The sequence below is a fragment of the Bidens hawaiensis genome, unplaced genomic scaffold (assembly GCF_021521415.1).
Source record: "Bidens hawaiensis isolate Kalapana, Puna unplaced genomic scaffold, B.hawaiensis_p1.1 tig00020713_1, whole genome shotgun sequence".
Lineage (NCBI taxonomy): Eukaryota > Viridiplantae > Streptophyta > Magnoliopsida > Asterales > Asteraceae > Bidens > Bidens hawaiensis.
Genome location: NW_027493185.1, coordinates 18,918 through 91,006, shown reverse-complemented (window position 1 = coordinate 91,006; position 72,089 = coordinate 18,918). Strand labels below are relative to the sequence as shown.

General features: G+C 38.4%; 3 protein-coding genes, 1 long non-coding RNA gene and 3 pseudogenes across 6 annotated transcripts; 3 read left to right on the top strand and 4 right to left on the bottom strand.

Moving 5' to 3' along the window:
* Positions 1-4,293: 4,293 nt before the first annotated feature.
* Positions 4,294-7,791, bottom strand: LOC143561576 (U-box domain-containing protein 45-like). Of its 2 annotated transcripts, XM_077049621.1 has the most exons (6): positions 7,732-7,791; positions 7,392-7,577; positions 7,210-7,317; positions 5,863-6,965; positions 4,515-5,319; positions 4,294-4,469 (listed from the first exon to the last, which is right to left on the bottom strand). In XM_077049621.1, the coding sequence occupies exons 1-5, from the start codon at positions 7,789-7,791 to the stop codon at positions 4,536-4,538; spliced, it is 2,241 nt and encodes a 746-aa protein (XP_076905736.1). In that variant the 3' UTR covers positions 4,294-4,469; positions 4,515-4,535. The 2 variants fall into 2 exon arrangements, with proteins under 2 accessions (XP_076905736.1, XP_076905735.1); XM_077049620.1 differs by having other exon boundaries at positions 4,294-5,319.
* A 15,437-nt stretch (positions 7,792-23,228) lies between these two features.
* On the bottom strand, positions 23,229-23,964 carry LOC143561585 (uncharacterized). Its single transcript, XM_077049627.1, has 2 exons — positions 23,646-23,964; positions 23,229-23,560 (listed from the first exon to the last, which is right to left on the bottom strand). Exons 1-2 carry the CDS (start codon positions 23,962-23,964, stop codon positions 23,229-23,231), a joined length of 651 nt encoding a protein of 216 aa, XP_076905742.1.
* A 16,315-nt stretch (positions 23,965-40,279) lies between these two features.
* On the top strand, positions 40,280-41,207 carry LOC143561562 (uncharacterized). Its single transcript, XR_013140328.1, has 3 exons — positions 40,280-40,466; positions 40,653-40,756; positions 41,066-41,207. It is a non-coding gene; the product is annotated as an uncharacterized LOC143561562 (long non-coding RNA).
* A 565-nt stretch (positions 41,208-41,772) lies between these two features.
* On the bottom strand, positions 41,773-43,523 carry LOC143561561 (aldehyde oxidase GLOX pseudogene; annotated as a pseudogene).
* Positions 43,524-45,228: 1,705 nt separating this feature from the next.
* Positions 45,229-50,807, top strand: LOC143561575 (mannosyl-oligosaccharide glucosidase GCS1-like; annotated as a pseudogene). The gene is made up of 21 exons (XR_013140329.1): positions 45,229-45,559; positions 45,618-45,691; positions 46,378-46,629; positions 46,732-46,900; positions 46,991-47,077; positions 47,200-47,268; positions 47,658-47,754; positions 47,853-47,935; positions 48,058-48,165; positions 48,413-48,534; positions 48,625-48,732; positions 48,800-48,873; positions 48,962-49,087; positions 49,179-49,249; positions 49,386-49,535; positions 49,613-49,663; positions 49,776-49,948; positions 50,042-50,133; positions 50,223-50,332; positions 50,408-50,471; positions 50,561-50,807. The product of XR_013140329.1 is annotated as a mannosyl-oligosaccharide glucosidase GCS1-like (transcript).
* Positions 50,808-51,204: 397 nt separating this feature from the next.
* Positions 51,205-53,400, bottom strand: LOC143561560 (subtilisin-like protease pseudogene; annotated as a pseudogene).
* A 4,445-nt stretch (positions 53,401-57,845) lies between these two features.
* Positions 57,846-59,881, top strand: LOC143561559 (mitochondrial import receptor subunit TOM20-like). Its single transcript, XM_077049612.1, has 6 exons — positions 57,846-57,944; positions 58,673-58,760; positions 58,831-59,000; positions 59,068-59,115; positions 59,236-59,334; positions 59,771-59,881. Exons 1-6 carry the CDS (start codon positions 57,846-57,848, stop codon positions 59,879-59,881), a joined length of 615 nt encoding a protein of 204 aa, XP_076905727.1.
* Positions 59,882-72,089: the final 12,208 nt, after the last annotated feature.

Here is a 72,089-nt window from a genome sequence, read left to right as displayed (position 1 = left end):
CTTAAACATTAATAATCCAATATTTAGGCAAAGTTGGAGGCTCATTAATTATGTTATTTTTTAAAACTCAATTTTTTTAGAACGAAGACTTTTTTATATTCAGGCTACCGCATTCTTCAAATCTGAAGAGCCCTGATACCCCATTCTGGCCAGACTATGTTGTCTTAACCGGGGCCACGCTGGCTTCAGAGTTTGGCTTGGATGTTCCCTCGGGAAATTATACCGCCGACTGTCACTTGACAATCGTTGTGCCAACACAAGAGCAGAACTCTTTGGTGTAACACACAGGTGGGACGAAAACCTAGGTGAGCTCAAGGTTCGAACTAACAACCTTTGCACAAGGCGTAGCTCAAATTCTTCGTTGCCAATATCCACCCAAAAGTGACACACAAGTGAGATTCAAACTTGAGTCTTCACTGGAGAACCCAGACCTCCTACCACTAGGCCACAAATAAGAGATTTTTAAAACTCAATTAATAATAATATTTATAATATAAAGATTGATTAAACACTCCATCCCACCCAAAGTGACAGACCACCACCACCATCATAACTCTCACCACCATCGTCCAATCATTTCAAAATCGCGACCTCTAATTGAAGAATCCGAAATCCTAATATCCCAATTGAAATAGATCCGACGATCGATTAGAGTTAAAAGAATCGACAAAGCTGTGTTTCAATTGCCAGCGTTTCTATTCCTTTTGTATAACGGGGATCGACCTTCAATTGTTGGGGCAGCATTGATAATGATCGATTTGCTAGGGATTGATAAGTTGATATGTTGTTGTGTAACAATAGATTTTGTTGATTTCGGATGTGACTCAGCTTGTGATAATTGTGAAACTTAGAGTGGGATTGAGTTTGAAAAATGCTTATTGACTTATTGGCTTTTTCAAAAAACCATTTAAAAAAACCAGGATTTAAGGCTTTTGAATAACTGTTTTTTAACCCTTTAAAAAGGCTAAAATAAAAAAGATTTTTTTGATTGCCAAACACATTTTAACTTATTGGCTTTTTGAAACACCTATAAGTCAATAAGCATTTTTCAAACTCAATCCCAAACATGCTATTAACTCCGTAAGAATGACACTATTGATGTGATAATTAACACAATAGACAATACAATTATCACCGTTTCGAGGTAAGTATCGCATCAATCGTCTCGTATTTTTCTTTCGATCAAAAACCCTAAACATCAGTTTGAAATTCGGATTAAACTTAACGGAGTTTAAGTTTTTTTAATAGAGATTCAATGAGAAAAAAATAATGTAAAATGTGGGACCGGTGACGAGAATATATTCAGGTGACATTATTATCGACCAACAAAAAAAAGAAGGAATTATTAAATCCGATTTTTCAAAACTAAATAGATCATTCTAAACTTTCAAACTATTATTTAAATCCTAATAACTTAAACTCTTTCGAATTATACTTCAACTTTCACTTACTATCAAAACCGACCTGTTAACTATCTTGATGAACCATTTTAGAATTGACTTTCAATAAACACTAGATTGTTTGTAAATGGGAGTTGTTTGTAAACATATAAATATATTAAACCAGTCGTATTTAACAAATATATTAACCGAATCATATTTAATGAATATGGTAAACTAGCCGTATTTAATAAATATGTTAAACAAGTCGTATTTACATTGACTTTACAAAATATAACTTTTCTTTATTTTTATTCTAAATTTAGACAGGTCGATGGGGCGTGTCTATAGAAACGAGTGAAGCATATGAACTTGACCATGATCCGTTTAATTAAACATGTCAACTTAACACAAGCAAAAGACGAAACTACTCTTTATTGGACGATGTTAAGCGACGTTACTGATTTTTGAAATTCACATGAGCCGTTCTATTAGAACATATTATAGAAATCTCAATCGCCCCAGTCTTCTTCTTTTTTTTAATTGATCAAGCTCATATATTATTTGCGCAAAGAAAACATAAGAATGACACTTTAATTGGTTCACTTAGGCCTGTAAATGAACCGAATGTTCGGTGAACTTTTCGTGAACCGTTCAGCGGGAAGTTTGTTTATTTAATACACGAACGAACACGAACAGAAAATTTGTGTTCGTTTAATTTAACGAACGAACATGAATATATGTTCCATTCGTTCATTTATGTTCATGAACGTTCGTTTATGTTTGTTTATTTATGACCCTTTATGTGTTAATAGAAAATAATTAAATATTTTTTTGGATAAGTTATCTACTTAAAAAGTTTTGTATTTGTTAATTTGTGTTCATTTACATTTGTTCATTTATGTTCTTTTATCTTTGTTGAATTATGTTAAACGAACACAAGTGTTTAATTTTAAAAAAACGAACAAAAACTTAAGTATTCGTTCGATTAAGCATTCGTTTCCGTTTAAAGTTTAATGAACGAACACTACATACCCTTGTTCATGTTCGTTCGAATTGTTTACATGCTTTTATTATTTACGTTAATGAATATATCGGTCTCTAGGCTTTGTCGATTTTATTTATGTTCGTTTGAGTTCATGAACACATTCATTTCCTTAATAAACGAACACGAACATAAAATCTCGTTTGGTAAGTGTTCGTGAACCGTTCATGAACAAATTATTTCCTTAACGAACGAACATGAACAAGGTCTTGTTCGTGTTCATTCGGTTCGTTTACAGCCCTAGGTTCACTGGTAGGAAACTAAACTGAGCCCTTTTTTTTAATTAGATGACCTTTTTTATTTATTTTCTTTTTGGGCTTTACTTATGTTTGGGCCTTCTTTTTTACAACAGCCTAACGTTGGAACTTATAACCTTTTAGTTAGAGGTGCACAAAAAAACCGGGTCCGGACCTAACCTGACGGTTCCTACCCGGAACCGGACCCGATCCTACCCTACCCGCGGGTATGGACCGGGTATTGGGTTTCCTCTGAAACCGGAACCGGAACCGACCCGAAACCGGTGGAACCGGTTCCACCAATACCCGGTCAAAACCCGGCTGTACCCTACCCGAAACCCGAAAAAAACCCAACGGAACCGGTCAAAACCCGGTCAAATACCCGGAACCGGTTCCTACCCGGACCTGATTTTGACTTTTGTTGACTATACCCGGTTCCGGTTTCTACCCGGTTCCGGTTCCTAAGAATAACTTTTGTTGACTATACCCGGTTCCGGTTTCTACCCGGACCTGATTTTGACTTTTGTTGACTATACCCGGTTCCGGTTCCTACCCGGACCTGATTTTGACTTTTGTTGACTATACCCGGTTCCGGTTTCTACCCGGTTCCGGTTCCTAAGAATACCCGATTTGTGCACCTCTACTTTTAGTAAATAGGTTTACCATTTCACATTGTGCTTCATTTATTTGTCTGTATGATTTACAACATTGGGTGACACATTGTGCTTCATTTATTTGTCTGTATGATTTACAACATTGGGTGACAAATATACCATCCATAAAGTGTACATCGGGTGACAAATATACCATCCATAAAGTGTACATCTACAAATATTTATTGCTTTAAAAGTTTCATGAAAAGTATAAAATAAAAACCCACTTGAGTTGTGAAAATCCTATATAACATCGTTTTTTTTTTTTGTACATGTAATATATGTTACATTTAATACAAAACATCGAAAACATAAAAAAAAATTTGCTATTTTTTTACTAATTTTTTTTTATGTTTTCAGGAGAAAGAAAATGTAAATTAACTTTTACATTTTTGATTAACTTTAATTGTAGACCACAAGATTTAATCTTTAATTAAAAACATGTGATTAAAAATGGGTTTCTAGAGTTTTTACAACTCAAATGGATTTTTATTCTAAACACTAAGCTTATATACATATATAGCATATTATTTATAATAATAATAACAACAATACATACAAGGAAAACGTTACGGGCATAAATATCGTGCGTGCTTCAGGCATTGGTGAGAGGCCACATATGGAATATTTTTATATGAATAATTGTGTGATTATTAGTTTATAACATAGAGTATAAGCATGCTGTTAACTTTAGTCATATATTTAAATTGAAATCATCTTCAAACCCAATACAAATTAAATAATCTGAATTGATTTTTTCATGACCCTCTTCGCTGTCTGGACCCGGTAAAAGTATCTGCGTATAAACAAACAACCTATACCGAAACATTATGTCAACGAGTGAAAAAATTTACAAATCAATTCACAAGAAATTTCATAAATCAAACACTCCAAGAAAAGTAATATATTCATGTTAACAAAAATTAACTTCAAATAACATGCATATATACATGATATTAAACTTTAAGTATAGGTCAAGTTATATTGCTACTTGACTTGATGACTCATACAAAACAAAATTAGCAGAAAATAAAAATGAGGTGACATAGATCAAAAGAATTTACAACTTACAACAATTTATACCAAGTGCTGAAAGCCTGAAACAACCACTAAACCTATACAAAAGCCAAAGTCATCAAGTGGTGCACCAATTCACCTAACCATTAAGACTCAAGGGCTCAACACTAGTGCACCAATTCACCTAACCATTAGACTCAACGTCTCAACACTGGCGCACCAAGAAACTCTTGTTTCTCCACAAAGAACTCCAACCCCTCCCCAGTTTTCTCTTGGAGACTTGTTTGGTCAAAGCCCTCACTTCTTCATTAACCGGACCGACACCAATGTTACTAGTCTCGTATTCCTGTGGACCACTATCCTGAACCCCAGGCGGGTCCTGATGTCGTTGCTCTCTAAACAGCAACAACAACTTCTGAGCCTTTTGTTTCCCTCTAACGGTCCCATTAGCCGAAACCGACACTAAAGAAGGTATAACCCCTTCTTGAAGAACCATCTGAATGCACTTTTCACTTCCTGTGCATAAAGTCAACAAGCAAGCTGCAGCTTGCTCCTGAACCGATGGCTCGTTGATATCTAGAGCAGATGCAAGCCCGCTAATCAAACCATGAGTCGACATGATCTCGTCTCGGGCGAAGTTGGCCATGTTGGTCAAAATGACCAATACTTTCTCGGTCCACGTATCATCCTCTATGAGTGACTGAAGCGCATCGAGGATGTTAAATGACACGAGCCGAGGGATGTTAGAATGTAAAGACGAAAGATGGTAGAGTGCGATAAGTGCATCCGATTTACATGTGGGGTCTACGGTATCCATGAGAACCCGGATCAAGAAAGGGACCGCCTCACTTGAACCAATAACGGGCTTGGCTTGTTCTAAACAAGAAAGATTTAGGTAGAGGGCTGCAACCGCCCCCGGTGAACCCATGTTTCTGATCATTTCCTCAAGCAAAGGAAGTACTCCGGCTGCTAACATTGTTTCTTTGTTCCTGGAAATGGGTTCGGGCCAATAACATGAACACTTTTACTATCAAATATTCAAATACAATATGACTAGGTGTCGCAAAATGCGCGATCAAGCAATTAGCAACGGGGACATAAAGAGTTTGGGTCAAACAGGTACTTTTGTACATAACGGGCCGGTTGGCCCAAAACACTTTTTCTCAATCTGTTGTATAAAAATTAGTGTCCCAAGATTACAAAAAAACTTACTTTGATAAAACTGATTTTAGAGGGTTTTATGCATTAGAATACACTTTGGAAAACGTTAGGCCCGTTTGACCCAGTTCCTTTTAAGCTAGATTTTGTACCAGTTAAAGATAGAACATATCTGAATTGAGCCATTCATAAGTGAATGCATTGACATTATATTATTTCTTTGACAGTCTAGTTTACTAAATAAAGTTATTTAAGAGGTTTTATTGATTAAAATTACATTTTTGGGCAACTTTCGACTTGTTTACTGTTTAGCCGACTTTAATGACCCATTCAAATTGATAAAATGTAACAAGTAAAACATGAACATAATATACCTGTTATTATTAACAGAGAGGTTGAAAAGAGCCATGGCTACACTTTCTTGAGCAACAAGGTTTCTTTCATGCACAGTAGACTCAAAAAACTGCAACAATGCTTCAACGAAACCATTTGCGCCCATAAATATCCGGGCCTCTTCATCATCCTTTGACAAAAGCCGAATTTTCTCCACAGCTTTAATCCTCCTCTCATTTTCCATGGTCAAACTAGTCAACAAATCCTCATATGTTTCAAACATGTTACCTTCATCAGCATGCACAACCTCAGGTTCATCACTCTCTTTCTCATACTTGCAAGAACCAACACTGTCAGCAAATCTAGATACAGTTGACACGTTCTCGGTCAAAGATACGTTCCAGTAGTTGTCATCCAGGGAATCCGGTGGACCATCAGGAACCAAGATTCCATTTTGCTCACACCAATTAGCAATTAAACCCTTTACAGAGTAGTTAGGAGTCAAACCAAGATGACCCAAGGTTTGATGCGACTTCGGGCACGTGTTATGCCCGTTTTCGAACCATTTTTCAATACAAACTCTTTCATACGTCTGCCCGGATGCAATGATGACTGGATCATACATTAGTTGTAACGATATTGGGCACCTAAGCTCTTCAGGTGGGATCGACATCTGCCCGGATCTTCTAAAGTTCGGTTTGAAGTTAAAAGAACTCATCTTTGAAAGCTGACGGTCAAACACGTTGGCCAACCCATTTTCAAAAGATCCATGAACTGTTGGTGAACAAGGGGTTGAGCCACCTTGTGAATCATTATCATCTGAGAAATCACTTCTGAATAATTTCGAGTATTTTTTCATTAAATGTAAAAGATAAGCCACAATGGCTTCTTTTCTTTTATCATCTTCAACTCTAGATTTTTCAATCAATTTTTTTAACGCTCTTCGTTCTCGAAGAGCTCCCCGTGAAGAAGTGATACCGAGTTTAGATGCAGCTTGGTGAAAAGTTTCTAACTCACTGTTCTCACAGCTGCTGTTGAAATTTCTTCCTTCTTGTAACAATCCGATTATCTCATCTCCTACTTGTTTCTCTAACGGATCTAGAGCAAATTCTGTCCCCTTGAGTTCAACTAAAACATCAGCAATCTGAAAGAAGGGTAGTTAAAATGTAGTTCAGAATCTAATTCAAATTTCAAAATATCGACTTTTACATCAAGATAGGCAAACAGGCAACAAGCTGCGCACCGCTAGCCCTTTTTTAATAGAAAAAAAACCAAGTCTTTGGAAAGTACTGTCTACTGATGACATCTTGGGGTCATAATATTACTATGCATGACCTGTTGGACTCGACTAAGTAAAATATTAGATTCGATTCGTTTGTTGTTATTACCTGAGAACCGATACTTTGTGGGACTATATCTTCGACCCGTACAAGACTATCTTCCAAAGCAGATTTTGCCTTTTCAAATTTTAGAACAACAGAATCTCCTGTTATAGCCTGCAAATGATTCATATCAGATTTGATTAAATACACTACAAATGCCTTATACAAGATTAAGAGATAAAACATACCAGGTAAAGTTTACTACATTCTGCACAATGTTGAAGAAGAGTTTTAGTCTTTTCTAGTGCTATGTGCAAAGAACATAAAGTCTGAATACCCGAAGTACTCCGAGGCCTCGCGGCTTCTAGATCAGGAAAAATAGTTAAAACTTTGGCATAAATCAAAGAAAGAGATGCGCACATTCCTCCATGTAACTACAATCATATTAGCAACACAACCATAATTAATGAAACATGAAATCTTTCTAATAATATAAATCTTGCAGTAACATATTTTATAAATACCAAACTGGGAATTATCATAATTAATTTCCATGTGATGTAAAGTACAGAATGAAGTACTACATACCTTTGGTTCACCAAGTGTGAACAAATGCTCTTCAATCTCTGTTTGGTCCATGATTTGCATTAACCAGAGGATATTGCAATTTACAAAAGTTTAAATCATCTGAATTCATTATCTTGTAACATATTTGGATGAAGATAAGGGCCAAAATAGTTGGAAATGAAAACTGAAATGAGATTGAAGAAGACAAGATATGGTATGGTGTAATAATGAAACCGGTGTGATTGTTATTATTATTATTAAATGGTATTGTTTTATATTGTTGTTGTTATTATTATTAGTTTATTATGGGATACGTTATTCTTACACCCTTTGGTTATCCAATACCCTACATACGATCGTATTGGGGTTATACTATCGTACGGAACACACTTGAAAGTGGGTGTGTATAAGTCAAGGGTGTGTGAATAACCAGAGCCTTTATTATTTATATGAAGAGTACCACATGTATTTCTATCTATATTGAGATTTCCCGCTTTCAACTCCCCGGTCACCGGCCGACAGCTGCCGACCTCAAAATGTGTCGGCTGACTAATTATCTGTCAACATAATTAACATAAATGATTGAACCAGAAAAGTCAAAGTTACCACTCTATGTTTGGACTTATTATTATTATTATCCTCAACTTGTGAACAATACATCATCCGGTGAAACATATCCAATCACTTTGTTTTCTTACATGACTTCTCAACTTAAAGAGATTTCCCCTAACCGTACAAAACAAATGTACGTAGTACGTACTCACCATAGGTTCATGTTATTATGTGACAAGTAAATAATAATAATAATAATAATAATAATAATAATAATAATAATAAAAGGAAGAGGATAGCATGTAAAACAAGTAGAGATCTTCTTTTAAAAAGTATCAAGTAGTTTCATTTTTTATGTTTTATTCTCTTTTATTTGAACGAAAACTATATTGACAACAAAGCACACTAGCAAGAAGCTATGGAATTACATTTAAGACGGGTTATGTTATGGGGACAAAACTAAAGAACTCTTTCTTAGTTTGACTTTTTATCCAATTAAACGTGCTCACCTTTATGTTATCTAGATCGAGTTGTGTTTGCTGTTGATAATTCAATCGTTGCAAACCAAATGAATGTACGATAAGGAAGTTAGGATGATTGACTGAATTTCGTTGTTTTAGTCCCTTGATTTATGAAGATTTTGAGAGAACAATAGAGCCTCCCAGTGAAAGCATAGTTGAAAATAGAGAGGTCATACCACACTAGTCAAAAACACGATACCATACTTCCCCTTGTTTTCTTCTCTTACCAATATGAGGAACAATAACATGTGCAATAAACATTTTTACAATACTTTCTTCCAGGGTGATGCAGCATAAAGATGGACTTATAATTTTACACTTGCATAAAGTAATTACGAAAATCTATGTATAAATTTCATTCATATTTTTTTCATGCAAAACGACCATAAATATTAGGTAAACTGGATACATATGACTCATTACCGATAATAATCGATACTTACAGTTTGATCAATGATACTCATAACTTTCAATTTAATTTGTTGTCAATAACATCTCAATAACATAATCATCATATATTTATACTTAATTTTTACTCGATTTCTTTCACAATGATGATTATGAACGAAATGGAGAAACGCACAATCAAAATCTAGGATAACTTAAGCGTAAATCGTTGGCTTTGGCAACTAAACTAAAAGTTATGAATACCAACTAAATTTATACCATGGATTATTATCCGCCAATCCGTATGAGTATAAATCTCCCAATTAAAAGTTTTGTTTAATAACTATATAGAGCAAAGACCTTTGTCGTTAGTACAAAATCATGGGTTCCACAAGGCAAGTGCTTTAAATCATGTCACTTCAATTAAAACTTGAATTATTTTGGGGATGAGTAATGGAAAGGGGAAGAAATTATGATCCAGTGATCAACCAAAATTACTATTGAATGACAAAATAAGTTATAATAATTGGGGAGCAGTCACTATATTTATTATTCCAAAAATTTATCAAGCCATGATACGATTATATTACAATAATCAAAAGACATTATTAAAATATAGCTCTTTGTACAGATTAGCATTACATTATATATTTTTTTAAGAAATAAATTATATAAGATAAGTTTATAATAAAACTTGCTAAAATCAAAATAATGAGGGCACGTTTATTGTTGGGTTAGGCTGAGGGGTGTGGGGGGCGCGAGAGAGGGCGTGAGTGGGGGCGCCAGCCAATAATATTGTGACGTGTGGCAGAGAGAGAAACTTGATAAGATGGGTGTTGGTAGTGGTGCTCGCGCCCCGGGGCATGGTGTGGAGGGGCGCGAGAGGGGGCTCGAGCGGTTTTTTTTTTATTGTTTTATAAATGTATTTAAAAAACGTATTATTAAAAAAACTCATAAATTATTTAAAAAAACACACATTAATTAAAAAAACACATTAATATCTAAAAAAAAAATTAAAGTACTAAAAAAAAACATTATTCTTATTCTTCGGCTTGGTCTTCTTCGATCAACCTCTTCCGGATACGTTCCTTTTGTTTTTCCATCAGCATTTGGTCGACCGGATTTAGGTTACTGAAGTCTCTTGTAAGGAATTCCAAATCTCTCATTCTTTTTTTTTCCTTTTTGTCATTAGAGACCACCACCATGGTTTTGTTGAATTTATTGAGGGATTCAACAAGATCGTTGATGTTTACGGCTTCCCCCTCAGCCGGTTTTTTGCCCCTGGCGTCCCTTCCCAATGGCCGCCTCCTCGGCGGTGAAGACGTTTCCTCCCCCGCAACGTTTAGGTCGAATCCAACCCGGCAATCCGACCCGGCGGAAGTGCTGTACGCTCCAGACGAACTAGTTTTAGTCCGTTTCGGCCCTACTTCCGCATCAACGTCCGGCGCCACCAGCTCAACCCACTTAGAACACCTTCTCAACCTCTCCCACACCTTTACATCGTCCCACGTCTTCACCGTCCCATACCTCCGCAGGCACTCCTGCCTCCACTCTTCGACAGTGAAATTATAAACCGCCAAATCGTCACTGCCACTTGCTCTCATACGACCGGCGTTCCTGTTGAACAGATTAGTAAACAAGCCGACAAATTTTCTGATTTCGGTCCACCGACCCGAAATCATATCGGCGTTCCGCTCTGTACTCCCAACGAGCGAATAGAACGTCTCCCTAACCTTTGTCCAAAAGACCTTGCTCTTTTGGTAGTCCGCTGCAAAATGCATAAATAAATTTGTATGTCATTTAACTTTTTTATTTAACTTTTTTATTAAAAATCATTTTTAAAAACGTTAAAACAATTACCGCAACGCCGATCCTCAGAAGTGACTATCCAAGCCCGACACAGGGCTTCCTTCTCATCCGATGACCACGGAGTGATTTTCCGTTTCGTCCTTCCGGTCGAAGCCGAACCCGACCCGTCCGTTGCAATTTGTTTTTTCCGGTGGACGCGTCTTCTTTGTCCCGCAGCTTCACCTTCTGGTTCTTGTGTCTCCGGAACTACAAAGTTAGGAGACGGTTGTATGTTGGATGGTTGAAAGCCGGATGGTTGTTGCGACCCCGAATAAAACATCGGTTGGTCCGGTGCCGACCATAAATCGTCGTAACTGTAATCTGATTCTAGGTTTGGGTACCAATTTCCAGCCATGTTTTTAAAAAAAGGTTTGGAAGATGGGGTGATTTTGGGTTTTGGGTGTGGTATGTGATATTGGTATGTGATATTGGTATGTGATATTGGTGTTGGTTTGGGTTTGATATAGGTTAATAGAGAGAAAAGATTGTATGTTATATTGTTGTGGGTTTGTGTTGGATATAGGTGAATATATAGAGATATTTGTATGAAAAAAAATTTTTTTTTTTTAATAAAAAACGAGCCCAAACGGCTATATTCACGCAAACCAAGAAACCTTCACGCCATTCTCAGCCGCTAGCCCACCCGCGCCTGCCTCTTTTTCCGCGCTCGCGCCCCTCTCGCGCCCCTCTCGCGCCTCGGTGGTGTGGTGCTCGCGCCCCGGGGCGCGACCGCCTCGCCACTTGCGCCCTTTCTCGCGCTCCGCACCCCTCAGCCTTAAGGGAAACATGAGTTGAAAAACAATTAAGACAACATAATGATGATGCGAACCATGATTGCATTTGCACGTGTGAATCCCATGAGGTTCCAGCCTCGCACATCCACAAGATCTTGTGGTTTTGCTAAACCTCCAACAATTTTCTAAAAAGTTTATAAAATATTCCACGGATTAGAAATTTATGACCTTCTAAATGGAAATGGTTTTGACTTGATCCCTTAGTTATATTATAACAAATGTTTTCATAACCGGATCGAATAATGAACCGGACTGGTAACTAGTTCGACAAGTACAACCGATCCAACCAGCCGAGCAACTTTCGTCTAAAAAATGACAGTTAGGACTGAAAAAAAAAAATTTTAAAAAAATTATTTTTTATAGCAAAACCGGTGCAACCGGTCTGGTTTTCTGGTTGGACCGGTTCAGCCGGCCAACTTTTTAGGAACCGAGCAAACTACATGGAACAGTACCGGTCAGCAGATCGAATCCCGATCAGACCAGTTTGACCGGCCGGTCCGGTTCGATCTCAACAGCATTGATAATTACAACCATTAGAAGTACTGTTGTCCAAAAGAAAGTAAAATATAGGAATTTCAATAACGAATTCAAACCTTTTTTTGTCAATAATGTTAAATGTTATAGCACCGACGCAACGGAAATATAAGTCACACACATAAACGATAAAGCGAAATAAGAACATGAGATTTTACGTGAACAACTCAAGGGAATCTACATCCACGGATCCATGGGTTGTAATTAAGGTATTCTGTATTAATCACGATACAAAGATTACAAATTTACAATACATGAATATATAGAGTTAAAGTTATATTTAATAGCTTAAGAACCAAGAAAACAAAAAGCAGGTCTTCCTCCTTAATTAAACGGACCACCCTAGTTCTCTTTTAAATTCTACTAAAACTTTGCCCAAATGTCTTCACAACCTAACAAATAATGTTAAAATACTGGTCAAAATAGGTCATATTTGTTGAAAATGATTGGTTATAAATGGTCTTGAACAGTAACCTTGAATGATAATATATATATATATAGGAAGTATAGAATGAAAACTCACTTGAGTTGTGAAAACCCGTGAACACCTTATGTAACATCGTTTTTTTTTTGTTTTTTTTTGTTACACACGTAATATATGTTGTAACATTTCATACAAAACATCGAAAACTAAAAAAAAAATTGTTTTGCTATTTTTTAACATTTTTTTACTAATTTTTATATATATTTTAAGGAGAGAGAAAACGTTATATTTATATTTAAATTTTTTATTCACTTTAATTGTGAACCACAAGATTTAAACTTTAATTAAAAACATATGGTTGAGAATGGGTTTCTAAAATTTTCATAACTCAAGTGGGTTTTTATTTTAACCTTACCCTATATATATATATATATATATATATGATTAGGTTCATTTCAGAAGTGATTCTTATAACGAGAAGTGCGAGAAGTGATCTCAACCATTAGATTATTAATCAATGGTTGAAAATGTATTGCATTTATTGTAATTAATAAAATTTGATAAAAAAAATAAATAAATAAATAAAAGGGTAGTATAGGTAGATTAAAATAATTCATCATTTATTTATTTTTTAATCTATTCCTAAATAAAAGTCTAAAGCATTAATATCCAGACTTTATGATTTATAAGTTACAATTTATTTATACCACTAAATGTCCTTTAGTTAATATGGATTTATTTTTGTTTCTTTTTTCACTAGTTCCATTTACCATGAAATAATTGATGTATTTCGAATACCAGTTTATCAACTAATGTAACCAAATAACAAACTACGAGCTGTTTTAAATTGTTTTTTAATCTATGATTAATTCGTTCGTCATAATATATATTTCAAATTTAACCATGTCTAGAAATATTTTCAACTAATATACCGAATTCGTAAAACCACCTACATATTACATAAAATGATCCTACACACGATAAAATTTAGATGTATATAATTTGAGATACCACATACCCAGTACATATATGAACCTACACACGTTAAAATTTACACATACATAATTTATAATACCACTTGCACAATATATATATATATATATATATATATATATATATATATATATGAACCTACAGTAGATAAAAATTACAGATACATAATTCGAAATTGTTATCAACACAACCCATATATGAACCTAAATAACACATAGATGATCCTACATGTTATAAAATTTACACGTACAAAGTTCGAAATACCACCTACATAGTACACATATGAACTTACACACGACAAAATTTACACGTACACAATACGAAATACCACCTCCACAGTACATATGTGAAGCTACACACAATAAAGTTTACACATACAAAATTCAAAATACCACTTACACAGTACACATTAAACTATTTTTTTATATTAAACTACATATAATAAATAGCGAATCATGCTAATATAATTATAAAATTTTCACATATAGTAATGTCTAGCTTAATGAAAGAAATATAATAGTAAAAATTATATATGACACTATGACCATTGATTAAACATAAAAAAATGAAACTATTTTTCACATATACAATTCAAAATACCACTTACACAGTATAAATTAAACTATTTTTTTATATTAAATTACATATAATAAATAGCGAATCATGCTAATATAATTATAAAATTTTCACATATAGTAATGTCTAGCTTAATGAAAGAAATATAATAGTAAAAATTATATATGACACTATGACCATTGATTAAGCATAAAAAAATGAAACCGTTAAATATCACTTACACATTATAAAATAAACTCTTTTTTTATATATATTAAACTGCATATAATAAATAGCGGATCATGTTAATAGTCTACAATTATAAAATTTTTCACATACATTAATGTCTAGCTTAGTGAAAATTATGTATGACACTATGACCATTAATTAAGCATAAAAAATGAAACCTCTATATACATTAATATCTAGCTTAAAAAGGGCTACATCACAAAAGACATATGCACCCTTTTTAATTAAAAATATATCATAAACATGTGTTTGTATTTACGAATTTGCAATTTCTTTTGTTGACCATTGATTAAACAAATCAATGGTTCAGATTCACTTATCGCACTTCTTGCTATAATATCACTTCTCGCAAGATCCAAATTGAAATACCGATAAAGAATTCAATTAGCTAACCTTTTACGATCAGCCGACGACTGCTTGAGGCCTTGTTTTGACGATTGGCTTCAAACATAAAAGTGAACAAACGGTTTTGGATATCAACTATATGGGTTAAAATGTTAGCTCGTGATAACTGTTTATAAAAGTGGCACACACGTTGACGAGCGTGTACGGTGTTCTTTATATGTTTAAAGTGTCGAAATTAGAAAGATAATAGGTTTAAAAAAATGAACACTAATTTACGCGAGTTGATCTCAAAACAGAATCCATATTACGTTACATGATCAAGCATATGTTGAATGATTACAATAAATGCAGGCTCATGAAGTTGGTTAACATAATTTATGTATACAAAATTGACATTGCAGAATAAAACAGTACGAGTTAATAAGTTCATTATTACTTGTGATGAGTGAAGGCATCTGGCTTAGATTCCAATTTTGGCAAATTCAATGAATGACATGTCACATGGTACGCATGTGCATGCATGTGCCTTCTTAGGATATTAAACACATAGAACAAAACAATTGGTCGCTTTCACGACAACTGATTTTGGTTTTGAAAAAACACTAGATCAAACTGAATAGTTCGATCAGGTATTTTCTCAGATGTGAGTATTCTAAAGAGTTATGAGAGCAGATCCAAGCTAATGCCTGCAAAACAAAACACCGTTGAGTCTCGTTACGGGAATGACAGAGTGGGGGGTCTTCCCGTAACCACCCTCCGGCGTGAGAATCAGTACTGTATCTTAATCGGAATTAATACGAGTACCAATATATAGCGTAAGGCTTGAGAGAGTGAAGGAATACCTCGAAGAGATGATCTTCGTATTTAAAGCCGAAGGTGGAGGGAAGGTGCTTGGTGGAGTTGTCACTATCAAGTTATTCCTTCTCTGCCTGAATGGACACGTGTCGGGCCTTTATTGGATGTGACAGCCTGGACCCGTTTATGGTGTAGCCATTATCTGTACACGTCGTTGGATGGCCATTACGTGTCCAGGTGTCTTCTTTCCATAGGCCGATGTCGCTATCAGGAGGTTTTGAGGGAATCTTCTAATCGGAATTAATACGAGTACCAATATATAGCGTAAGGCTTGGGAGAGTGAATGAATACCTCGAAGAGATGATCTTCGTATTTATAGCCGAAGGTGGAGGGAAGGTGCTTGGTGGAGTTGTCACCATCAAGTTATTCCTTCTCTGCCTGAATGGACACGTGTCGGGCCTTTATTAGATGTGACAGCCTGGACCCGTTTATGGTGTAGCCATTATCTGTGCACGTCGTGGGATGGCCATTACGTGTCCAGGTGTCTTCTTTCCATAGGCCGATGTCGCTATCATGAGGTTTTGAGGGAATCTTCTAGAAGCAGTTTGTTACAACTGCTCTTCCATATCACGTGGGGATCATACGTATGATGAGTCCCTCGAGTTATTTGTGGATTCCTTCCACGGATGCTCGCGTGACCGTCCGCGGGTTATGACGGAGTTCCACGAAGTGTCTTGGATTGTGGATGGCTTTACCAATCCACTTGTTCCTTGTGCGGATGTTTTGGCGATCCGCGGGTTGGTTGATGGATCCGTGGGTGGCGGATGTCTTTGACGATCCGCGGGTCGGATAAAGGATCCATGGGTAGCTTTGCTACCCTTCCTCTATAAGTCCCCCCAGTTCATTGTTGCTTCCGTGAGTCGATGTCGCGGGTGGAATTATGGACTTTTGTCTTTTGTCGCGGGTTGCAACTACTAGTCCTTAGGATTCCTGTGCTTTTGAACTAGGGTACTGTTTAGGAGTCTGCGATGTGACGTCTCCTGTCTGAGTCGTGTCAGGAGTGGTGCTCGAGGTTGGTGCACGAGATTTTTAGCGGCATGTTTAAAATCATTTTGTTTTGACAGTTCTCGCCTAACGTGTCACCGCTTGGTTGGTTGCCTGCTGGGGCTAAACTGTCTCCCTCTCTCTTCGCATTAATTGTGATGTGTATATATAGGGGAGGCCGTCTCACTTTCCGATTTACTTGCAAAAAATATTTCTTTGAGCCTATCCATCTTCTCTTCATCTTCTTCTGAGTTTACTGTTACTCCGATTAGTCATGGCTGGTGGTAAGAAGGGTAACAAGAAAGAGGGTAAGAAGGATACATCGAAGGGGCTGGTGGAGAACATATGTATCAACTGTAAGTCGTCTGATTTCCAGGATATTGTTAACCTTTATGGGTTGGCGCCGAAGTGGGGGCCGGAACTTCCCTCTCCTGGTTCTATGGCTGACCAGCCGCCGGCCGGGAAGATTGCTTTGTATGGTGAGTCGTTCACCACAAGCAATTTCCGGTTGCCTATCACCAGGTTTTTTGGTGATTTCTTGGTTGCTACTGGGATTCATATTTCCCAGTTGCATCCGTTCGGAGTAATGAGGCTCCGACACTTCGAGTTCTGCTGCAGGGCTCTTGCAATGGAACCTACGGTGGATCGCTTTCTTGCGGTCTACAAGATTTAGACCCGTGGCAGCTGGTTTAGTTTCGCCGTCCAGGGGAAGGCGATCGGGACTAAGCCATGACCGAGGAGTGCTTACGAATGGAAGAACAACTTTTTGTGGGTCAATGCGGACGTTATTCCGCTAGCCATGACCCGCCGCTCGCTGACTACCAAATTTTCCCTCCCTGTTGCCAACACTAAGGGTCAGGAGTGGTTCCAGAAGTTGACGCGGACTCCTACTCCGATGGGTCTGATCCCTGAGTCCATGTTGGTCCAGGTGGGGATGAGCCGCCTTTGGCCATATCCTGCGGAGCAGCCATACTTCTCCCGGGATGACGGACGTAAGTTTTTCTTCTACTGTGTCTGTTAGTGTTTTTTATGCTTTCCTTATGTTTGCTTTTTTTTTCTGGGGAGTGTTCGTTGTTTGAAGTTCCCACCATCGTGGGAGATATGTTCAGGATGCCCCTGGAGATGTATTAAGAGCCTATTCTTGATCACTTCAAGGGTAATTTTCTTTTTCCCACATGCGGCCGCACAGAGCCGGTAGTCACCGAGTCTGCGGTGGCTCAAGGTGTGTACATTCTTAACCCTAAACCTCTTAGCGTTATGCATCCGGATGGGACGATAGTCCTTTCTTCTAGTGATGAATCCTCTAGTGAGGATTCAACTAGTGAGGGTTCCCCGCCTGGTACTCCGGAGAGTTTTCATGCTGGCGTGTTGCGTGCTATTGCAGATATTGTCCGTCGCAGGAAGAGGGCGGATATTGTCGGTGTATCAGGCCCGAATAAGGATTCAGACGTCGATGAACCCGCTGGTGGTGAGGTTACTGTGGGCACCGAGGATCCCGCTGGTGGGGAGGTGACCCAGACTTCTGACCCCACTGGTGGTGAAGCGGCCAAAGGTACCGGTGACCTTGCCAGTGGGGAGGTGACCAAGGTTGGGGGGAGGGTCCCCCCTTAAGAAGATCAGGTTGACCCGGCTTCAGGATCGGGTCAAGAGCCGGACTACCGTACGGCAACCCGCAAGTAACTATATGCTTATGTCCCTGGACTTGTGCTGTAAATGGCTTCTAACTTTTGTTTCCGGATCAGCAGCTGTTGTTGCGTCGCATCCACCTTCTCCGCCTCCGGAGGTTTTGCCAAAGGTTGGCGAGGATGTGCCTCCGGAGGATGTTGATATGTCGTTGCCCGAGGTAGTGGTGGAAACGGAGGTTGTGCCTCCAAAGGATACATCTATACCTCCTCCAGTTTCCATAGGTGAAGGGGCGGAGTCCTCTAATCAAGGGGACTCCCTCTTTCGCCCCTCATGGAACCTTGGTTCTAACACGCTCTTTACCGATTCGTGTTTGTGCCAAGAGTTCTTTGAGCATTGCCTCCCACCCTCTGAGCGTGATAGGATACACTCCAGACTCAGGCTAGTCTGGCGCAAGCACTTAGCTACCATCTGGCTAATGTGCTGTCAACTAGTCGTGTGGTAGGTTGGTTAAACCGACCTTGAGCGCGCCGTTCAACGCATGGTCGAAGCTGAAGCGGCGAGGGATGCTGCCCAGGCGGAGGCCAAGAAGAATGAAGCTGCCCTCCTGATTGCTCACGAGGAGAATAAGCGTTTGAAGGAGCGGATATCCGCTCAGGTCAAGTTTATCGCCTCCCAGGATGAGGAGGTTCGGAGGCTTGCGTCCGAGGTTCAGGAGAAGGATGCACGCCTTGCCCCTGTTACCGAAGAGAAGGTGAGGCGGGATAAGGCTTTCACTGATGCCTCAGATGAACGACATTGGCTTATGAAATTTGGCATCCCCAAGGTAAATACTTCGATTACGTTTGTCTTATGAGAATATTATGTTGACCTTTCCTTGGACCAGATTATTAGGCTCATCAAGGAAGGCCTTGAGCTTGGGGATTGCTTGGCTGAATTGTTGGTCAGCTCGTCACGGGTGGGTCGCCAAGCTGGCTTCCAGGAGGGGTACACCATGGCTCGCGAGGGACGTCCGCCTACAGAATTTGAGCTTCAAGGCCAGGATTGTCAAAAGGAGTATCACGCACGAATGGAATCCTTTGATACTCTTTCCTTTGTCATCATGAAGTATATAGAGGAGAACCGTCGCGAGCTCACTGCTGTTGGTGAGCTACGCCTTCATGTAAATAAGCTGCTCGCAGAGGCTGAGGATAAGGAAGCCTCCTGCGACGAATAGAATGATAGTGTAGATTTATCGATGTACTTTCTTTCTTATTTTGTAAATTTCATGTACATATGAAATGGAATGGACTTGTATTTTTCACTTGTGTTGAACTTTTGTATTTGTAGTCCTCTTTGTCTATGACCCATCCGCTTACAGTTATGACTTGTCTTCTTTTTGTTCTTTTTTGTAACTCGCGTTCCGATAATGTCTGACGTATCAGCCCAAGCATTTAGTTTGTCCAATTATGTAGAACTAGTAGTTCGCTGATTATATTCGAGATTTGATAGATGTGACAAGTCTGTACTGTGCAGAAAGGGGCCTGACAGCTGGCTCACGCCGCATCTAGGGATTTTAAATTTTTGACTTTTGGTTTTCCCGCCTGACGTGTCACAATCTGATTGGTAGCCAGTCGTGTTGCACTTTTCCACGTATTAAATGCTACCACTATATATATCTGTCGATTTCATCTTTATCTTCTTCACTTTTGTGTTGAAGAGTTAAATTAAGCGTTGCTGGAATTTTTGAAATAATTCTCTTCTTCTGTAAGCTTCTTTTATCTTATTACTTAGTAGCCATAGCTCGTTGTAATAAATATTTGGCCGATTATATGGCGTCGACGAGACCTGATTATCAAACCATCGATTATGTAACCGTTGATTGGGACGTCAAAGGTTTTCAAGACGTCGTCAATGCTTACGGTAAGGCTCCAGAATGGGAGCCGGAATTTCTGGCTCCTGGTTCGACGGCGAGCCGATCTCCGGTGGGGAAGATGGCTGTGTTTGCTGAATATTTCAGCCCCGGGAATCGGCGATTTTCGGTTACCCGGTTTCTGGGTAAGCTGATAACTGGGAGTATGATTCATATTTCCCAGCTTCATGCTTCAGCGGTGATGCGCATGCGTCATTTTGAGTTTTGCTGCCGGACGCATGGCATTGTGCCTACTATTGATAAGTTTGGCGTGTTCTACCGCTTGCATTGTAGGGGTGGCCGCTACGTTTGCCTTCCGACTGACCGGAAAGCTATTGCTGTGGACACACCTCTCCTGGACCCTCATTGGGCTAGGAAATTCTTTTGAATACGGGAGGACGTGATCCCGTCGCCCATGTATTGGCATTCGGCGGATCAGTCATTGCTTGCCTTGCCATTAGTTGATCGTCCGGAAAGGCATGGGTGGTATCAACAATTGACCCATACCCCCACTCCTATGCGCCCCATCCCTAAATCTGCTCTCGTGAGGGCTGGGATGAGTCGCCTGTGGCCTTATCCGGACGATGTGCCGTATTTCTGGAATCCGGATGGATGTAAGTAGACTTGTCATACTTCCTAAGCTTATCCCAGTTTCTAATTTTGGTTTATTATGCAGCTGAAGGTCTTCTGCTGTCTGTTCTTGTGGCGGGTGTGCCTGGGGTTATGCACATTGCTGCCCACGACAAGAAGGAGCTCCATATCCTTGACAAGACCAAGGATAGTTTTTTGTTTCTTCAACAAACCCGTCCGGAGCCTGTAGTCTTTGAGGGCTTGTTCGCGACAGGTAATTTATCCTTGATACGACCAAGGATAATTTTCTGTGTACCCACGCCGGTTACTGAATATGTTTTATGATACAGCCTTTGGTCGCAAGAGGAAAGAAACATCGTCCAGCCACGCTCCGTTGGAGGTGGCTGGTGAAAAGCAGGGAATGGATCTTCCTCCCCTTTCATCCGAAAGCGAAGAGGGTTCACCTTTGTGACCGCGTTGCGGTCCATACTAAAGGTATCGCATATACTTTTCCTATGGATTTGTGTTTATTGTTTAGTTGCTTATTTGGCGGTTTATTTTTGTGCAGCCCCCGTTATCCGCTTGGACTCTCCTCCCACTAAGAGTGACCTTAGCCGATGGTCCTCTGCTGGTAAGGGGCAGTCCAAAGAGGGTTCAACTTCCTCTGGTGCTCGGAGGTTGGAGTCGCCGCCTTCGCCTCATGCTCAAGAAGCTGAGCCTTCCGAGTGGGTGATGGTACCTCCCTCGCCTCCTCATGAGTCCGAGAGGGGGGAGGGGGGCGTATTATGCAGAGCGGTATTGTTCGGCACGTTCCTGAATGGAATCTGACTCCTTCCTCGCGATTTTCTGATGGGGAGGTGTGTTTTGATTTCCTTCATGAGGGCGTGCCCCCTGCGGAGCGTGAGTACCAGCAGAACTGGTCCCGGGTATCTGTTGGCAATTCGTATATATATCATCTGGCCAACCTGGTTTCCACAACCCAAGAGATATACCGGGACTGGAACTTCATGGGGCGGAACTGGGGTTCTCAGGAGAACCTGTTGGAAGAGCTTCGGGCAGAAAGGGAAAAATATCGTCTCGCAGCTAACACCGAAAGGTGGAAGTTGAGAGATTCTGAACGGGCTCTTGAGCAAGAGAGGGAGCGTCAAGCTGCTACTGTTATGAAATGGGAGGAGGCGTGTCGGCGACAGAATGTTGCACTTGAAGCCGCGCGCTCTCTAACCCGTATCCGCGAGGCTGAGCTTGCGAAGGCAGAAGAAGCCAAGAGTGATGTTGAAACTCGCCTTGCAGCTCCGGAGGAAGCTATCAGTACCCTTCGCGCTACCGCTGTTGAAAAGGATCAATTAATTGAAGACCTGATCAAGGAAAGCACCAAGTACATTGGTGAGCAGGGCACTTTGATGTTAAGTGCTAAAGAAGCTTCCTCTGACCGTGCCAGGTTGATGCGGGAAGGTTTTCCCAAGGTATGGGTTCCTCCGTCTTTATCATGACTTGTGAATTTGTTTTGCTGATTCTTGAATTGTTTTTGTAGGTTATCTCCCGTATTCATAGAGGATATGAATTAGGAGACTGCCTTGCTGATCTTCTATACGCGTCTAGTGACTCGAGTCGCAAGGCGGGTTTCCAGGAGGGGATAGCCTGTGCTCGGGAAGGCCGCTCCATTGAAGGTTTTGACCTTCACGGAGTGGATGTGGATGGGAAGTATGATGCGCGAATGGACGCATTTGATCAACTGCATTTTCCCATCCAGGACGCTATCCAGGGTTTTGCTGAAGCAGCGGATGGCGTTCATCAGCTCCGAAACTTTCTTCGTGAAGAATAGTTTTTGTATATACACTTTTTTTTTCATGTTCCTGTACTCCTTTTTTTGAATGTATATATGGCATGGATTTTACATTTTGTCTTGTATGAGTACAATATAAATGTGTGTGAGCTAAATCCGTCATGTATCCAAAATATAGGATTAGGATGAGTATTGGCACGCAAGCCTATCCATACAGGAACTAACATTCTAGAAATTTTTTAAACAGTAGGATAATTGTGCATTAATCATATTCATATTAACGGTAAGGTAATTTAAATCTGGCACGCAGACCAGAACATTAGGCACGCAGGCCGTTAAAGAGGCGCGCAGGCCCAAAAGGAAATTACACGACTTAGATATAGCACTTCCACAGTTGCGCAACGTTCCAAGTCCTGGGGATAGGAGTGCCATCCATTCTTTTCAGTTTGTAAGCACCCTTTCCCAGTACTTCGTCAATTTGATAGGGGCCTTCCCAGGTTGGTGCTAACTTTCCTAGTGATTCGGCGTTTGATGCTTCATTGCTTAGGAATACGTAATCACCTTTGTTGTATTTACATAATTTGACTCGTGTGCCATAGTATTTTTAGAGTTAGCGTTTGTATTTGCTTTCACGTATGGCGGCCAACTCTCTTCTTTCTTCTAAGAGATCCAAGTTTAACTGGAGCTCTTTTTCGTTATCAGCAATCAAAAGCATTCGCACGGATGGGACACCAATTTCGGCCGGAATTACTGCTTCCGTGCCATAAGTTAAGCTGAATGGTGTCTCTGAGTTGCTCGTCTTTTTACTGGTGCGGTGTGCCCACAGCACATGGGGCAATTCTTCAACCCACCCAGTTCGTTTGGTTCCCAGTCTGGCCTTGATGCCTTCTTTGATGCTTCGATTGGCCCGTTCGACTTGTCCATTGGCTTGGGGGTGGGCAACTGATGTGAACACTTGCTTTATTTACAACTTAGATAACCATTCCTGGAGGCTGCTATCCGTGAACTGAGTCCCATTATCGCTGACTAACGTCAGGGGGAGACCAAAATGACTGATAATATATTCCCATAATAATTTCTTCACATTCGTTGCCGTTATATGGGCCAGAGATTTGGCCTCTACCCACTTTATGAAGTAGTCGATGGCGACTAACAAGAACTTCACACGTCCGGGGGACCTCGGGGAACGGTCCCATGATGTCTATGGCCCATTTTTGGAAAGGCCATGCTGCAGTGACTGGAACTAGGTCGTTCTGAGGTCGCAACGTCCGGGGGTTGACAGGCATCGCATTTCCGAATTTCTTTGAGGGCATCCATGTGCATGCCTGACCAACAGTATCCTGCATTCATTATTTTTGCTACCACCATTCTTGGTCCTGCGTGTAGCCCGCAGATGCCCTCATGTATTTCTCGGACTACGTAGTTGGCATCGTCTACGTTCACACATCTGAGCAGTGGGCCAAGGAATAACTTTCTGAACAGAACCTCATAATGCATTTGATACCACAGCGCCTTATGGCGGATCTTTCGAGCCTCTGTCTTATCTTCCGGGAGGATGCTGGAGGACAAGTAAGCCCTGATTGGTTCCATCCAGGACGTTGCTCCGGTCTGGATGACCAGAACTTGGTGTTGAGGAACGGACGGAGCGTCCAGAACCTCGATTCTAACGTCTCTGCCATGTGTACGAAGCTGGTGCATGCCAGTTTGCTCAAGGCATCCGCGGGTCGATTCTCACTTCTTTTGATGTGCACTACTTTACATGAAGTGAATTGTTGCATAAGGTCTTTAGCTTGGGACAGATATAAGGCCATGACATCATTCTTTGCTTCATAAGTCCTTGAGACCTGTCCTGCAATAAGCATAGAATCGACCCGAGCCTCTAAAAATTTTACACCGAGCTTCTTCGCAATCCGCAGTCCGGCCAAGAGTGCTTCGTACTCGGCTTCATTGTTTGTACTTTTGAAGTTCAACTTGATGGCATAGGTGAACTCTTGGCCATCTGGATTAATCAATTTCAGACCCGCGCCTGATCCCTCCCTACTTGATGCTCCATCCATAAACAGAGTCCATTGTTGTCTTTCATCGGAGGGGATCGGGGGTTGTTGTTCCAACAGGCATTCCTGGACTTTGCCTGTGGGTACCTCTGTGACAAAGTCCGCTAAGACCTGGCCTTTGATCGCGGGTCTAGGTTTGTACTCAATGGAGTGTTCACCTAGTTCGATTGCCCATTTGGCTAATCTCCCGGATAATTCAGGTTTGGCCAACACATTTTTCAGCTTGTAGTCTATCAAAACTTGTATTGGGTGACCTTGGAAGTACCCCTTTAACCTCCATGCCGCATAAACTAGCGCCAGCACAAGTTTTTCAAGCATCGAGTACCAGGTTTCGGCATCCGCTAGTGTTCTGCTGATGTAGTATATCGGCGTTTGGATGGCTTTACAATCCGTTAGGAGAACTGCCCCAATTGCAATATCCGAAGGGATAGGTACAATATGAGAGGTTCTCCTTCTCGGGGTGCGGTCAATGTTGGAAGCTCCATGAGGCATTTTTTTACTTCTAGGAACGTCGTTTCTGCTTCCGGTGTCCATTTGAAATGTGCCTTTTTCAGGCAATTTTGTAACGTTGACTGATGTTCGGGTATTTTGTACATATATTAGTGTGTTAATTATGTAGTATTGTTTAGTATATTGTTAGAACTTTGGTACTTCATACGTGTTTGTGTGTTTCAGGTCATTGATCATTAAAGATGCTAAATTGGAGACTTTTACGAGCATGGAATGATATCTCGGGAAGACCGGAGCATAAATTGAAGTCTTAGGAAGTGTTAGAAGGATTCGGGAGGAGTTTGGATGAGAAACCTAAAGCCGATGCTAAAACTGAACAAGATGGGTTCACAAAAAGCGACCAAGAAGTAAAACGAGCATATCCTGGGCTAGAAAATGAGTTACGGAATCCATAATATATGAATTTCGGGTTTCTCGATGAGAGGAATCCAAAAATGAGGTTACCTACAATCTCGTAGCGCGATGGTATGACCGTCGCGCTACGCACCATCGCGCTACGCGATGGTCCGTACAGACGGGAAATTTAGGGTTTTATGTTATATTCGTTTTGACGACCCTAGACGACATTCTTGACCTTCCAGGCGATTTCCAGAGCAAAAGAGCAAGTCCCGATCATCCCCAATCATCTCTAAGTGTCCTACATGGCCTACCAGATCATAACCGAGGCCCGAGAGATGCCGATGCGCGGCTAGTTTCTTCGAGTCATACTCGGGATGTAGAGTATTGTATCTTTAAGTTTTTCTCATGTATTTAGAATGAATTGATTGTAATGATATTTGATTAATCTATGAGTATTGATGTCTAATATTATTGTGCACTCAGTCGGTTTAGGTTTATTTCGATCATAACGATTATTGTGCCAGTTGCTATGATAATTGCTTATAGGATTGTTTTGACTAGTTGAATGTGATGAAGCATACGCTTTCCCTTAGTTGAGTCACACAGGCAGGGATTGTTTGATAACCAGTGCCGTGTGTTAGTAAGCGTTGATGCCTAAGGTTTGTCTAGTTAGTCAATCGGTGTTAATCAGTGATTGTTAATCTGTTAAGTTGCATGAGTCTGCTGTTAGGTTAATTACTTGGATTCCCGGGTGTGATTTGTCTTTGTTAATTGATTGAACACGTGATTACTTGCTTGCTTGTTACAACATATAAACCAATTGCTAGTGTGATCAGCACTTTAATTGAATTACTTCATAAGTTTAGAAATTGATTTCACTTCACACTGACCACATACTCCTGGTGGATACGATACCTGACTTACCCTAGCTGCTTAGGTTAATTAGGTTATTGCATGACTCAAACGACGGTCATCATTGACACGAACGGGTAAGATTTAGCCGCATGATTTGCCAGAAATCTGTTTAGAGCCACTAATCTTCCATTCAACGTTTGGACCTCTTTTAGTGAAGACGAGGAGGGCATCCGGGCGATGGCCTGTACCTTCTCCGGGTTTGCTTTGAATCCCTCCCCGGTGACCATTACTCCCAGAAACTTTCCTTCTTCCCTGCCGAAAGAGCATTTCGAAGGGTTAAGTTTCATGTTTATTTTCCTGAGTGTGGAGAAAACGTCTTCGATATCTCGAAGCATTTGATCTTCCTCCACACTCTTGATGACAAGATCATCCATGTACACCTACAGGTTCTTCCCGATCTGACCCCGGAAAGTGTTGTCCATCAAACGCTGATACGTGGCTCCCGCATTTTTCAGACCGAATGGCATTATCTTGTAGCAGAATTGTAACATCCGTACTTTTGAGAGTAATAAATAAAAGAAAATTTATTATTACGTATGTGTCATTAATTTGATTGTGTGTAAATGTTAGATAATAATTGGATATGAAAGTGTGAGAGGGTTGTAGGGCCCATAGCCCTCTATATATAACCCAACCCCTCCACCCTTTCACCATTTCCTCCCTTTCACAACACACACCCTCAAGAAACACACACACACACACTTTCTCTTTAACACCTGAAACCAATCCCGAACTAAAAGAAGAAAGGACCTCGTGTGTGAACGTCATCAAACCCTAAGAATCACGTACAGATCCTCGAGTCATCTCGGATCCGAACTGAACCCGAAGCAAAAGGTAGGTTTCGGTTTAAATGGTTAAGTTTTTAGTCGGTTTTGACATGCAAACTGATAGGATAATAGATCAGACTGTGAAATGTAAGAAAAACATAAACTTGGTGAGTTATAACCTCACGGGTATGTTATAAGACAAAAAAGTGATGTTCGGACCTCATAAAACACGGGTATATAAAGTTGGTACAACCCAAAACCCATAAAAGGGTAAAATCGGGTCCTAAGGAAGAGTCACTGAGTAATTTAGCTTAAAATGGCAAAAAAAAATGAAGAAAAGGAGGTATTTTCTCATAAGTCGATTTCGCATCGCAAAGCCATGCGATGCGAAAAAGTCATGCGAAGCGAAATTCATGTGAAGCGAAATTCTTCCATGCGAAATTTCATGAAATTCATTTTCTGATGCATTTTTGTTAAAGGACTGTTAATGAAAATAAAATTTTTCCCCAGCCAGGGGCTCTGCCCCTTGGACCCTGCTAAGGGCTGCCGCCCCTAGACCCCGCTACCAGGGGCGCTGCCCCCGGACTGTGACATTCATCAATTTCGGGTCTTGTTTGTATTCGTTTTTGTATTTGTTTATTATGTAAACCGACCCGATTTGTAAACCGAAGCTTATGTTATAATCAAAATGATGGATTTATGTTACAATATTGTTTCACACTTGTTGGGTCTTGAAAACATCCTACCTTTATTTTTATTTTTATTTATTTATTTATTTTTTATTTTTTATTTTTTGTTGTTTTGTGTTTTTGTCTTGATCCATTTTGCATGAAAATTCTTGTGTCTCACACCCATATTTGACCACCAACATTACCCTATATATACACCACCTTTTCTCTTCATTTTCCCTTGCTACAACTCCAAAAAAAAAACTCTATCAAACATCAAAGATTCAAGGTTATTTTCTTAAGTGTTCTTGAAAGTCTTTCATCTTAATTAGTTTATGTAGCCTTATTAATACTTGTTTATGGTTGTGCAACATATATATAATACACACCCCTTGTTTACCTTTGGTAGTTACTTCTCCGATTCCGGTCGGTGAGGTTTCAGACCTCATAAGGCAAGGCTTCATGGAGGACTTCGTGTCCTTGATATATATACATCTATATAACTTGTTCATACATATTAATCTTGCTTATTTTAGTTTGTTGGTCATGTTTACAAGTTCCATGGTTATGGGTTTTTAAGAGTCTATGCTTCAGTTTAACCGTAAATAGCTCTAAACCGTAAACCAAACTTTGTTACTAGTTTTGTTAAATAATTGTTTAAACATACTTATTGTTAGATCTAAGTTTCTAAAATCATTTTTACAAATTCTATGGTTATGGGTTCGTAGAATCTTACCTCGGTCTTAACCCGAAACACGATTCGAACCAAAAACCGAACTTTTGTTTAAAGACTTTATTGTTAACTTTTGGTATTTTTTATTTGTACATTATTATACAAGTTCTTTAGTGTTTGGACATGTGGAAACCATCTATGAACTTGTTGTGAGATGGAAACCGAACCAAACCGATTCTTACTCGCTTAAGACACACAAATGTGTTTTTTTAGCCATCAAGACTTGTATATTTCTTTAAAAATAGTTACAAATTGATTTTTAAATATTTTCTTAAGTACTTGGAAATGTTGGATCCAACTTGATCTCATAACAAAGTTTGGACCGACAAAACCGAACACTCGCTTAACGTGCGTTGTTAGTTCTAAAACAATGGAACTACATACTTAGTTAAGTCTTATTAAATTTTATTGAGTTATCTCATAACATTCAATATTTTAGAAAGTTGACTTTGGGTTTGACCAATTATCAAGACCCGAACCGACAACCCGAACACTCGATAAAAAAAACCCGTTTTAGTATCTTTATTCCAAAGGGATTTGCATTCTTTCATTTTAGCCACCTTATTACTTAACATAGGTTGAGTAAATATTAAGGTTAGATACTTTAACCCGGTTTCGAGCAAACTTACATTTTTAAAGGGTTATTATTATAAATTCTTAAATAGTTACATTTTAAAACCTGGAACTTTAATTATTTACATTTCTCAACATTTATTTTGTTTAAAGACCTTCAAGACAACCTTTCTAAATTCAAGACTTCTTTTCTTTTTAGGCATTGTGCGTTAAACTCGTCGTTTCGACAAATCTCCAAATTATCATCTTTCAAGTTTACTACTTGAAGGCGAGTACTTCATACCCCATTTTCCATCTTTTATTTTTGGGGTGACATTTCATACTTATTCAACAAAATGCTTTATATTTGAATCTTAAACCATAAACGTAGTTGTATACTTTACCTAAATAATTGCTCGATTTGGTGTTCTATGCTTATATGCCTATGTGTTTATCGCTTTTGGTTGGTGGAACTATAAAATCCTAGACTATTTGGCATCCCCTTATAGCAAGGTGTCGTTAACGTAATGCAATTAACGATAACTATAAAATCCTAGACTATTTGGCATCCCCTTATAGCTAGGTGTCGCTAATGTGTTTAGCGATATCTATTTATCCAAATTACCACTTTTATTTATCGTTTCGTATTCAAGTTTTATGGCTATCTTTATTATATACTAATATGATTAAACTTATGAATTGCTCACCAACCTTTGTGTTGACAAACTTTATTTTATGAAATGTTGCAGGTTTGCATCTTGGTTGATTTATGGTTGTGAAGAAAACGACATCAAAGACCTTAGGATATTAGTAAAAATGAACAATATCAAATTTGCCATATTTTGTGATATCTTGTTTATGGTTATTTTATGGATAATTGTTATGTGACATTTTCGATGTTGTGAAATGAAATGAGTTTATTAAATACTGTCACTTTAATTAGTGTCATGTGCTTATGGACAATCGTTACACCTCGGCATGTTCCGCCGCCTTTGGTCGGGGTGTGACAGGTTGGTATCAGAGCCCTGACAATAGGATAGGTGGTTAGACGTAACGACTTAGTATTGTTATGCTTAGGGTCCTATACGTGTGCTCATACGTGTTTACTCTATTGTGATTGTTCATATCGCATATTATTTATAAACTTGTTTAAAATTCACCAATATCCCAAATGTTCACATACACACACTTTCATAGTATTTCCAAGGTATCCTTACCTTAAAACGCAAAAAGTAGATTTTCATTGTGTTTTATGGATTACAAGATTAACTTGGATCCCGTTGTTTATAATCCCTTAAAGGTTGCATTTATATCGGGTTCGTAGCCCTCATAGGAAGCGAGACATTATAAAACGACCATTTGACAAAAAGATTCCAAGAATCGAAAGTGATTTACTTACCTGGAATGGTGGGATTATAGTGCTCATTTTCTAAGCCACAAACCGTGTTATACATGTCAATACTTTAAGTAGTCGAATGCGAGCGTTCCGGTCGCCTTCCTAATTTTTCGGTGTCAAAACAATAGAACTACGGTGATTCGTGGACTAGTGCTTTGACATGACGTTGTATCCCGATTTATGGTGTTATTATCGTTATTTGAGTCGAAAACATGAAAAAGTTGCGGTGATTCGTGCACATGTTTAGACTCCAACGTTGTGTTTTATAAAAATTTTTTTTGAGTTGGAATATCAAATCATGGTGGTTCATGTACGATTTTCCTACTCTATAAACCTCAAAATCTCAAATTTTTAAGCTTTAGCCCCTCAAAATCTCAAAATCATTTACAATTGTTTCCGGTTTGTTGTTTATATACAAAGATTTATATTTTATCTAACACGGCTCCTCAATAACTCTAGGATTCACAATCAAAAAGAAAATTTAACTTCACATTATTCTTATTTTATACACTCTCATATCCATTTCTTTTTACCTAAAACTTATTCCATTTCTTTATAATCTTTTAGCATGCCTCCACTAAGACCGCGCAAGAGCACCAACCGACGTATGGCTGCTTTTATCGTCAAACAAATGGCCGCTGTGATTCCCGAACTTGTAACTCAAATCCAAGCTACCCAACCTCCTCCACCCGTTGTTGCACCCGTTGAACCCAAACTCGTATCCTACCCATATAAGCAATTTACTAGTGCCAACCCAACCGAATTCTGGGGTACGAATTGTGCGACCACCTTGTTGCAATGGTTCGAGTCTATGGAGAATGTGTTTAGATATAGCGAGTGCCCTGAAGCGAAAAAGACAAATTTCGCTTCAAGCATGTTTAGAAAAACCGCTCTAACATGGTGGGGTAGTGTCATGCATCTCCAAGGGTCGGAAACGGCTATGGCTCTTCCATGGTCCGACCTCAAGGCACTCTTGATGAAGAAGTTTTGTCCCAAACACGAACTTCAAAAGCTTGAGGAGGAATTTTGGAACCTCAAGCAAGATAGTGGTGATAACGCCGCTTACTCACTCCGTTTCCACGAGTTGAGCATTCTCGTCCCTCATTTGGTTACCCCGGCTGAGCGTGAGCTTGACAAATACATTGGGGGTTTACCTATGCAAATCCGGGACTCAGTCATGAGTAGCAAACCCGTGAATCTGGAGAATGCCATTACTCTAGCCGGTGCGCTATCGGAGAATCATGTGAAAGCGGGTACCCTAACCCTCAAGAAAACAAACGAAAAATCCAGACCCGAGCCCGCACCACAAGCCAAGGTTGAACTTGCACCACAAGCCATTAACCACTCCAACTCTTCCCGTCACAACAATAACAACAACAAGAAGAAACCCAAAACCAACTACCGAAACTATGCCGTTACCCAACCCCAACCTCAACAACAAACCCAAATTCCACCCCAAACCCGAAAACCCCATACCGGTACCCGCCCCACTATGCAACATTTGCCAACTCCATCACCCACCAAACATGCCTTGGCGCCATTGTACCATTTGTAACCGACTTGGTCATCTCAACACCACATGCCGATCCGCACAACGAACCCAACCTAACCAACCAAACCAACCAAGAAATTTTCCCCAAAATACTCAACACCGATATGCACCCTACCCACCAAACCAACCTCAACAACCCCGAGCTTGCTACAATTGTGGTGACCCTAACCATTTCCACAACAATTGTCCTCGCCTCATCCTTACCAACCAAACCATGACCGCATCTTACTACCAAACTCAGGCTTACCAAGTTCAAACCTACCAACCTCAACTTTCCCAACACAATGCACCACTCATCCAACCCATCCAAGCCATACAAGCACCACCTCCTCCACCACCGCAAGCACCTCAAGTCAACCAAGGCAATCAAGGACGAGATTTCATGATGAATTTTAATCAAGCTCAAGCAACAAACGATGTTGTGAATGGTATGTTTTTAGTGAACCAACATTTGGCTTCCATTTTATTTGATACGGGTGCCGATAGAAGTTTCATTTTATTTGTAAAGTATGCACGTATAATAAATGTATGGTTATTCGAGACAGAAGGGACCAGACCCTTATAATATTTGTGATGTTAGGGACCAGACCCTCATAATATCTGAGATGATAGGGACCAGACCCTCATAATATCTGTGATGTTAGGAATCAGACCCTTATAATATCTGTGATGTTAGGGACCAGACCCTTATTAACTCTGATTTTAGAACTGTATTTACGAGTAAATCCAACACCGAAGTAAGGTTACTGGGAATGGGGCCTTACAAGAATGTGCCTTGGTCGGTTCGGAAAGCAGTTTTATCTTCATCGCGGGCTGCCATACGTATCTGGTGGTAACCCTTGTAAGCATCTTGAAAACACTTGAATTTGAAGGGTGCCACTGCGACTACTTTGAGGTCAATCTCTGGAAGCGGGTAACAATCTTTGGGGCAGGCCTTGTTCAGGTCCTTAAAGTCGAAGCACATCCGCCATGAACCGTTGCTTTTAGGGACGATCACTGGGTTCGCGACCCAAGTTTGGTACTGAAACTTGCGAATAATCCCTGCGTGCAACAGATCCTGCACTTGCTCGTTCATGGCTTTTGTTTGTTCGGGACCCATCTTTCTCTTTTTCTGAACGATCGGTGTGTACGCCGGGTTGACCCGCAGCCGATGTTCTGAAATATCTCGTGGGACGCCTGTCATATCTGAAGGCTTCCAGGCAAAGATATCTGCGTTTTTGATCAGCAACTGTTTCAGAAAGACGCGCACTGTTTCTGAGATAGTTGCCCGATTTTGACGGTTTGTTCGGGGTATTCCGAATTGACAACATATTTTTTGGGTTATGTCCGCAGTGCTTTCTTGGGTACCTTCGCAGGATTCGACCCCTCTATTGCGTAGCAATGTTTGTTGACTCGGATGATTGCTACCCCTGTTCGTGTGGGGACACCCACTGCACCATGTGCTGTGGAGGGGTTGGCGTTGAAGTCACCAATTGCTTCCCGTCCTAAGATTATGTCGTGTTTGGATCTCGCGGGTAGGATGAGGAACTCAACATCCTCGGTCCTTGTGTGGATCCTGTTACTCAGCGTGACTGGGAATGTTATGACCCCTTTGGGTGCATAGCCTCGTATCCAAACCCGGAGACTGGAGCGTGCATGGGTTTCAGCTTTGCTTTGTCTTTCTCATCTAACTGCTCGAAACACTGTTCGTACATTATGTCGGACGTACTCCAAGTATCGAAGAAGACATATTGAGACCGATAGTGACCGAACAAAGCTGTGACGATTAGAGGCTGCTTCATGCATGGGCCTTCTTTCACTCTTGGAAAAACCACGGGTTCATTTTTCCATTTATCTTCGTTCGCCTCCCTCCGCTTAAACTTCCGAGAGGGTCCCCTTTGGATCATGTGTACATTCAAATCCTTAATCTGCTTTCGCGGGGGACCCTTGTCTGCAGAAGTTGCGTTCTTCCGCGGATCTTGTCGCACGTTTTTGAGCAGATGGTCCAGTTTTCCGGATTTGATGGCGGACTCGATCTCATTTTTCAAGCTTATGCACTCGTTTGTGTCATGTCCGATGTCTTCATGGAACATGCAGTGCTTGTTCGGATTTAGGTTCACCCGCTTGATCAACAGTTGGGGCTTCCTAAATTCGATGTTCTCTGTTGTTAAGATTTCAGACGGGGTCTTCTTCAAGGGTGTCCAATGTTGTCGGTCGGACTTGCTCGCAGTTCTATCCTTTTGTTTTTGCCCGATCAGTGACCTGGCATCAAACTTCTTGGAAGAGCTTTCCGGGGGCTGAATCCTTGACCATATTGAACCCTTCTCTTTCGACTGAGCGTTTCGCGGCTCTGTTAAAGTTTGCTGTTTGGGTGCCTCTCATCCTAACAATTTTTCTGTGGCTGCAAAGACCTTGGCCGCGAACATGATTCCGTCCCAAGTCTGTGGCATGCCATCCCGGCCTGTCAAACATCTGACCATTTCTGGGCTCTTTGCGTTTACTCGGAACACTCCTCTTAACATGTCCTCACTGATTCCACCAATGTTTAAGCTTTCATTGTTGAATCTGGTGATAAAGCTTTCCAGTGATTCATTGTCTCAGCGGACAACACTCAGGATCTCTGACGGGTCCCGAGTGTGCTTATGTTGTTAACTGAAATGCTGTGAAAACTTTGCTACTAGGTCGTCCCTGCTCTTGATTTGAGCGTCCGGTAACTTCTCAAACCACTCTCTCGCTGCTCCTATTAGTGTCAATGCGAATATGTGACACCAATAGGGCAACGCCCATCCGCTTACTCCGCCAACTACTGTGAAGTTCAGCAGGTGATCGCTCAGATCGGTCATCCCATTGTATTTTCCCAAATTGCTCAGGATCTTGATATTAGTTGGGAAAGGAGCGGTTGCTATTCGCGGGATGAACTTCGACTTTTCTGCGAACGCAGCGGGGCGGTATGGCTTGGTGAAGTAATCTTCCGCATTGCTGAAGTATTCAGCGTGTTTGACTAACGGCTTGGGACGGCTGGAGGTTTCCCTACCGTATTCCCAGCTACCATCACTCGCATAATCTTCCTCTTGAAATGTTTCTTTCTGTTGAGTATCCCGTGGGGTTCTGTGGGACAGAGTACGCTGAGTGTGATAACTTCTTTCGCGGCTCTTTGCAAGTGACCGACCAGCTGATCGAGAGTTGTCTTCCAACTCTAGATCTTGAGCGCGTTGGAGTACTGGTGGCGGAGACGAAGATGGCGAGTCGTATGTCAGCGTTTTGGCTTAGACTTGATCTCGCCTCACTCTTCGCTCACACTCCTCTTTTAGCCGATGTTTCTCTTGTTGGTATCACTCTTCTGGGGTGAGAATGCTTTTGCCAGATCTGGTCTGGTAAGTTCTCGTTTCGTCCCATTCGTATCTGGGAAATTCTCCTGCTCTGTCTTCCAGAGCCGGAGTTTGAGTGGTCCGATGGATTTCGGTGACTTTGTGCCTTGGGAACTCTCTGGCCCGGTCTTCCCGGAACGGGGTTTTGGTGTTCTTGCGGGGTGCAAAGTCTTCAAACCTTGGAATTTCTCCGGTCCTGTTTTCAAAGAACTGAGTTCTGGTGCCTCGGCGAGGTTCCTCCGACACCTGTCCTTCATGGACTGATTCATCCAGAATTTTAGTACGACGGGGTCTTGCCGAAGCAGCAGATGGCTGTTGGTTCTGACTCATCTTCAGATCACAGTGAATCGAAAAAATTGTAAAAAACCGTGTATCTTACCGGATGGCGCCAATAAAGAAACACTAGATCAAACTGGATAGTCCGATCGGGAATTTCCCCAGATTCGAGTATTCTGAAGGGTTATGAGAGCAGGTTCAAGCTAATGCCTGCAAAACAGAACACCGTTGCGTCTCGTTACGGGAAAGACAAAGTGGGGGTCTTCTCGTAACCACCCTCCGGCGTGAGAATCAGTAATGTATCTTAATCGGAATTAATACGAGTACCAGTATATAGCGTAAGGCTTGAGAGAATGAATGAATACCTCGAAGAGATGATCTTCGTATTTATAGCTGAAGGTGGAGGGAAGGTGATTGGTGGAGTTGTCATTATCAAGTTATTCCTTCTCTGCCTGAATGGACACGTGTCGGGCCTTTATTGGATGTGACAGCCTGGACCCGTTTATGGTGTAGCCATTATCTGTGCACGTCGTGGGATGGCCATTACGTGTCCAGGTGTCTTCTTTCCATTGGCCGATGTCGCTATCAGGAGGTTTTGAAGGAATCTTCTAGAAGTAGTTTGTTACAACTGCTCTTCCATATCACGTGGGGATCATATGTATGATGAGTCCCTTGAGTTATTTATGGATTCCTTCCACAGATGCTCGTGTAACCGTCCACCAGTTATGACGGAGTTCCACGAAGTGTCTTGGATTGTGGATGGCTTTACTTGTTCCTTGCGCGGATGTCTTTGGCGATCCGCGGGTTGGTTGATGGATCCGTGGGTAGCTTTGCTACCCTTCCTCTATAGGTTTTGTACACAATATCTCCTTAAAAGATCAGTTAGGGGTTTACTAAAGACAATTTTATCTTTTAATGTTAAACTAGTGGGATTAGAGCATCTTCAACGTTTAGAGCTGCAAATCCCCGGAAACCTCTATCTCAATATGTTATATGTTACATCACATATTCACATTTCAATCCCTTTAAAACAAACCTTTATTTTTTTTTCAGAATAGGCATTGTTGGTTCTTGTGGTTTGCAAATATTGCACAGTTGATTCCTAAACTTAACTAATTATAAACTTGACTTTAATAGACTAATAGTTGCAAACTTATTACTAAGATGACCAAGAGATATGAATTTTGTAACTATGATGTTCCAGTTAAGTCTCTTAATATGATCAAACTACCTTAATAATTATACTCCCTTTGTCCCATTAAAAGTGTTTATATTTTCTTTTTTATTTGTCCCATTACAAATGTCTACTTTCAAAATTTATTAGCCAATTTTCAAGTTTATCCTTAAGCACACACAACTAGCATTAATAAATAATATGGTGGACCCATTTTCCAAGGGCATTATTGTCATTTAGTTAGCAAAAAAGGTAATCATTCAATCCACCTTAAACTTTATGTTTTTCAAACTAAGACACTTTACCTGGGACGGAGGGAGTAATATATAAGTGGGCCTACCCCTACCATTCTTTTTTAAGGCATTTACATATTTCTCCTTCCTAAACTTTGAAATTACATGTTTTTCCAAACTATGCTTAAAGAGCATTGTACATTTTGTATTAAAAACCTGTATTTTAGATAAATATGTAATTTCAAAGGATTAGGAAGGAAAAATATGTAAAAATCCCTTCTTTTTACCATTCCCCCACCATCCTCCTCCAACCACCACCATCACATTTAATATCGTTACTCGTTAGGGCCTCACCAGAGTAAATTTTTTTGCCTAATGGTTGCCAATTAGGTAGTTGTATGTATTGAAATGATGGGACTTGCATCCAAATCAGAAGTTTGAATTGCAGTCGGTACCCTTCACGTTGGAGCAAGTTTCCAGATTTGTGTGGATGTGAGAAGATAAAATACTGTATGAGATGACATGGTTTTTTTTGTCTAGGTGAAACTTGTAAAATAGCATGGACTATTTTATTTATAGGGTTAATTAAAATTAGTTATTATTATTATTAGTATTATTTTTACAAAAAGTTGTTGAATGACCACAATAATATTTATCTTTTAATTAAATCCTCATCGCTGCATAGAGATACCCCAGGAGCGATATCAAGTCAACCAAACTTAGCAAGGGGTGGTGTTGCTGCCACGTCTGCTCCCTTGGCGGCAAACTGATGCCGATAAAGATATGAATACCGCACAAATTGTGTGTAGTGGAGGTAGAATGAGACGCCAACAACTAGCCATATCAGCAAAAATAGGCGCCAAGCCCACTATGTGACCGCCATGTTGGGGAGCCAAGGACCAGTCGCCAAAAATTTAACGTGCTTGAGAGGAGAATATGGGGGCCAATGCATTTTTCAACACATCACAATTTTTTTTAATAATCTATCTTTTAATTAAAAATCTAGTTTTTAGTTAAAACACTTTTACTCTTGTAAAAATATGGCTTAATTAAAATCTCATTTTATATGTGTCAATAACATAACACTTTAACATGTTAAAAGCTAAAACCAACGCAACACAACCCAACTCCCAACATAGATATAGTAAACATGCCAACGTTGGCCCCAGGCCCGGTCTTGAAGGTCTGCAAGTCGCACCTTCGGTTGGGGCACTTTTTTTCAGGGGCCGAAATTTTTTTTATATTTTTTTCCTATGTTTTTAAAAAAATAATTCATATGTATTTTAATTTAAAATTATCGAGCCCAAATAAACTTTTATTCTAAATCTATCGGTTCAAATTTAAGTTATTGAGGCCAAACCAAATGGCAAAACCAATAATAATAATAATAATAATAATAATTAATTAATAATTAGTTAAAAAAAAGAAAAGAAAAGGCCGATCAAAATAAGGCCTATGGCGATGTTTCGCCGTTCTCGTCCCCCCTTCCAAGTTCCAACCCTCCTTTTTTAGTTCCCTACCACCAGTCACCACCATCTCCAGCAGTAACCATTGTCGGCGCCACCGAACAGAACACCGGCCACCGCCATACCAACTCAATGACTCATCAGGGTATAATTATAAGTTTTAACTACTTGATTATTTTATTTTATAGTTGTTCTGTTATTCGGTCGAACGATTGGATATTTGGATAATATAAACTTTGAAGAGGTGATCAAACAATTTGTTGTCAAGAATGCTAAGAAAGTTTTCACGAATCATCGGTTAACGGTTAGCTATTATTGTGATTGATTTTATTACTATATTTTTGCTATTTTTATTGCTATAACATTAATGTTGTTTAAAAAATTAGATTATATATTTCATTACTCGTTAGAAGCCATGAGCCTTTTCATTTCAACTCGACGGCCCTATTCGACTCATATTTGATATCTGGTAAAAAGGAAAATGGGTTTAAAAAATTAAAACCGGGTCAAACTCCATCGTCGGGTATCCTATTACAACCGTTGAAGAAAACCCTCTAAAACATACGACGATTGTGTTATTCAGTTTACAAAGGTATGCTTTGATATTAACACAACACATTTAATTTAATTTAATATATATTTCTTCTTCAAACTAATTTGGTCTTAATTGCATATGTTTCGAGTTATTATCTTAAAGAGCCAATAAAAGGCTTGTTTTGAGTCTTTTATTAAATTTTATTAAAGCTCGAGCTCGGCTTGTGAGTCATTTTTTCAAGCTTGGGCTTGGCTTGATTATTAATTATTTAGTTAATTTATATACGCCTTTGTTTTTATTTTTTTTAGTCTAAGTTTGGTTCAAACTCGTGTAGTACCTTAAACGAGCTGAAGCTTGGCTGTGCAGTGTGAAATTAGTAGACAGAAGGCCAAAGTAGGTAAAACTTAAAAATACAAATCGCTCGTTAAGGCTTAACGGGCTTCGCAAGCAAGGCTCGAGTTCGGGCTCACTAACTAAACAAACTTTATTTGAGGCTCGGCTCATTTTATCCTTTTTATTGATCCGATCTTGATTAGCTCGCAAGCGGAATCGAGCCTGAACGAGCTTCATATGCAAGGCTCAAGTTCGGGGTTGATAACTCAATGAGCTTTTTTGAAGGCTCGGCTCGAGCTCGAAAAAGTTCGGGTTGTTTCTTGAGCGTTTTATCGATCCGATATTGTGTAGCTTGCGAGTGGGTTGGCTCGTTGCATCCCTAGTTGAATGTTAAGAATGTTGCTTCTGGACTAAAACTGGCAAACTGCACTCTTTTTTTCTTTGTTTTAATTCTTTTCAAATGATGTTGGTAGGTTGAAATCATGAAACTCGACTTCAGTGGACTAGAATCAAACGCTCAACTATATGGAGAAAGTAACGGGTTGCTTTTCGACGGGCTTTCAACCTCCCCTTCATTCGATGTTCCTGTTACATGAGATGTGAGTTTAATATTATTAATACTCTTCAGCTCATGATATATTCTTACATTGTATTTGAGTTGTTTGTATTATAGTTTTAGATGGATGCTTGAACCTAGATGCTACTGGTTTTAAGATTCTGACGGTAGTTATCATTTTGGCTCATATGAGAACTTGATAAACCTATATCGTGTGACCAAGTGTTGATAGAATCAAAATGAGTATACCATGAATGCATGGTTGCAGCAAATATAGCTAATTGGTACTCTGCACATGTTGTTTCAGTGTCGGTTGCACGGACTTGCAAACGAGAGAAGAATATCAGTTACTGGAGTTTCGGAGCTGTTGGCAAACATTCTCTATTCATACTGTGGAATGGGTTTGTCTGCTGGGACAATGATTGCAGGATGGGACGAAAAGGTACTATACTGCCTAACATTAGAGTTAAAGGTGACAATTTTGACCCATTGACTTACAAATGGGTTGATTTGGGTTATGCTTCGCCTCATAAATTGTTTTCATTCAAAAACTAATTTAATTAGAGTTTTATTATTGGTATGCCTGATTGTTTATCCTTATGTATGCTGCATCTTTTGTGCTTCTTAGGACCCGGGCCTGTACTATGCGGACAGTGAAGGAGGATGATTGAAGGGTACTAAGTTTTCTGTTGGATCTGGTTCACCTTTCGCACACGGTGTACTGGATAGCGGGTAAATTTCTCTCGCATATGGATAATATAATTTGTTTATTAGCTATCTTTTCGAAAACTTCATTTTCCAACATTAACATTTTCTGATAAATTTCTGATAAAAGATGCTTGTGATCGTTAGAAAGAATTGATGGTATTTGTTTGGATTCATTTTGGAAAATATGAAATATATATTTCTTTGAACATTGCAATTTCATGGGATGAAAATATGAAATATATAGTTTGATACTTCACGAAAATAGTACTATTGCATTCATTTTGAAAAAAAAAATACTTTCTTACTTTGAAATCGATCTTGTCTATTTGCTAGGTATCGTTATGACACGACAAGTGATGAGGCCGCTGAGCTGGCTAGAAGATCCATTTACCACGCAACATTCCGTGATGGAGCAGGTGGCGGTGTTGCTAGTGGTAATTTCTCTTTAATTGCTCGTGTGTTCGTTAGGTGGCAAAACGGGCGGGTTATATTATGGGTAGTTTAAGATGAGTAATTGTTAGTATAGGTTGAAATGGACCGGTTTGGGTACTTGGTTTAAGTTGACCCGAAGACACTTTCTTGTTCGTCTTTATAAATAATAATGCGCTATTATTATATTAATATTCTAAACTTTAAATAAGGCGAGACTTTCAAGCCATTTGATCCATTTCCTAATTAATTAAAGTTTTGACTTGACTTGTTTGCGACAAAACATAACCCACATCGACCCATTAACACATTGAAATGATTTTTGATGCTTTATGTTGCAGTGTATCATGTGGGGCCCAATGGCTGGACCAAGCTACGGGCGATGACGTTGGGGAACTTCACTACTCATACTATCCGGTAGAACCAGCCACCGTTGCTTGAGTGTTGTAGTTTCTCAAAATGACAAAACAACCCTTTGTTTTTGCTCAAATTACCAAGGTAAACATTCGTGTGACATGTATCATGTTTATGACTTAAAAACCAAAACAATCATCTTGTTAAGAACCCTTTTTCAATATGACAACATGAAGAGGAAGGGCATGATGGTAATTTCCTTATTGAACCTTTACCCACCTGCCCGGACTAGGTATACCTGCATGAATCAGATACAATAAGTAGTATCCGGGTGGTGCAATCTCAGCCGTTGATGGCCCGGACACCTCAATGCTGTAATAAGAGTTGGTAAATGACCCCTCTATAGATGTCACATTTCTAACTTCTTTTAACACCACCATTCTTTGATTCATTCCAAATGAATGTGTTGTGAATGATGGTGCTATTATCCTTACTGTTACCCTTGACATCCTTAAATACTTCAACACTGTAAATGTCACAATGAATGGTTTAGTGTACTCCATAACTTCACCATTCAAGCCCAAAATTTCGGGTCGGATTGGATCGTTCTCTTTAGCTATATAAGGCGGTAAAAAAGCTTCCAAACTTAGCTCTGTAGGGAATTCAACATTTGTGAAGTTATAAAACGGATTTGGGTTGCTTCCCGCTACTAAAACCCGTCCGTCAGTCACTAAAATAGCACCCGAGTTGTAAAGTCTAGGTCTAGAGGCCGGTTGCATCACTGAGAATCGGGTGTCTGGAGGCCCGCTCGGGTGGTAAATAACGGGCCGGGTCACTGGATCACGGGCGTTGTTCCATCCGGCTGTACCCGACCCTGCACCATTGATGATGATCATATCTCCATTTGGTAAAATGACCATATCGCCCATCGCCCGTGCAATGGGCATGGTCTCCATCTCCCAAACAGGATTCTCGTCCATCACTTTGATCCTACCACACGTAGGAAGTGCCCGAGCAAAACTATGGGCCCGTTTAATATCCGAAAAGGCATCACGTGGTGCACCACCACAGATCATCACTTCGGGTTCTACCAATTTGTTTTCGTCTAAAGGAAGCAAAACCGATGACCCTGAGTTCGGATAGTTTCGGGGATCTTCCCTGAGAATGGGTGGAAGGTGCTTGACCACCATGTTTTGCTTGTAATCGATCACAATAGACCGAACATTCACAAAAATAAACAAGTTTCCATCGGGTAACAAATGCACAAACGGGTAGAAGTTGTTCTCGCTAGCCTCGTTACTTGTATTTTTAAGAAAATCTACCAAGAAAGAAGAGTTATAGAAAGAGATCGAACTCGTGGGATAAAACTCGTAGCTAAATTGTAGTCTCCCACCAACGATAATAACCCGTCCATCGGGTAATATCTGATTTGTTGAAAACCATCTGGGTTCCGTGAGGTACCCAGAGTATTCGACCCAGTCACATGCTACATCGTTACAGGGAACCAGGGTTCGGACAGTATGGTCCCCATCATTGTAACCACCAGTCTGGACCAATGTCCCATCGGGTAAAACAGCACCAGATGAGCACCATGTATCCGTTCGTATCGATAGTGGTCGGAATGCGTTGGCCCGTATATCGTAGAGGATGGAGTGAGCAGTGCAGTCTCTTGGGAGCACATAATCAAAAGGATCATATCGACAACGGGGGAAAGGAAGAGTTATGTTTGAAGGACCAGCGTCGGTTCTATCAAACATAACCACTTTGTCGTTGTGTAAGAGTTGCAAATGCATCGGGGATATGCCGATGTTTTCATGCAACAGGCGCCACTCGCCATAGATGCCGGAGGTGTTTTGTGGGAGTAGGGGCTCGGTGGTTACTGGTGCAAATGTTAGCAGCATGATGAGGATAATGTCGGAGACCATTTTTGGTGGGAGGAAATTAAGTGATGTTTGTTAAGAAATTGGTGTGTTTTTAGTTTTTGGAGAGTGAGGTTGAGGAGTTATAGGCAGGCTAACAATATGTGTGTGATTCATAATGAATAATGATTACAAACATGAACAAAGTTATGACTTTTACTTCTCTATGCATGTGTGATTCTAATGCTACCATTGATCCAACCATGTATCTACCTTCAAATTCTTCACCATTATTTGAATCCAAATATTAAATTTAATGCAGCCCAAAGATTATAAAACTGATATTCAGAATAAAGTAATTTAGCTCTCTAAAAATAAATACAATACCCCATCCCATTTCCTTTCTTCACCATTTAAGTTCTATATGATGTGTTACGTAAAAAACACCACCTGGTGAGTAAAATGCAATTGAACCGAACACGATGTATTTGAATTAATATACCCTTAAACATTAACACCTGCGTACTTAATAAACAGGTTACATGACATGTTTAACACGATTAAATGCAATCAATTCAATAACATAAATAATATAAGTAGTCCAATAGAGTTTCTTCTCTATCGATTACAACTATAAGTCAAAACATATGCTCTTTTAGTAGCGTTTTTATAATTTGTTTTATGAGCTATGATGACGGGGATAAGTGGATCGTATAGACTCTAGTTCAACCACTAACATGCAAGGAACGATAAAAGATTGCTATCCACATCATGTAAGTACCATCCTCGCCTATTAGTCTACAGTTGATCTCTAAAATCTATATGTTTTCTATAATCTTTTTTCTTAAGATTCTAACACATAGGAATATGATGACGTACATTTTCTTATACGATTTCTATAAGACATATAGGTACACATATTAATATTACAGTTGGTAAGAGTTTTAGTGACGTATACCTTCCAAATATGTTGATTTTCCGCTCCCCTTATCAAAACTGAAAGTTAAATGAAGTCAAACAGGTTACGAACACCTTAAATACAAGTTTCAAGTTTCTCCTTATTTATTTTCAGCTTATTTTTTTCCCAACTCTGTCTGGTTTTTGGAATTGGAATAAAATTTTCAATAAAAAGTAACTAATAATTATAACTCTGTATAGTCTAGTTATCTTGAATACTGTCAATTGTATATATTATTTAAAGACAACTTATAAACTTTCAATCACTAGACTTTTGCCACTAAGAGTTTAATGCATATACTTTTTGGTCCATTAACTTTAATTTACATATTTAGTTTTGGTCTCTCAACTCTGATAATAAAACTTTTATTATAACGAGTCAAACCGATACAGAGTTCCTGCCACGTATCCGTCACAACACACACTAGTTTTCAAACATTGTAATGTGTTTAACCCTTTACCCGCCACATCTTTACACACGGTAGAGTTAGCCGCAATTTGTTTTTTCAGAGATAAACTGTCTGCGGACCACATCTGCAGATATCTGTAGAAGGAGAGGTGGACTACAGTCTGCACGAAGAAAACTGCTTGTTTTTTTTAATGGCTGTGGGGGGTGGAGGATAGGGGCCGATGGTGGGGTTGAAGGAGAGGAACATATACTATTTTATTTGAAGTCGGAAGTAGAGTTTGAAAGTAAGAGGTTAAAAGTCATTAGTCAAGATCTTTTAAAATAGGGGGACACAAACATTTTTTTTAATAAAAACAAATACAATTTAGATCACTAACCAAAAACAAACACCATCAGTCGTTAATGCCAAAACCAAATGGACACTTAAAAGGGCTAAATTCTGGGCCAAGGACAACTTAAGTGATCTCCGTTGACTTCTTACTCCCAGCTCCGGCTGGATGAACAGAACTTGACGCCACCGGAAACATGACCGGAAGCGATGGCCGGAAAACCGCACGAAACAGAGTGAAACCGTCTACCACTCCACCAGCCGAAGACCGTCACGGTAAACCCTTACGGCTACGGAAGGAACGAGGCAAAGATCAACTCCGCATTCTAGACGTTAATTTCATTCTCCTAGGGTTTATTACCGTAACCTCATTCGTCGCACTGCTTTTCGTCTTCCGTTACCTTCAGTCCTTCTCCGAAGAAGAATATGATAATCGATTGCCTAGGGTTATCACGCCTTTCCCTGGCCCCAAAGTCACTGACCTTGACATGGTACGGATTGATTATTTTCAATTGTGATATGTTAGTTTGATTGATTGAGTGTTTGCAGTTTCAAGGTGAGCAAAAGGAGAGCTTGTACTGGGGAACATATCGTCCTCAGGTCTATTTCGGCGTCCGTGCCAGGTAATTATATGTTCGAGTAATGTTTGCAATCAAAATTAGGGATGCAAACGAACCAAACAAAACCGAACGAAATTACATGTTTGTGAACAGTTCACCAACACAAACGGACGGAAGCAAATGAACACAAACAATGTTTTGTTTGATTTGGTTGACTGAGAATGGTCATTGTCAGCGGTTTGGTCCGGCTACCAAGTTTGTGCTGGTGCTTTCTAACATTTATATACGTATGTTAATTTTATGTAGTCACATACTACTCGTATATGTTTTTGTATTATAGTTAACAAATTTGCTTAACTCTATATAATAAGATTGGAAAAGTCATTGAAACGTATTAAAAACCTTTAATGAACAAAAAAACAGTAATGAACACATTACCGAACGTTCACGAACACCAATTGAACGAACATGGCCTCTGTTTGTGTTCGTTCATTTGGTTAATCGAACGAAATTCTTTGTTCATTCTCATTCATTTATTAAACGAACGATTATAAACGAACTTCCCGCTGAACAGTTCGCCAGTCATTCGGTTCGTTTATGGCCCTAATCAAAGTTGCAATTTCCTATAATAGATATTGAATCTGCTGAATCTATTAGTGTAAATCATTGTTAAATCAACTCTGAATAACAGGTATTTGAGTAGTTTTTGGGTTATATGCATGATGAATGATATCGGTTATACTTTCCAGGACTCCAGAATCATTGGTTGTTGGATTAATGTGGCTTGGTATAAAAGATGGTAGATATTTTATGAGGCATGTCTGCCAAGATGCAGATGACCTTCAAACATATGGTTGGAATAAACACAATGGCAGAGATTATGGACATCAGGTTTTAGTTGACCATGGATTGACATTGACTACAAGTTTCTTGAAATCGAAAGTGAATGGAAGTGGCTATGGAGGAGACTGGGCTGTTCAAGTTGGAGTGCAATATGAAAAGTATACGCGTTTCCTGTTTTTCCCTGAATTTGTTTTCTGTTAGCATGAATTAAAGTAGATGCTGTATTTACACCGTATGGTCATGGTTTGTTATTATTCCAGATTAAATGAAGATATGCCAGACTCGACACATATCTTCCTTTATGTGGCTGATGACGGTCAAAATGCTCTAAGCTTGGGTAGAAGTGTCTCGGATATATATGAGAAGTCTCTATTGGCATTTGGATCACGAGCTGATGTTGGTGATTGGGAGTTACATTTAAAATCAATGGTACTACCTTGGAATGTGTTTAATATTAATCATATTTTTTTTGGATTCATTAAGCAGAGGGTCAACTCTTCAAACCTTTTCCCTTTTCAGGATAATTTTGAAGTCCACCATGTTGGTCTGAAGACGCCTCACATTCACAATCTCTCTGATTTGGTTCAAGGAATTCTTGGACTACAAGTAACATGCTAATATTTGACCTTACATTATTTTTGTTTCTTGTAACTGTGAGAGTAAGAATATAAGCCGGCATATGCTTTGGTTCTGTTTGTGATAATATTGTGTCCCTTACGTTTTCATAGGTAAGAAACTTTGGCCATTTAGAGCTTCCAGACACATCTGATGATTCTCCCAACATTTTAGTTTATCAGGTGTGATTTAATTATTCTCCCAACATTTTATTATTATTATTATAATTATTATTAGCTTTTATATAGCTGTTAAACTGTGATCTTATTATTAATATTATTATAAGTAGTAGTAGTTTTTATATAACTGTTAAACTTTGATTTCCTTTATTTTGCTTCATACACATGTTCTTAGAGCCGAGGGTCTCTCTGGAAGCCACCTCTTTATTCCTTTGGATAGAGGTACGGTGTGCCTACATCCCACCCTCCCCAGACCCTACTTATAGCTTTGCTGTCGGTGGGATTTTACTGGGCATGATTGATTGATTGATTTAATTATTCACATATCTGTTTCTATGTGCGCTACTATCATCACCAGACAAATTATCAGCCTTTTACTTTTATCTTGGTAGATCACTGCTAGAACTCCTTTTAGAACAGATATTGCTTTTGTAACTGGAACTGATATTGATAGTGATAAAGTTGAAGAACGTGTTGACAGCCTCACAGGTGTTCATTTTCTGCATCTTAATAAAAAAAATTATAATATTTATTTGTCTTGGCGGGAAATAACAATTCCATTTTGTTTGTGTCTCTCATATATGTAGGTACATCATTGACTAGTCAACTTCATGAGAAGGAAATTGAATTTGATGATAAATTCAAGAAAATCTTTGATCCTTCGGATAAGGTATCCCTTAAGGATAGCTTCTGTACATACAGTCTTTTTTCGTTTTTAGTTTTATTTTTATTAACGTTTTGATGTTTATTTTCTATTTTAAGTGAGTCATTAATACAGAGTGCTGTTTACAGCTTGATTCAGAATCTGCGGAAGTTGGTAAGGCTGCTGTTGGAAATTTGTTAGGTGGAATTGGGTACTTCTATGGCCAATCAAAAATATTGTATCCACAGCCCTCGAAAGTAAGTTAGTCTATAACTTTTCTTACAAGTATGCATATTTAAAATGCTAATGAATCTGAATATTTTATCAAACTTTGTTCTTATCAAATATTCACACGTAGTCCACATATTTTCAAAATTATGTATTGCATGGATTTGAATATGTTTCACATTGTATTTAAATCCACCGTTTTCAATTTCTGTAATAATATTAATATCTATTTTGCGATTGTATACAAGCGAGCCAATAATTATATGTGTAATGCAGCATCGGTCTGATGGTGATTCTATATTATACTGGCACGCTGAGCTGTATACCGCTGTTCCAAGCCGCCCTTTTTTTCCTAGAGGATTCTTATGGGATGAGGGTTTTCATCAACTATTAATATGGTTTGTTCAATATATGCCAGCCTTCTGAATTTATTAAAATCTTTTTTCCTTCTAAATTGTTCCGATATTTATATATGTGAATATGGATAGGCGGTGGGATAAGCATATTTCCATGGATATCATCGGACACTGGTTAGATCTTATTAACATTGATGGTTGGATTCCTCGAGAGCAAATTTTAGGAGCTGAAGCTTTAAGGTAATATTAATCGGGATTAATGTATGTCGAGTTTCGGGCGAATCATCAATTTTATATCTATTTGCAGCAAGGTCCCTGAAGAATTTGTTACTCAGCGCCCAAGTAACGGAAATCCGCCAACATTATTCTTAGTTCTACAAGGTAAAGTTCATTTTTTTCCTTTTTTTTGTTTAGAAAAAGAAAACTCTCTTTAAGATAATTAATATGAAGTATGAATCTTGTTTTCCAGATCTGATTTGTGGTATGAAGAGAAACAAATTTTCTGCCACAGAAAGTAAAGATATCTCTGCTTTCTTTGAACGATCTTTTGGTCGTTTAGAAGCATGGTTTCAATGGTTTAATACCACACAATCAGGTAACAATGTAACATGGCAGTTAATATGTTATTTATTTTTAAAGTGATACAAAAATCTCATGAATATTAAATACACGCTTTTAAATAACAGGCAAGCATAGAAGTAGTTATTATTGGCATGGAAGAAAGGAGAGTCAGACCATCTTTGAACTAAATCCAAAGGTTATATTCTCATTTACATTTCTTTTAGATTTTCTTAATCAAATCATGTTTCTTGAGTTTAGTGCAAGTCTTGATATCAATATGTTATATTATATAGCATTAGACCAATTATTTTTATTCATTTCTGGCATTTCAGACATTATCTTCTGGTTTAGACGATTACCCACGCGCATCACACCCAACTGATGAAGAACGCCACCTGGATCTTAGATGTTGGATGCTTCTTGCAGCAGATTGCATGCAATCCATCTCAGAGCAGCTTGTGAACAAAAAGGAATCTTGGAAGGTAATGGTAACTTAAGAACCCATGCCAATAAATATCGACATAATCAATAATTAGAAATTAACAGAAAAATGCATCAGGCATATAAAGAGACAGCCGAGCTCCTTGCTGACTTTGATCTTCTTAATAAGGTCTGTTGCTTATTTGGTACCATAATTGATGGAATATTTGAAATTTTCATTTTTGAAAAAAAATTTCAGTACTTTTTATTCCCGTTTCTGATGTCTTTTGCTTGTTTCTCAGATGCATTTTGACGAAGATTATGGTGCTTAAGACGTCAACCAGTGGAGAAAAATAGCAACCTACCACCGAGTCTAGAGCTTGTTAGAGAAGTTCTAGAGGAACCAGCATTGAGATTTGTTCCACATGTTGGATATGTTAGTCTTTTCCCCTTCATATGGAAAATAATTCCATCTGTAAGTCCTATCAACTTAATATATAATATAATTTTCCTATAAATATAAAAAAGATAAAACAAATCTAGATCACTCACACATCTTGAGATGCAGACATCATGGATCCTAGAAAAACAGCTTGACTTCATTTCAAACACGAGTACCCTATGGACTAACTATGGATTACGCTCGCTCTCCAAAACAAGGTGAAGCAATCAAACAAACAGCTGATACCTTATGCTATGCATGACTGACACTGATGTTTTTTATTTATTTTTTCTTTATATTTTTGCAGCTCAATGTACATGAAACGAAATACAGAGCATGACCCACCTTATTGGAGAGGCCCAATTTGGATGAACATGAATTACTTAATTCTTTCATCACTGCATCACTATTCAAAAGGTATCAAATTTTCTCCATCTATTATTTTTAATCATAATGGGTTAAAAATGACGCCTCTAATTTTTACCGCTTTAGAGGAAGGACCATATAGAGAAAAAGCTGAGACAATATACAATAAGATGAGGGACAATCTGATTAGGTTTGTTTATTCAGCATTGTCGTTTCTAGTTCTTTTAGTTACTTGTGCTCTGTTCCCGAGCACTTACACTTCATCTGCGTATGCAACAGAAACGTGATGAAGAATTACAAGCAGACAGGATATTTATGGGAACAATATGATCAGAAGAAGGGCAATGGAAAAGGCGCGCACCCTTTTACTGGGTGGACTTCGCTAGTGGTTTTAATTATGGCGGAGTCATATAGTGAGTGTTAAGTTTAGTTGCAATTTTGACCTTTATAGAAGTTGGTATCTGTGACGCTTATCTGGACCTGTAATCTTTATGGTATTCGGAAAGCTGATACTTTAAAAACCTACAAAATAGTTAAGTTTTTAAAATAAGTCCATTGATAATTTGATATACTTTAGTACAAGATGATTGAACTTTAAGGGTGATCTTTATTTTTGGTTTGAAATCATGAAACCACCCAAATCAGCATCAGCTTGGCTTTGCAGTTGGGGTTTCAGAAAAGTTTTAAGTCGATTGGTTAGGAGTTTTTGAATCACATTGAATGGTTTGGTTAATTGTTTATGCTCGTAGTCGTTCAAAATAATAATAAACCGAAACTGAGCCTAGAACTTTAGGCTGTTTTAACATACGAAAACATGCATTGGCATTGCTTTTATTTCTTCCAATCATGTTACTTGTTTATATATAAAAGCATATATAGATGTGAATGTTATACAAGATGCAGACACAGCAATATTTGGATCTTCATTCAAACTTGAATGAAAATGGGGTTCGAACTGTATACGTATCAGATTCATCTACCCACGTCATATGCCCTTGCCCGTACAGACCATTCCCCTTATCATTAGCGTCACGACTAAATGTTACCTTGTATGTTCTCTTTTGCTTCACCGCTGTGAAGCTCATAATACCCTCATCATTATGAATCACGATCTTCATACTTACACTCTCTGGTAAAGAGACGTCCCTGACGCTGTACCTCGAGTTTGCCAAACCAACATTAGTCACTGTCCTTGAGTATGTTTTGCTGTCACCTCTTTTTAGAGACACAGCGAAAGAAGGATAATTGAGCTGGGCCTCGGGTATGGATTTTGAGCAACTGGCTTTCTTTTTAATGATGGTTTCAATTTGTTTGGGCGTATAGCCTAACCCACAAAGATAAGGAATGTAGTCTTCGGGTTGGATGTCAAAAACAAGGCCTGGCTCATGGGCTTTTGTTGGGTTTACGTGACCAGAGCCGACGGCGAATACATCAGCAGGAAGCCCTCTTTCGTCTACAATGGGCTCCCGTTTTCGGTTTACTTGACTAGCCATGGTCATAATTGCGGACTTGATAACAGCAGGTGACCATTCAGGATGCGCGCTTTTAAGCAACGCGCCTATGCCTGCAAGATGAGGGCAAGACATCGATGTACCTGCTATGACGTTAAATGTTGCTTTGGTTCTTGTTTGGTTATCGACTGACCTGCTCCATGCTGCAAGAATATCCACACCGGGCCCAGTAATGTCTGGCTTTAAGATTCCAGGACTTGCAAAGTTGGGCCCTCTTGAAGAGAAAGAAGTAATCTCTGGATCTGATTTCAGCCCGACCACAGTTCCATCAGAACGGATGGTTGCAATGGGAAAAGACGTTAAGTTCATATACTTCTTAATGTCAACACCTTCCTTGTAACCCACATATGATGCCGGCAGAACATGAGCGTCTGCTGTTATACTCTCACCGTTATAAATGTCGTTAGCAATAATTATGGCAGCTCCTCCTGCCTCCTTAACTAAAGTTCCCTTATAAACATTACTACTGGTTTCATCATAATCACACAACACTATCTTCCCCTTAACATCAATTTGGTCCAGCGACCCTTCATTGTACCCACATTCTGGGGGATAAATAAGAGGCCAAAGCTTCTGGTCGAAATTCATTGGTTGGTATAAGGATTCACCATGAAGTCTCATCTCGTTTCCAAGAACAACTGTTGTCCTGAATCTTCTATCGATTGTACTGGCCCCAACCGTAAGGATCCATGGGGCCTCATTTGATAACGATACACTCTGCGGCCCAGAATTACCTGCTGAACAACTCACAAAGATCCCTTTCTGCACAGCACTGAAGGCGGCAACTGCCATAATATCATCATGAAAGGGCAAGGACATCCCACCAAGTGAAAGAGACATCACATTAACACCATCTTCAATAGCTGCATCCATGCCCGCTAAGACATCACTGCCATCACAACCGGAGGGCGTACATACTTTGTAAGTGGCTACGTGCGCCAATGGTGCCATCCCACTCGCAGTTCCGTTCCCCAATCCGAAAACATTTGCGTTTTCTACCAAATTCCCTGCAGCGGTACTTGAAGTGTGTGTCCCGTGGCCTTGCTCATCTACCGGAGAACTTCCATTAACAAAGTTTCTAATTCCGATCAGCTTGTTATTACAGCCTGCCACTTCACATTTACCCTTCCATGTTGACGGTGGAGGGGGGACGCCATCATCGTTAAACGAGGGATGACCTGGAGTAACTCCAGTGTCTATAAGACCAATTATGACTCCCTTCCCATAGTTTGAGCGTTTCCACAACCCTGAGTTTTGGTGCAAGCCCAGAAAGTTAGGTGTACGAGTTGTGTGTAACTGATACACACTTTGAGGCCTTATGGATAAAACTCCACTCAATCGCTCCATCATCTGTGCTTGATCTGCTGTCATTTTAGCAGCAAATCCCATGATCACGTGATGGTATTTGTGAACCATCTCTGGTTTCTCATTTGATCGCGCAGCTACTTTAAACAAAAACGAGTTATACCATTCTTCAATGTTTCGGACCTGGACTGAAGGTGAACTTAAGTGAACAATGTAGGTTTTGAGGTCAGTGGCTTTGGTGGGGAGTACATTGAAAAGGGTGGAGCAAGTGAGAAGTAACACTAGACCAATCGTTGGCAACATTTGTATCTCGAATGTTTATGGTGACTGAAGGTTTAATTTGTGGATCTATATATCATTGAGGCAAGAGGGAGCTTGGTGTATAATCAACAACATTTCATAATACGCTCACTCAATCGCCTAGAATTAGGAAAGCAGTTTTCATATTGCTATGTTTGCGGCTTCTCTATTCCTACAAGTTTCCCTTCATCTAAAAGAAGGATTAAACCCCATGAAAGTTTGTTAGTTATCACAGTGCTATATCTTGCTTTTAAGACAAGGAAAATTAATTTACCACCAACACATTTCTTATTGTTTTTAGGACTATCCCGTAAACAATCGCGTTGAGTTTGTTTTGTGCAGAATCTTAGCCAGTTAGACATACATGTAGTCGTTGCTATTACTGAAGGTTTTCTTTATCTACAAGATTTTTTTCATCATAAAACGAAATCGCTTACTTGGATTTATTAGAAGATAATTACAATTTGTTTTGCTATGCATTCTGTTTCTTTCTTAATATAGAAATTTGTTGAACTGTTATGGGTCCTAGCATTCTTTTGTAGGTAAAATCAGTTACATATAATCCAATGGTAGATAGATACAAGAAATATATGTTAGGCAAAATTTTGTGATGACCGTTTGTTGGTCGATAATACATTAGTGACGATATTAAATCGACCCTAGAGTTTAATCGCAAACACGAATCAGTGACAAACTAAAAGATGGTCATTACGTGCTCAATGCGAAAAAGAGAGCCTTCATCGTAGTCTTTGTGTCTGGTTATATATTTTTTGGTCCTGGTGTTAATATTATGTGAATTAGTGAACACAAATAGCCATTGCTTAGAGCCTATTTCGTCACCAATTATTAAAAGAAATATGTAACCAGATTTTGATGATTATTAGAAACCAGGCTAGAATTTGCAAGGGGAATGAAGTCAGAAATTGGGGGTGTTATGTGACCGTCTATTTTCAATTAGACACACAGATGCCGGTTGTTCAAATTTCGGTTATTAACTGTAATGGGTTATCAGTCAACGGTAAAAACCAGTTATAAGCGTAACCGATTTTTGGGCTTGAAAACACTGGCCTGCCTACCCATTTTTGGTTGTTAACCTAACCGGTTAACCTATACAAGTTAAAATAACATGTTTTAATTAAAAATAAATAAATAAATAAATTTGTAACTACTAATACGTATAATAACCTCACTTTATTAAACTAAAAAATAAAATTAACAAGCGTTGGTAAATATAAAACACAAACAACAATACATGTTATTTAATGATATATAATCATCGTTATTTGTTGTCTTCGACTTTAGAGCCCGCTCCAGAGCCGCCATTTTCGTTTTTTGGTTTCACTGCCTTGTAATATTTTGTTAAATGAGCTCGCAAGATAGAGGACATGGCTTTGAGGAACGCTCTACAATTTTTGCAACGAGCTAGCCATTGTTTTATCGTTTGACGTCTGGCATGAGACACAAATCAAACTTTGTGAAGATTTCGAGGTTTCTCTTGGTTTTGGGTGTCAAAACAACAAAGTGTTCATTTGCCATTTGAGCTTTTTGTGTTGCAACTTGAGAAGGTTGAGTGGTTTGCGTTTTAGAGAGTTTTTGAGAGAGAGAGAGAGAGAGAGAGAGAGAGAGAGAGAGAGAGAGAGAGAGAGAGAGAGAGAGAGCAGTGTAATCAATTCTATACATTCAATACGTATTTATATCAACTTAGGGGTTAAAATGGTTAATAACCGATTCCAATGGCTAGAAACAGCTATATTGCCATTAGAAAGCGGTCAAAAGGATAAAAAACTAATCGGTCTCAATTAACCGGTTATTAACCTATTAAAATTAACTGGTTTCGGTTAACCCGTTAGAGTTCATTAATGTATAATTGTATTATTAACTGGTTTCTTCAATACTGGTTATTAACAGGTTTTGGTTTCAGATTGGTTTAGATTTGCTTAACCGGTTAGGATTTGCACCTCTATTTTCTATTTTCAAGTACATTAGGTCTCCTTTATGTTAGACTTGGGCCTTCATAGTCTATTCATGGGCTGGACCGCTGATGTTTATGTTCATGAATTAGAGTGTTGTCTTATTTGGTTTACTGTGGGCAGAAAAAGAAATTTGCTATTGGATTTCAGTTTGTAGCTCAGTAGCTCTCTCAATTAGAGGCGCACATCCAAATTGATTAACCGATTACTAACTGGTTTCTACACGGAAAAAACCGACGGTTAGTAACCAATTTTTCATTTGGTCCCAGAACTGGTTACTAATCGGTTACAAAACTGACTTAAGGTTTTAAAATATTTTTTTTTAAATCGGTTTCTTTCTTGGTTATTTACCCGTTAACCGGTTCAGTTATACTCATAACCGATTATGTCGGTTAGGGTGTGAAAGGGCAGCCAAAGGCATCTTGGCTAAATGGCATGAATAACTTTTGGTTTTATCGATTTTGAATTAGAATGATATGGAAAATAAATTTATTTATATTTATATATATGTAAAGTGATTATTAGATAAAAAGACATAAATTCCCCTTATTTAAAGCTAAAAAACTAATGGAGTTAACGACTTGGATGCAATTGGCAAGAAGTAGGAAACCTTGATGGTCCAGTTGCAAAAAAGAAAAATTTTGGATGAAAATCGCATAATTGATTAAACCCTAGGGATGATTTTGTCACTTTACTCTTATAACAAAATAGGTGAATATCAATATAAATCAGAGAAATACATTTTGAAATAATAAATTATTCTAAAATTGTTAATCGTTAATTAAAAAAAATGATATTTGCTCTTTAATATTATAGAAAATGAATAATGTTTTATTTTTTTTAAGTCAAAATCGGCCCAAGTTCACCGACTAGATGCGATTTGACTGAGGCTGACCACATTTGATCGATTCTTAGTAACTAGGCAGACTTAAAGAAACTCGTCTCGGCAACATACCTTTTAGCGAGTACTCGGCCTTGTAAATCTACTTTTACAACATTGGTCTTAACTAGCGGGTTATTTATAGCATGAAAGTATATTCCTTTGAGTTTTGTTAAAGATTTAAACAAGTAAAGTTTCACATGTTATAAATAAAAAATAGGACTCGTTGTGTGAAACAAAATTAGTGGCTGAAGAAACACAAATCCGAACTTACGTTTACCCCAGATGTGAGTCTACTGAACAGCGATGAGGTCAGATCCAAGCTAACGGCCTGCAAAACAGATCACCGTGAGTCTCGTTACGGGAAGGACACGATGGGGGGTCTTTCTGTAACCACCCTCCGGCGTGAGAATAAGTACTGTCCTGATTGGAATAATCAACGAAAGTACAAGTGTATTGCGTACGGCTTAAGAGTGTGAATGAATACCCGAAGTAGATGAAGTCGGTATTTATAGCCGGAAGGTGAGGGAAGGTGATTGGTGGAGTTGTCACTATCATAATATTCCTTTCTCAACTGAATGGACACGTGTCGAGCCACTATTGGATATGACAGGCTGGACCCGTCCGTTATTGTGCACGTCGTGAGACGTCCACTACGTGTCCAGGTGTCATCTTCCCATTGGTCGATGTCGCTATCATGTGGTTATGGATGAATCTTCTAGAAATAGTTTGTTACAATTGCTCTTCCATATCACGTGGGGATCACATGTGTGACGAGTCCCTTGAGTTGCTTGCGGGTTCCCCCCGTGGATGCTCATTGGTAATCCGCAGATTACTATGGGGTCCCGCAAAGCATGTTTCCGGAACTATGGACCACTTGGCTGGTCTCGTGCAGACTACAAGTGTTTGCCCATGTGTTCCTCTCGCGGATGTTTATTGACGATCCGTGGCTTGAGTATGGGTCCGCGATGGATTAAGGGCCCGCGGGTAGCTTTTACTACCCTACCTCTATAGTGGCTTTATGCCCTGCAAATTGCAACGGTGACGCGATGCAGATTTGGTTGGTGTCTGTTTGGCTTGTAAAGGTATTAGTACCTGCATGCATATGTTATGACAACCGGAAAAGAAAAACTAAAAAACAAAGTCATAATATTACCAAAATGATACCTACACGTGTTTGGTTCATTGTGATGACAACTAGGGTTTGTGAATCGTAACGTAATGTTTATAATTAGTTATTATGATAAAATAAAAACAAACATGTAAAAAAGTTTTAAAAAAACTTAAAAAGAGGAGATATACATAACAAAACCATTCATTTATTTAAAAAAAATGTAAATCTTTTTATATTTAGGAATGATGTTTTAGAATCAACATCGTTTCTTAAAGTTTTTATACATAAAAAAACTGTTTTACAACTATTGTAATATGCATGGACTATTTACTTTTACATATATAATATAATTCACTCGCCGACATCTAATTCTAAAACTGTAATCTATAAATTAACCATCTCTGTCTGTTTTCGTCTTAAATTAAATTAAAATAAGTTGTGATAAACCCTAAAGTGTTGATCAAGAATTAATCATCGATTACGAATGGATCCAAGTCAACTTGATTTAGAAAGGATCATGATCTTCGAGCATGTTCGTATCACTGCCGAGGCTGCATACAAAAGGAACCCTTACGACGCAGATGTAACTTTCTTAAATCTTAACTACCAACTTATTGCACTTTTATTATCAATTGTTTCTGTCTGATTATGTTGTTGTTAACTATGCTATTAGTTTGGTCATTGTAGTACGTAACATGATCATGAATTAATGCTTGTATCTGAATAATATTGTTTACCCTTTTCTTTTCATATACATATTTTCTAAATCCTTATGAGAAAATACAAAATAATAAATTGTAGAAAGAGTAGTGCTTACATCGAGAAGGCAAGCTACGTGCGGTAGCCCTTCTTGGATAACCAAACTACGTCTTTTAAAAATTATATTCATAGAACTCGGAGCCATAACGCTACTATTCATGACCCGTTTGACTCGACTAAGCAGATCGTGTAAGGAACCCTAAAGTATCACATGGGCCGGTTGTCAAGACATGATTTATTGTGTTTGATCACTTTGCATGAAGTTGCTTTTTACACATCCTGACGCACTATGAATACAATATTCACAATACTGCCCAAGCCCAAACCTCTGTTAGATCCACACAAGCGTAGCCCACAAGAGGGTAAACCTCTGTTAGATCCACACACGCGTGTTTCATAACTGAGACCAATTTTGATCTTCTAGGTCAAATTGACTGTTATTTTCCCCATTTTTAAGATGGTTTGCCATGATTACTTTCTTTGTATTGTTAATTAATTTGGTGAAACAAATCAGTTGTTAATACTTAGTACATGACTATTAATTTGTGACAGAATTTGACAAAATGGGGTGAAGCTCTCCTAGAATTATCACAATTATTACAATTTGGAGATTTAAATGAATCCAAGAATATGATCCAAGGTACTGTTTGAATAATTTGAATATTAATATAAGCAGCAATTACTAAGCTTGTTTATGTTGATTATTTTAGATGCTATTTCTAAACTGGATGAGGCTTTGTCTATCAACCCTGTGAAACACGAGGCTTTGTGGTGCTTAGGAAACGCGTACACTGCGAATGGATTTTTTAACCTCGATCATGATGAGGCTCAGGTTCAATTCGAACAAGCAGCCGAATGTTTCCTAAAGGCAGTGGATGAGGTATTATTAATATTATTTGTTTGCTTTAATCTCACAAATAATGATTGGTTGTTTGGTTGCATATCAGTGTCCAGGGAATGAACATTATAGACAATCTTTGGTTAATTCTTCTAAGGTACTTACCTTCACTAATAGCTTTTTGCTGGATAAAGAGTTGGTAACTCTTTCTTGATTTTTTTAGCTCTATGAGTTACTTTTGCAGAGTTTTTTAAATTCTCCATTGAAAACCTTGCAGGCACCTGAATTGCACAACGAGTTCGTCAAACAAGGCGTGTTTAATCAAACCCAACAGTCCTCGGGTGGAGGATCCGCTGCTGCATCAAAAACAAAGGTTGTACTTTCTTTTTGTATTAATTGTTTAAAGGTTCAAAATTTTGAACCGTTTGCTTTAAATAGGTTGATCTGTGCTTTGTTTTTTTTTTAATCTCAAACGGGTCAATTATAACAACCTAAGCTAAATGGAGAATCAGGTCAAAATCTATTTTTAATGCCTAAAACCAAAAATCTTAGATTACTATTGTAATACTATTGTTTTTGTTATCATAACTAATACATTATTATTTATAAATCTTTTATTTCAAACAAGTTGAAAGAATGGAAGCTGCCCAAAATCTATTTACTATTTTTAATGCCTAAAACCACAAACCTTAGATTAATATTGTTCTAGTATTGTTTTTGTTAGCATAAATAATACATTTATTATTTGTAAGTCTTTTATGAGAAGAGAATTAAAAGTGTTAGCTGATCAATATTGTTGTTATGTGTTACAGAAATCAAAAACAAAGAACAGTGATTTGAAGTATGATATATGTGGGTGGGTAATTCTTGCAGTTGGAATTATTACATGGCTAAGTATGGCTAAATCTCATATGCCACAGTAAGGATTACTTTTTGTTCCATTTGTACGTTCGGAGTTTTTTACATTAGATAAGAATGCAATTGTTATTAGACTATTTATATCTATATATGGCTAATATCTGAGCAGTTGCTGTGTCTTTTGAGAGGCTATACTGCATCATGTTAATCATAAATGTGCAGGATTTAATAGTAGCACAGTCTAATTAAAAAAACTCAGGGCTCCGAAAAAACAAAAAAACTTTTGGGCCGAAGCTGAAAACTTTTTTGGGCCTTGAGTAAAAGAAGTATGTTGTTGGGTTTAAACAGTCAAATTTTTATATGGGCTTATTTGGTTATAATTTGGGTTGCGTAAAAAACTTTTGTATAAAAAAAGAATTATACATGTCTCAAGTGAGGGTAGAACCCACAACCTCTTGATTGTGAGTAATACCTATTTGCCACTAGACCAAGCAAAGGATTACATAAATATGTTTAAACATTAAATATACATATTGTTTTTAATAAAAATACATATAATTTTTTTCAAAAAAAAAAAATTCGGACCTAGCGGGGTGTTGGGCCTGTGGCCGTCGATCACCTAGCCACACCCATGGGTCGTGCATGTGAGGAGAGAGGGAGAATATAGAAAAGAAATGGTATTTTTTTTGGGAAAGTGTCATCTGGTGTACAAAAAACACTTTTTTTAAGATAAGTAACTTTGTCCATCTTTAAATTTGTATTATGTGCTTAAAAATTTGAAAAATTCTTAAAATCTACTGTCTTAATTTGCCTATTACTTGTGTATTATATATAGTAGTATAGATATAGATAATTACTAGACAAATAACTAAATAATATATTTTATATTGATATATAAAAAAATTATAAATATGTAACCATGTAATTAAAAGATAAAACAATTATATAATATACCCAGTAAAGCTTGATTCGAGTTTGAGCTTGAGCTTAAGATATAGTCCATTCTTTCGCAAAAACTCCTTCCCACCTCTCCTACACATCACTTCCTTTTTTATCCATGTCACCCCCTCAGCCCCTCTCTTCAAAAACACACTTAAATATATCTATTAATGATGCTCTAAGATTTAAGATTAAGAGGCTGTTTGGGATTGAGTTTGGGATTGACTTATTGGTTTTTTAAAAGCCAGATAGTCACAAAAGCTGTTTTAAATTCTGACAATTATAAAACTGTTTTTTATTTTGACTTTTTGAAAATGATTAAAAATTTGTTTTCCAAAAGCCAAAAAACCCTGAATTTTTAAATAAATTTTGTCTTTCTGAATATAAAATTACCAATGTACCTCACTCGTTACTCTACATGTAGAGGCTGTTTGGGATTTGGCTATTTAACTCCAAAATTGCATATTGACCAATGACTTTTACAAAGAGTTATAAAAAATGTTTAAATTACCTTTTGTGGTCAGAAAAGTGAATAAATTAATAAGTTGCTTTTTAAAAATGATATTCTTATAGATTTAAAACTATTTGCTAGTTTTACATATAATATTATATACTTAACAAATTTTTTATGACAAAAATTATAATTAAAAAAATTACAAAATATAAAATATAAATTTCTTTTATGAATTCTATAATTTCTTGATTAGACCATAATTATATTACATTCATACAAATTGCCAATAATTCGTTTAAAAAATCCAAAATGATGTCATCGTACATTCATCCCTACGATTCCATTATATCTTGCACAATAATATCTCTTATTGCTGCCATATGCAAATCATCATTATTCGTACGACGTGTACCTGGACCTTCTTCATAAACTTCATTTACTAGTGCCACCTTCTGCAGGATTCTTGTTGTGCCCTATTAAATGCTTCATCAAACTTACTAGCCTTTCTAGTAAAGTAATTGACCGCCATCGCTATCACAATACTCACTTGGTGCTCGTACTCGTAATTAACATGCGTATCTCTCGATAACGCCTACCTAGCTTTCCATACTCAAAAAATTTGTCCAATGATATTTCGGCATGCTCCTCAAGGACCCAAAAGAGACATTTAACTATCACCACTCATCAGTGCTAAGTATCATTTAACGGAATTTTGGATTGTGGAAAATTAGCTAGGTGGGCGTTATCGATAGATATGCATGTTAATTACAAGTACGAGCACCAAGTAATTTTACGAGCACCAAGTAAGTATTGTGATAGTCGGACTTGTACCGGTCACCACCAAATCGTCCACGTATACTCCAACAACTTGCAAGTCATTACCGTGATGTGTAGATGGCTTGCTCATGGAGACATCTTTTGAAACCAAACCTTTTCAATGTTGCATCCAGTTTGGTGTTCCAAGCACGTGGTGCCTGTCGTAACCCATATAACGCCTTCGACAAACGGTATACTTTGTGTTCAGCCCCTCCTTTCACAAACCCTTCCGGTTGACAAACGTACACCTCCTCCTTGAGATCACCATGTAAAAACGCCGATTTTACATCTAGATGGTGAACTTGCCAACCCTCGAGCGCGGCTATTGCCAAAATCAACCTCACCGTCTCGATCCGAGCAACCGGGGCAAACACTTCGTCAAAATCGACTCCATGTTGCTGAATATAACCCTTCGCTACGAGACGGGCCTTGTATTTATTAATAGTACCGTCTGGGTTTCTTTTTACCTTGTATACCCATTTTACCCCTATCGCTGTGTGCCCCTTTGGAAGATTGGTCAACTTCCATGTACCGTTTTTCTCAATCGAACACAACTCACTCTTCATGGCATTTACCCAGTTTAGATCATCCTTAGCATCAGCAAACTTTGTTGGTTCATCATCATCAACCAACAACAACTCATAATCTTCACCCCGATTAACCCCATCTTCGATAACGAAATCTCTTAGCCGTGTCGGTACCGAGTGTGCACGGGCTAATCGCCTTAATGGAACTACTTCAGCTGCTTTATTATGACTTGTACTGGGCTGACCTGTTTCGATTTGGGCCTGCGGGACATGTTTCGGTTGGGCTTGTGGGCCCGTTTCATGTTCCGGAATATTATGGGTACTCGTACCTGAGTTGGGCTCCGATGCAGCCCCATCCGACTCAGGTTGCTCACTACTGATGTCGAACTCGACAATCAAGTCTTCGGGTTCTAATGTAGATCCGTTAACCTCCCATGACCAACTCCTTTTTTCAAAAAATTCCACCGTTCTTCTCACGCATATTTTCCGCTGAACCGGGTCGTACATACGATAGGCTTTTGAACCTGGTTCGGTCCCAAAATATACCATAGGACGGCTGCGGTCGTCAAGCTTTTGCTGGTTAACTTTCGGTTTAGATGCAAACCCCACACAACCAAACACAAGCAGATGCTCAATGTTCGGTTTTACTCCAACTAGGGCTTCATGTGGAGTTTTAGAAACAACTGGTTTTGTGGGACTTCGGTTTTAAACATAAACCGCATGTTTTGCCGCATCTCCCCAAAACTTCTTTGGTACTTTCAGGTCGAGGCAAAGTGCCCAAACTCATCACACCGAAAACATTGCACCTCAGATCGATCCTTCTTACACTTTTTTTGGTCATCAGGTCGGTTTTGACTAGGATTACCCGAACCTCGTCCTTGTCCTCCACCTCGGCCTCGCCCACGGCCTCGGGTGGCCTGACTTTCACGACCACACCCCTAAACTGATCATAGGAGCGACTCTTACTCGATTCAGCTTTGGTGAACATTAATTTGCTTTGGTTTTCTACTTTGTCATCTTCGTCTTTTATTCGTTCTTCATACGCCTTAAGAAGACCTACAACATCATCAAAACCAATAGTTTTTAAATCAACTACCTGTTCAATTGAAGCCACCATGTGAATGAACCGAGCCCTTGGTAACCCATTCAGAAACTTTTTAACCAGATTCGTTTCTTCAATAACAGAACCAGGCGCGACTGCTTTAGAAGCAAACCCGGATATCTCCGAAGCGAACTCATCAATCGTACTAGTCTCCTTCATCTTTAAGTTCTCAAGATCTGACATTAACGTTTGTAGTCTCGCCTCTCTCACCCGGTCCGCCTCGAGATGACGAGATTTAATTGCATCCCACATCTCCTTAGCGGTTTCATTATTTCCAACCTGCATAATCTGCCCTTCCGGTAAAGCTTGAAATAAAAGAGCAATTGCCATATTATTCTTTTTCACATCTCTACTCGTCCCTGGATCAATCATATCCCACACCCCATGCACATTGAAAATAGCTTTCATGCGTATGGACCATACGGTATAGTTGGTCTTGTTGAGCATCGGACATTGAAGTGAAACAGAATTACCTTCCTTTGTTGGTGGCGGCGCGTTGTCTGCCATCACCCCGCGTTTTCTTTGACGGCTGTAATACAAAGGTGTACCCAGAACTTTGATTTCAGCCAACAACCTCGAACCCGAGAACTTTCCCAAGTATGCTTGATCGATAACCCTAGAAGCCGCCTTGTACCTCTTCGGTCTTCCCTGCCAACGATCCGAACAGCTTCTTCACAGGTCCTTGAACGATTCCGATCTGATACCAATTCAAGTTTGAATTGATATCAAAAGACAAAAAAACAAGAACGTAGATAACTCCCATTGCTTTATTAATGAAGGAAAATATAGGCTCAAAAAACCCTGATTACAAAGACTGTATCTAAAACCATAACTTGGCTATGAGATCTTATAATAATAATCCTTGCTAACCCTAACTTAGTCAACAAGAAATTACAATTAATATAACCCAACCCATTTAGAATTTGACCTCATCGCCTCTTTCCCTCGGGCCGACCCCACACGGGCCGTATACAGAAATTAAACCCAACAGAACCTAGTCTTGCCCATGTTCTTAATGCACACAATATGAGTCTTGGAAGCACGTACATAAGCTCAACTTAATAAATAACCCCCACATACATTTAGTGGTGAACGATCAAATAACCAATCATGTACGGTCCGTTAAAGGATAAGCTACGCACAAGCACCCAACATGATGGTTAAATAATATTTTTTTTTTTTGCTAACATTTCACTACAACGCATAGCCTAACTTGCTATGCGTGTAAAATTTGGTTTAAAAGTATACATTTCAACAAATTCTATATAACTATATTCCAACGTGTAGACAAGTCTTAGAAATCGGTACAGTCGCACAAACTCATTCTCTATAAAACTGAATAATCTATGATACTTTTCATTGATTCTAAGCCTTATATTAATCAACCATATATAATACTCAAGTAACACGGTAAATGATATGGTGTCCTATCCACATCTTAAGTAAACCGTACATTTAACTTGTTAGGTTTTACATAAAAGACTAGGGAAACATAATAAGCAGTTGATCCAAAAGTTAGCACTTTTACTTGACCTGTTGGAAAAGGGAAAACCTATGAAAAAAAAAAAAAAACTTCAAATGGACATAACTTAAGCTATATATGGTGTTATGGCTTCATAACGATCGAGGAATTAAGTCTTGACGAGCTGGATCATGCTGCAATTTAACCTAGTTGGTAGACCTGAATTCCTTAATTAAAGCGTTGATTTTGTCAATCAAGATTTCCTCAATGACGTTAATCTTCAATTCTATAATTTTTTAGCCTAAAACACGTAAGTAGTTGATCGACATGATTTATGTATCTATTTATGGTTTTAATTTCAAGTTTTATAAATCAACTAGCTTTTGAACCCGTATATTATACAGGATTTGTCAAATAATAAAAATAAATAAGATTTATTATTTGAAAGAAATGAACAAAATTAAAAATAAAAAGAAAATAAAATATATTATAAATAATAAGAAGTCTAAAATCTCAAATTTACAAATTCAAAAAAATCTCTTTATATGCAGCATTGACAAAATTGTTTTGACCCATTACCCATGGATAACTACGATGAATGAGCTGAGAGATTAGAAAATTAAAAGAAAAATTATAACATACTTGTCAAAATTGTTTTGACCCGTGACATATGGATATGAAGGATAAATAAAATGAGAAATTATAGAATTATATAGGAAATTATAACTCATTTGTCAAAATTATTTTGACCCATGACTCATTTATAGCTAAAATGAATGAGATTAGATTAAAGAATTATAAAAGGAAATTATAACCCATTTGTTAAAATGGTTTTGCCCCATAACCCATGAATATGTAGGATGAATGAGAAGAGAGATTAGACCAAGAATAAATGTGAGATTGCCACATCATCTTCATTATTTTCTTTTATTAGTATAGTTTGGGATCTATTAAAAGATACCCTTGTAATTTGTTTATTTCTTCCCTATTTTATCATAGTTTATTAAGAGTATTTCTTTATTTGTTATTTGTGTTTCCGCTCTATATCAAAACGCCGTGTACTTATCTTGAAAAATTCAAAGTCGTATAAACAATAAAAAAACATGTATGACGTAAATATGAGCACGTTGCATAATGTAAGACCACATCTATGGAGTACATGTGGATTCACTTCGCACATTTCTCCACTTGGTTTATAGATTTTTCATGTTAGGACTTTTAGCATGACGCATGACACGTTTATCACACCCTTAAATTTTAACTAACAAGGTTTTATCGAGAGGCGCGTGACTTACTAATTATGTGAGAAAATGCATTTATAGTGTAAGTTAGAATCTAGCCACCTGTCATATTAAACATCCATTAATAACGTACAAATCCTATTTAAGAATTTTTAACATGACGTATGACACGGTAACATAACGTATGCCTATTGCATGTTGTATGACCACATTTAAGCATTGCATGTAGAATCACTTTCACATATAATTTTCAAGTGTCGTGACTTTTCAACATGACGTGTAATATGGCTTCCATGCATTATGTTAAAAACATATGAAATGCAGTTGTTTGAAAAAAATATATATATATTAAATACAGCTGTTTGAAAAAAAAAACATATAAAATACATGTCACGGATTACACCACTATCTAGTTCTTTACTACGGATCTTAAATTTATAAAGCTTCAATGTTTTGGGGGCATAAACCACACACCATCCTCAAACTAAAATCATAAATACCCAACTAATGATACTATCAATGCCTTCATTTCACTCAAAATGGTGGCTCAGAAACTCTCTACTGAACCACAATATACATGAACTAGGATAGAGCCCGTATGATACACGGGTAGTTAAAAACAACAAAAAAGTTAATTTAGTAATCTACATGATAATATACGTTATTTATAAGATATTAATAATGATAAACAAAATTCTACAATTCATAAATCTATAAAAGCATCTTTGAATACAACATTGGATATTAACTTAATTGTTTAATGATTTTCTAGTATTAATTATAAGTGAATTAACAATATATCATTTATAAGCCAAGAAATTCAACACAATAACTATTTAAGTGCAGTTGGTAAGCATCTTTAGTTTGAAACATGAGGTCTTGGGTTTGATACTTGTATCACACAATAATTTATTTTCCAAATTTTACAAAAGAACCCGGGTCATGGGTTATAACATAACTAAACGGGTTCATGTGAAAAAATCATGTTGTTTTAGCATATAGTTAGATTAGATGCATACTTTTACCTAAAAAGCATAAAACAGATTTATCCCACTGAAGCACACGTTTAGCTTATTACACAAGGACCGAATTTGCTCAAAACATCAAAAGCACGGTCCATATAGTATTATCTTTTTTTATTATTATTTCATTAATCACGTAGAATTGGGCCGCAGAACGGGCTATGATCCTAGGCTTACCTTCATGGTAGTTGGGCTATGTGGTCAAGCATTTTGGCTATGGTACATTGATGTTACTTACACATGATTAATTATGTTTTCAAATGGCACCAATATAAGGTATATAAAGTTAAAAATTGTAATTAGAAGTCTGATTTGAGCATCAAGATATAATAGTCTCCCTCCTTTAAGGGGAATATTTATAGGGACAAAGAATTATTTGCTTTGACAATGTTCCACATTTAATGTAAGCGTTAAAGTGTTGTTATGCCCTTGCTAATAGTAGGAACCGATCAAATATATGGTAAGTTGGATAATGACAGAGATTGGTATATTGTAGTGTATGTAGTATGCACATGTACTACCTTTGCACTGTCATAAGACATGATGTTTTGTCGTACTTATGTTTGGTCTTCCATGCCTTTTTCGTAGCTCCTAACGAGAAGTATGATGGTTATTTCCAATAACCGATTAATCATAATTGAGATTCTGGTGTTTTGGCTGGCATGTACTCGTGTCCAAACTTGCATTATCCGGACGGGGTCACCTCAACAATTTGGTCCTCTAGGCTACATGTAGCGATCCAGGGGTCCCCCCCCCCCCCCCCCTTAGTAAATCGAACATTGACATATTGATCTACATCATAATGGAAAATTTTGAAAAAAGAAAACAAATAATATGTGAACAAATTTTTGTCAAGAAATGAGACATATAAGACATACATTATAACTATATGTTAATTCGGCTTGAGATGATCCTTAAAACGAATCAAAACTATATATAGCAATAAACTTTAAGTGTTCACAATTTGAACCTAAATATAGTCCATTTGTAACTCAAATAATAGGAAAATAGAAAGATGAAAGTAAGCAGTGGTATATTCAAATCTTCTTAGCATAATACATAAAGTGATGCCGATTATTTTTCATTTCAAAAACATAAAATCATTGCGTTATAACAAGAACGTTGTGGCCCTTGACCATCGTCAATTAATTGATTACCAATTCAATCTATTATTTACAGAACTGCTTACCAAACAAAATAGGAGTTCAATCATATTTGATAGTCTTGCAAAAAAATAATGAGAGGATTTATTGGCAAGAATCGATCAGTAGGATCAATGTAAGATGCTGGAAAATGAACATGTGTAAGTGATCTCGATAATATGTGATTTTTCAAGTTGTCAAAACAAGATTTAATTTAGCAAAACGACTCTATAAATAAATTTGTTTTGAAAAAAGGTATATATTTAAACCCTAACAAGTCAATAAGGTTTGAAAAATATCATATATAGATAATGATTTTAATATAAAATTTATTATCTCTGAACAAGTATGGTAACATACTTGGAGATGAAATATATGTCAAACTATTAGGTCATGTTCATGAATGTCGAGATCATGAGCTAAAGTAGAGTGTAGTCCGCTGACTCGTAAATAAAGTACATCTAAACCCTAGAATAATTTAAAGCGTTTTTCGAAATCCTATCAACAATGATATGCATTGTGATTACTTTATTATAGTTTGACCGTAATTAGAATTATCGTTGATAAAATCTTAGAAGAAATTAGACAGAATTACAAATTTTGTCCTTTAAAATAAGACGAATTTCGGTTCGTGTCCTTTTCTAAGTTTCCTTGCAGGCGGTGTACTTTAAACTTTTTTTTCCTACAAGTTTTGTCCTTTACGCTAACTGGGTTAGAAAAAGTCAGTTAAATCCCATCACGTGAGGCGCATGTGAGGGTACTTTTGTCCTTTCTTATATCTCTGCAACTAAGCCTCTGTATCACTCTTCCCCCTCCCTCTCAATCGAATCAAGTGCCGGCGATCAAAAACCTTAAACCCTCGTGTCCGACGCGACTCAATTAGGGCTTCAATCAATTGCAAATCATTCTCAGAACTTAAACACGTAAGATGGATGATCCTCCTCATCCTCCATTCTACATTCGTGAAGCTGATGAACAATCAGATGCTGATGCGTTTTATGGTAAGTTAAAACTTTAGGGTTTATAATTGGGTTTATTTAACTAACAGCTGTTTAATCTTGTTTGTATAGTAAATAATCCACATTTGTTCACGATCAAGATGCACCATGGTGGCAGTTTCACTAAATTTCCAGGACGGGTTTATAAGAGAGCCGTTGTCCATTTTGTTGACATGCTAGATATTGACAAGTTTTCAGTTCACGAGCTTGATCGAATCTTGCTTGAATTATCCTATCCTACAGATAAGGTTAGATTCTACCATTATGTAGTACCGGGTTCAGAATTGGATTGGGGGCTTAGAGCTTTGGGAAGTGATGATGATGTTAGGGGATTTGCTAAGTATATTGGAGCTTTTAATCAGTTAATGAATGTGTATGTTGAGCATGAGTTCACCTCTATACACACATACTTCTGCTCACCCTCAAAGTTTACCATTGAAGAGATAACAGATGAGGAGTTTCTTGCAAGTGAGGTCGTACTAGATAAAGCAAACTCAGTTAAGAAAATGTTGTTGTTGGAATGGCAAGATAGCACAAATGAGGTAGTTGTGGAACAAGACAAACAGGATGCAAATGTGAATGTTGTAGAAGAGAATAATGTTGGTGTTGTTGAACAACAAGACCAGATTGATATATGTCATGAGGATCCAGAATTTGACCCTATGTTTGGAGAGGATGCTTTTGGTGTGCAACCTACAAATGAGGTGGAGATTGATTACAATGGTGATGTAGATGGAGGTGGGGATGGAGGTGGATATGGTGTGCAGCCTACAAATGAGGTGGATATGGATTACAACGGAGGTGGGGATGGAGGTGGGGATGAAGATAGTGAAGATTCTTCAATTTCAGATGAAGACAGTGGAGATGAGTCTTCAAGTTCAGATGAAAGTGGAACTGATGATAGTAGGGATTCTAACTATGAAATGAGAGATGAGAGTTCTGATGATGATGAACATCTAGAGGGTTGTCCAGTTAAGAAACCAAAGAATGTGAAGAAATCTAAGAACAAAAAGAAATCTAAAAATGTTAAGAAAACTAGGGATGGTGATGAAGATTCAGAAAGTGATTCAGATAGTGACTTCAACTATGAAGATGGTGAAATACATGATGTAGATGTAGATATGAGGGATTTCAGACTGCATACTGATTTTGAAGTTGAACAGCAGGATGCAAATTGTAGTTTAGAGGTTTTGGACATAGAAATGGATGAAGTGATGTTGGATAATGATAGGATGTATAATGAGAAACAAAGAAATGAGGGGGACATGGATTATCTTTTCCATGTGGGACAAGTTTTTGGTACAAAAGCAGAGGTGAAGGATATGATCAAGGCACATGCAGTTGAAACAAGAAGACAAATTAGGATAAGAAAAGATGATTTGGTAAGGGTCAGGGCTGTGTGTGAAGGAGATATGGAAGTGCAGGGGGTTGGATCTAGCAGTGCTAATAAAGATGAGGGACCAGTCCAGAAAAGTATTGGGGGTAGGGGAAAAAGGAAAGACCCACTTGCTATTAGATGCCCTTGGGTACTGTTGTTGTCATACCAAAAGAGAACAGCTTCATGGAAAATTACAAGGTTGATAAATGAACATAAATGCCTTCAATCTAGGGAAATTTATGCTTGCACAGCCGGGTTCCTCTCAAACCATTTGGTTACTGATCTTCAAGATGACCCAAAGCTGAAAGTTAAATCCATCAAAGAAAGGTTTCAAAGGAGGTTTGAAGTTGGTGTGTCTGAGATGAAAGCTTATAGGGCAAAGATGTTGGCCAGGGAACATATAATTGGAAATTTCAGAGGCCAATATGGGTTATTGAGGGATTATATTGAAGAGTTGAAGAGGACTAATCCAGATACAACAGTGAAGCTTGAATTAGAAGAATGCTCAGATCCAACATCTGAGACAAGACAATTCAAGAGGATATACATCTGTTTGGGGTCTTTGAAAAAGGGGTTCAAAGCAATAGGTAGGGATCTGTTGGGACTGGATGGGGCTTTCCTTAAAAGTGCTTGGCCTGGTCAACTTTTAACAGCAGTTGCTCTAGATCCAAACAATGGATACTACCCTGTTGCATATGCTGTAGTTGAAGCTGAAACATTGAACTCTTGGGAATGGTTCTTGGAATGCCTTGGTGATGACTTGGATATAAACAACAGATCCAAGTTTACCTTTATGAGTGACAGGCAAAAGGGTCTTATACAGGCTGTAGATAAGTTGTTTCCTTCTGCAGAGCATAGGTTCTGTGTGAGGCACATTGAAGATAACCTAAGATCACTCTTCAAATGAAAGCTTTTAAGGGATGCTCTTTGGAAGCTGGCTAGATGTACATCACCTACACAATATGAGAGAGAGATGAACAACCTAAAAAACTTGAACAAAAGGTGTCATCTTTGGGTATCTAAGATCCCACCAGAAACATGGTCAAGGTCACACTTCTCTGATAAGTTTTTAATTTTGTATCCTTTATTCTCTCATAACTTTCAAGGTTTGTCCTTTATCTGTTGTGTTTTGTTATAATAGGTAGAGCAATGTCTGATGTGTTGACCAACAACATGTGTGAATGTTTCAATT

Excerpts from the sequence above, each read along its gene's own strand:
- LOC143561576 (XM_077049620.1), bottom strand. The coding sequence starts at position 7,791 with ATGCAAATCATGGACCAAACAGAGATTGAAGAGCATTTGTTCACACTT. Across the intron at positions 7,578-7,731 it reads TCACACTTGGTGAACCAAAG|TTACATGGAGGAATGTGCGC; the intron begins GTATGTAGTACT and ends ATATGATTGTAG. Across the intron at positions 5,320-5,862 it reads CTCTCTGTTAATAATAACAG|GAACAAAGAAACAATGTTAG; the intron begins GTATATTATGTT and ends ACCCATTTCCAG.
- LOC143561559 (XM_077049612.1), top strand. The coding sequence starts at position 57,846 with ATGGATCCAAGTCAACTTGATTTAGAAAGGATCATGATCTTCGAGCAT. Across the intron at positions 59,001-59,067 it reads TCCTAAAGGCAGTGGATGAG|TGTCCAGGGAATGAACATTA; the intron begins GTATTATTAATA and ends GTTGCATATCAG. Across the intron at positions 59,335-59,770 it reads CTGCATCAAAAACAAAGGTT|AAATCAAAAACAAAGAACAG; the intron begins GTACTTTCTTTT and ends TATGTGTTACAG.
- LOC143561585 (XM_077049627.1), bottom strand. The coding sequence starts at position 23,964 with ATGCAGGATACTGTTGGTCAGGCATGCACATGGATGCCCTCAAAGAAA. Across the intron at positions 23,561-23,645 it reads TTGGTCTCCCCCTGACGTTA|TTGCCCACCCCCAAGCCAAT; the intron begins GTCAGCGATAAT and ends TGTTCACATCAG.